Here is a 67,255-nt window from a genome sequence, read left to right as displayed (position 1 = left end):
TTCTTCTAGGGATCTAGGGTAATTCAAGCATTTGGGCTAATAGCCACTTATCAATGAGTGCATACCATGTATGTCTTTCTGTGATTGGGTTAGCTCACTCAGGATGATATTTTCCAGTTCCAACCATTTGCCTACGAATTTCATAAACTCGTTGTTTTTGATAGCTGAGTAATATTCCATTGTGTAGATGTACCACATTTTCTGTATCCATTCCTCTGTTGAAGGGCATCTGGGTTGTTTCCAGTTTCTGGCTATTGTAAATAAGGCTGCGATGAACATAGTGGAGCACGTGTCTCTTTTATATGTTGAGGCATCTTTTGGGTATATGCCCAAGAGAGGTATGGCTGGATCCTCAGGCAGTTCAATGTCCAATTTTCTGAGGAACCTCCAGACTGATTTCCAGAATGGTTTTACCAGTCTGCAATCCCACCAACAATGGAGGAGTGTTCCTCTTTCTCCACATCCTCGCCAGCATCTGCTGTCACCTGAGTTTTTGATCTTAGCCTTTCTCACTGGTGTGAGGTGAAATCTCAGGGTTGTTTTGATTTGCATTTCCCTTATGACTAAAGATGTTGAACATTTCTTTAGGTGTTTCTCAGCCATTCGGCATTCCTCAGCTGTGAATTCTTTGTTTAGCTCTGAACCCCATTTTTTAATAGGGTTATTTGTTTCCCTGCGGTCTAACTTCTTGAGTTCTTTGTATATTTTGGATATAAGGCCTCTATCTGTTATAGGATTGGTAAAGATCTTTTCCCAATCAGTTGGTTGCCGTTTTGTCCTAACCACAGTGTCCTTTGCCTTACAGAAGCTTTGCAGTTTTATGAGATCCCATTTGTCGATTCTTGATCTTAGAGCATAAGCCATTGGTGTTTTGTTCAGGAAATTTTTTCCAGTGCCCATGTGTTCCAGATGCTTCCCTAGTTTTTCTTCTATTAGTTTGAGTGTGTCTGGTTTGATGTGGAGGTCCTTGATCCACTTGGACTTAAGCTTTGTACAGGGTGATAAGCATGGATCGATCTGCATTCTTCTACATGTTGACCTCCAGTTGAACCAGCACCATTTGCTGAAAATGCTATCTTTTTTCCATTGGATGGTTTTGGCTCCTTTGTCAAAAATCAAGTGACCATAGGTGTGTGGGTTCATTTCTGGGTCTTCAATTCTATTCCATTGGTCTATCTGTCTGTCTCTGTACCAATACCATGCAGTTTTTATCACTATTGCTCTGTAATACTGCTTGAGTTCAGGGATAGTGATTCCCCCTGAAGTCCTTTTATTGTTGAGGATAGCTTTAGCTATCCTGGGTTTTTTGTTATTCCAGATGAATTTGCAAATTGTTCTGTCTAACTCTTTGAAGAATTGGATTGGTATTTTGATGGGGATTGCATTGAATCTGTAGATTGCTTTTGGTAAAATGGCCATTTTTACTATATTAATCCTGCCAATCCATGAGCATGGGAGATCTTTCCATCTTCTGAGGTCTTCTTCAATTTCTTTCCTCAGTGTCTTGAAGTTCTTATTGTACAGATCTTTTACTTGCTTGGTTAAAGTCACACCGAGGTGCTTTATATTATTTGGGTCTATTATGAAGGGTGTCGTTTCCCTAATTTCTTTCTCGGCTTGTTTCTCTTTTGTATAGAGGAAGGCAACTGATTTATTTGAGTTAATTTTATACCCAGCCACTTTGCTGAAGTTGTTTATCAGCTTTAGTAGTTCTCTGGTGGAACTTTTGGGATCACTTAAATATACTATCATGTCGTCTGCAAATAGTGATATTTTGACCTCTTCTTTTCCGATCTGTATCCCCTTGATCTCCTTTTGTTGTCTGATTGCTCTGGCTAGAACTTCAAGAACTATATTGAATAAGTAGGGAGAGAGTGGGCAGCCTTGTCTAGTCCCTGATTTTAGTGGGATTGCTTCAAGTTTCTCTCCATTTAGTTTAATGTTAGCAACTGGTTTGCTGTATATGGCTTTTACTATGTTTAGGTATGGGCCTTGAATACCTATTCTTTCCAGGACTTTTATCATGAAGGGGTTTTGAATTTTGTCAAATGCTTTCTCAGCATCTAATGAAATGATCATGTGGTTCTGTTCTTTCAGTTTGTTTATATGATGGATCACGTTGATGGTTTTCCTTATATTAAACCATCCCTGCATGCCTGGGATGAAGCCTACTTGATCATGGTGGATGATTGTTTTGATGTGCTCTTGAATTCGGTTTGCCAGAATTTTATTGAGTATTTTTGCGTCGATATTCATAAGGGAAATTGGTCTGAAGTTCTCTTTCTTTGTTGGGTCTTTGTGTGGTTTAGGTATAAGAGTAATTGTGGCTTCATAGAAGGAATTCGGTAGGGCTCCATCTGTTTCAATTTTGTGGAATAGTTTGGATAATATTGGTATAAGGTCTTCTATGAAGGTTTGATAGAATTCTGCACTAAACCCGTCTGGACCTGGGCTCTTTTTGGTTGGGAGACCTTTAATGACTGCTTCTATTTCCTTAGGAGTTATGGGGTTGTTTAACTGGTTTATCTGTTCCTGATTTAACTTCGATACCTGGTATCTGTCTAGGAAATTGTCCATTTCCTGAAGATTTTCAAGTTTTGTTGAATATAGGTTTTTATAGTAAGATCTGATGATTTTTTGAATTTCCTCTGAATCTGTAGTTATGTCTCCCTTTTCATTTCTGATTTTGTTAATTTGGACGCACTCTCTGTGTCCTCTCGTTAGTCTGGCTAAGGGTTTATCTATCTTGTTGATTTTCTCAAAGAACCAACTTTTGGTTCTGTTGATTCTTTCTATGGTCCTTTTTGTTTCTACTTGGTTGATTTCAGCTCTGAGTTTGATTATTTCCTGCCTTCTACTCCTCCTGGGTGTATTTGCTTCTTTTTGTTCTAGAGCTTTTAGGTGTGCTGTCAAGCTGCTGACATATGCTCTTTCCTGTTTCTTTCTGCAGGCACTCAGCGCTATGAGTTTTCCTCTTAGCACAGCTTTCATTGTGTCCCATAAGTTTGGGTATGTTGTACCTTCATTTTCATTAAATTCTAAAAAGTTTTTAATTTCTTTCTTTATTTCTTCCTTGACCAGGTTATCATTGAGTAGAGCATTGTTCAATTTCCACGTATATGTGGGCATTCTTCCCTTATTGTTATTGAAGACCAGTTTTAGGCCGTGGTGGTCCGATAGCACGCATGGGATTATTTCTATCTTTCTGTACCTGTTGAGGCCCGTTTTTTGACCAATTATATGGTCAATTTTGGAGAAAGTACCATGAGGAGCTGAGAAGAAGGTATATCCTTTTGCTTTAGGATAGAATGTTCTATAAATATCCGTTAAGTCCATTTGGCTCATGACTTCTCTTAGTCTGTCTACATCTCTGTTTAATTTCTGTTTCCATGATCTGTCCATTGATGAGAGTGGGGTGTTGAAATCTCCCACTATTATTGTGTGAGGTGCAATGTGTGTTTTGAGCTTTAGTAAGGTTTCTTTTACATATGTAGGTGCCCTTGTATTTGGGGCATAGATATTTAGGATTGAGAGTTCATCTTGGTGGATTTTTCCTTTGATGAATATGAAGTGTCCGTCCTTATCTTTTTTGATGACTTTTAGTTGAAAATTGATTTTATTTGATATTAGAATGGCTACTCCAGCTTGCTTCTTCTGACCATTTGCTTGGAAAATTGTTTTCCAGCCTTTCACTCTGAGGTAATGTCTGTCGTTGTCTCTGAGGTGTGTTTCCTGTAGGCAGCAGAATGCAGGGTCCTCGTTGCATATCCAGTTTGTTAATCTATGTCTTTTTATTGGGGAGTTGAGGCCATTGATATTGAGAGATATTAAGGAATAGTGATTATTGCTTCCTGTTATATTCATATTTGGAAGTGAGGTTATGATTGTGTGCTTTCATTCTCTTTGTTTTGTTGCCAAGATGATTAGTTTCTTGCTTCTAGGGTATAGCTTGCCTCCTTATGTTGGGCTTTACCCTTTATTATCCTTTGTAGTGCTGTATTTGTAGAAAGATATTGTGTAAATTTGGTTTTGTCATGGAATATCTTGGTTTCTCCATCTATGTTAATTGAGAGTTTTGCAGGATACAGTAACCTGGGCTGGCATTTGTGTTCTCTTAGGGTCTGTATGACATCTGTCCAGGATCTTCTGGTCTTTATAGTTTCTGGCGAAAAGTCTGGTGTGATTCTGATAGGTCTGCCTTTATATGTTACTTGACCTTTTTCCCTTACTGCTTTTAATATTCTTTCTTTATTTTGTGCGTTTGGTGTTTTGACAATTATGTGACGGGAGTTGTTTCTTTTCTGGTCCAATCTATTTGGAGTTCTGTAGGCTTCTTGTATGCCTATGGGTATCTCTTTTTTTAGGTTAGGGAAGTTTTCTTCTATGATTTTGTTGAAGATATTTACTGGTCCTTTGAGCTGGGAGTCTTCACTCTCTTCTATACCTATTATCCTTAGGTTTGATCTTCTCATTGAGTCCTGGATTTCCTGTATGTTTTTGACCAGTAGCTTTTTCCGCTTTACATTATCTTTGACAGTTGAGTCAATGATTTCTATGGAATCTTCTGCTCCCGAGATTCTCTCTTCCATCTCTTGAATTCTGTTGGTGAAGCTTGTATCTACAGCTCCTTGTCTTTTCTTTTGATTTTCTATGTCCAGGGTTGTTTCCATGTGTTCTTTCTTGATTGCTTCTATTTCCATTTTTAATTCCTTCAACTGTTTGATTGTGTTTTCCTGGAATTCTTTCAGGGATTTTTGCGATTCCTCTCTGTAGGCTTCTACTTGTTCTCTAAGGGAGTTCTTTATGTCTTTCTTGAAGTCCTCCAGCATCATGATCAAATATGATTTTGAAACTAGGTCTTGCTTTTCTGGTGTGTTTGGTTATTCCGTGTTTGCTTTGGTGGGAGAATTGGGCTCCGATGATGCCATGTAGTCTTGTTTTCTGTTGCTTGGGTTCCTGTGCTTGCCTCTCGCCATCAGATTATCTCTAGTGTTACTTTGTTCTGCTATTTCTGACAGTGGCTAGACTGTCCTATAACCTGTGTGTCAGGAGTGCTGTAGACCTGTTTTCCTGTTTTCTTTCAGCCAGTTATGGGGACAGAGTGTTCTGCTTTCGGGCGTGTAGTTTTTCCTCTCTACAGGTCTTCAGCTGTTCCTGTGGGCCTGTGTCTTGAGTTCACGAGGCAGGTTTCTTGCAGGGGAAAAATTGGTCCTACCTGTGGTTCCAAGGCTCAAGTTTGCTCGTGGGGTACTGCCTAAGTCCTCTCCGCTGTGGCAGTAACCGGGAAAATCTGTGCCGCTCCTTCCGGGAGCCTCCGTGCACCAGGGTTTCAGATGACGTTTGGTGTTTTCCTCTGGCGCCTGGATGTGCACAGAGTGCAGTCTCTTCTGGTTTCCCAGGCGTGTCCGCCTCTCTGAAGGTTCAGCTCTCCCTCCCACGGGATTTGGGTGCAGAGAACTGTTTATCCGGTCTGTTTCCTTCAGGTTCCGGCAGTGTCTCAGGCGCAGGGGTCCTGCCGCTCCCGGGCCCTCCCCTACGGGAACCCAGAGGCCTTATACAGTTGCCTCTTGGGCCAGGGATGTGGGCAGGGGTGGGCAGTGTTGGTGGTCTCCTCCGCTCTGCAGCCTCAGGAGTGCCCACCTGATCAGGCGGTGGGGTCTCTCTCCCACGGGGTTTGGGAGCAGAGAGCTGCTGCGGTCCGGGATCCGCAGGTGTGGGACTTCCGGTAAACACAGGAAGTGCCCGGCCTTAGAGGAATTTTGCCTCTGTGTGTCCTGAGTTCACCAGGCAGGTTTCTTGCAGGGGAAAAGTTGGTCCTACCTGCAGTTCCAAGGCTCAAGTTTGCTCGTGGGGTACTGCCTAAGTCCTCTCCGCTGTGGCAGCAACCGGGAAGATCTGCGCCGCTCTTTCCGGGAGCCTCCGTGCACCAGGGTTCCAGATGGCGTTTGGTGTTTTCCTCTGGCGTCTGGATGTGCACAGAGTGCAGTCTCTTCTGGTTTCCCAGGCGTGTCCGCCTCTCTGAAGGTTCAGCTCTCCCTCCCACGGGATTTGGGTGCAGAAAACTCCGTAAGTGCTTCTTAACATCAGCAATAATGTCTGGGTTTAGTGTCTGCAGGTAGGATGGATTCCTAGATGGAGTGTTCCTTTTTTTTTTTTTAATTGGATATATCTTCTTTACATTTCAAATGCAGTTGGAGCCATGGGTCTGTCCATGTGTACCCTTTGGATGGTAGTTTAGTCCCTGGAAATTCTCGTTGGTGTGGGGTTGCAAACCCCTTCAGCTCTTTCAATCCTTTCTCTAACTCCTCTATTGTGGACCCCGTTCTCAGTTAATGATTGGCTGCTAGCATCACACTCTGGCAGAGCCTCTCAGAAGACAGCTATATCAGGCTCCTGTCAGCATGCACTTCTTGGAATCAGCAATAGTGTCTTGGTTTGGTGGCTGTATGTATATGGGATTCCCAGATGGGGCAGTGTCTGGATGGGCTTTCCTTCAGTCTCTGCTCCAAACTTCACCTCCGTATTTTCTCCTACGAATATTTTTGTTCCCCCTTCTAAGAAGGACTGAAGCATCTGCACTTTGGTCGTCCTTCTTGAGCTTCATGTAGTCTGTGGATTGTATCTTGTGTAATCTGAGATTTTGGACTAATATCCACTTATCAGTGAGTGCATACCCTGTGTGGGTTTTTTTTTTTTTTTTTGTGATTGGGTTACCTCACTCAAGATGATATTTTCTAGTTCCATCCATTTGCCTATGAATTTCATGAAGGCATAATTTTTAATAGCTGAGCAGTAAGTACTCCATTGTGTAAATGTACTACATTTTCTGTATGCATGCCTGTGTTGAGGGAAAGCTGGGTTCTTTTCAGTTTCTGGTTATTATAAACAAGGCTTGTATGAACATAGTGAAGCATTTGTCCTTGTTATATGTTGGATCATCTTTTGGGTATATGCCCAAGAGGGGTATAGCTGGGTCCTCAGGTAGTGTAATGTCCAATTTTCTGAGGAACCTCCAGACTCATTTCCAGAGTGGTTGTACCAGCTTGTAATCCCACCAACAAGGGAGGAGTGTTCCTCTTTCTCCACATCCTCACCATCATCTGTTGTCACCTGAGGTTTTGATCTCAGCCTTTCTGACTGGTGTGAAGTAGAATTTCAGGGCTGTTTTGATTTGCATTTCCCTGATAACTAAGGATATTGAACATTTCTTTGGTCCTGCTTAGCCATTTGATATTCCTCAGTTGAGAATTTTTTGTTTATCTCTGTATCCCATTTTTTAATCAGGTTGTTTCATTCTCTGGTGTCTAACTTCCTGAGTTCTTTGTACATATTGGATATTAGCCCTCTATCAGATGTAGGATTGGTAAACATCTTTTCCCAATTTATTGGTTGCAGTTTTGTCCTAATGACAGTGTCTGTTGCCTTACAGAAGATTTGCAGTTTTATGAGATCCCATTTGTCGATTCTTGATCTTAGAGCATAAGCCATTGGTGTTTTGTTCAGGAAATTTTCCCTTCAGCCAATGTGTTCAAGGTTCTTTCTCACTTTCTTGTCTATAAGATTCAGCTTATCTGCTTCATGTGGAGGTCCTTGATCCACTCAGATTTGAACTTTGTACAAAGAGATAAGAATGGATCAATATCAGGGACACCATCCAAAGAGTATACATAGAGGGACCCATGGCTCCAGCAGCATATGTAGCAGGGAATGGCACTGTCTGGCATCAATAGGAGAAGAAGCTCTTGGGTCCTGTCAAGGCTCGATTCCCCAGCATAGGGGAATTGGGGGACATTGAGGTGGGAGTGGCTGTGTGGAATGGGGAGCACCTTCATAAAAGCAGGGGGAAGGAAGATGGGAGAGAAGGGAACTAAAAAAAGGATAACATTTGAACTGTAAACACATAAAATATCCGATAAAAAAAGGGAAAAAATAAAAAAAATAGAAAAAGTCTTGCCACTATTTTAATGGCCTATTAAAAAAATAAAAAGGTTGAAGTATGAGTGGTAAGTTATTAATATTGGAATCATAAATAGAATTGTCGTAAATATCAAAATATATATCATATTTTCATATATCAAATAAAACATTTACTTATTAAAAAAAGAGAATGGATCAATTTGCATTCTTCTACATACAAACTGGAACAACAACAACAACAACAACATTTATTGTTGGAAATGCTGTCTTATTTTCATTGGATGGTTCTTGCTTCTTTGTCAAAGATCAAGTGACAGTAGGTGTTTAAGATAATTTCTGGGTCTATAATTCTATTCCATTGATCTACCTTTCTGTCTCTGTACCAATACCATGCTGCTTTTTTTTTTTAATCACTATTACTCTGTAGTACAAATTGAGGTCAGGGCTGGTGATTCCTTCAGAGGTTCTTTTATTGTTGAGAATGGCTTTTGCTACCCTGGGATTTTTGTTAGTCCAGATAAATTTTGAGAATATCTCTTTCCAGCTCTGTGAAGAACTGAGTTGGAATTTTGATGGGGATTGCATTGAGTCTGTAGATTGCTTTTGGCAAGATGACTATTTTTACTAATACTAATCCTGCCAATCCATGAGCATGGGAGATATTTCCATCTTCTGAGGTCTTCACTTTATTTCTTCGGGGATTTGAAGTTCTCGTTATAGAGATCTTTCACTTGCTTGTTTAGAGTCACACCAAGATATTTTATATTCTTTGTGACTATTATGAAGGGTGTTGTTTCCCTAATTTGTTTCTTAACCTGGTATCTTTGAAGTAGAGGAAGGCTACTGATTCACTTGAGTTAATTTCAAATACCGTCACTTCGCCAGAGTTGCTTACCACCTGTAGGGGTTCTCTAGTGGATTTTTGGGTCACTTTATGTATACTATCATACTATCTGCAAATAGTGATATATATTCATTCTATTTTCTGATTTGTATCCCTTGGATCTTCTTTGGTTGCCTAATTGCTCTGGATATAATTTCAAGTACTATATTGAATAGATAGGGGGAGAGGGGACAGCCTTGTTTTCTCCCTGATTTTAGTGGGATTGCTTCAAGTTTCTTTCCATTTAGTTTGATGTTGGCTACTAGTTTGCTGTATATTGCTTTTACTATGTTTAGATATGGGCCTTGAATTCCTGATTTTTCCAAGACTTTAGCATGAAGGGGTGTTGAATTTTGTCAAATGTTTTCTCAGCATATAATGAGATGATGATGTGGGTTTTTTCTCTTTGAGTTTGCTCATATAGTAGATTATGTTGATGAATCTCTGTATATTGAACGATCTCTGCATCCCTGGGATGAAGCCTACTTGATCATGGTGAATGATTGTGTGGATATGTTCTTGCATTTGGTTTGCAAGAATTTTATTGAGTAATTTTGCATCGATATTTATGAGAGAAATTTGTCTGAAATTCTCTTTCTTTGTTGGGTCTTTATGTGGTATAGGTATCGACGTAACTATGACTTCATAGAGTGTATTGGGCAGTGTTCCTTCTGTTTCTATTTTATGGAATAGTTTGAAGAGTAATGTTATTAGGCCTTCTTTGAAGGTCTGGCAGAACTTTGCACTAAAATGATCTGGTCCTGGGCTATTTTTGGTCAGGAGACTTTTAATGACAGCTTCTATTTCCTTAGGTGTTTAGGGACTGTCTAGACAGTTTATCTGATCCTGATTTGACTTTAATACTTAGTATCTGGCTAGAAAATCATCCATTTCATGTAGATTTTCCGGTTTTGTTGAGTACAGACTTTTGTAGTAGGAGCTGTTAATTTTTTGAATTTCTTCAGTTTCTGTTGTTATCTCTCCCTTTTCATTTTTAATTTTGTTAATTCAAATACTGTCTCTCTACCATCTGGTTAGTCTGGCTAAGGGTTTATCTATCTTGTTGAATTTCTCAAAGACCAGCTTTTGGTTTTGTTGATTCTTTGTATAGTTCTTTATATGTCTACTTGGTTGATTTCAGTCCTGAGTTAGATTATTTCCTGCCATCTACTCCTCATGGGTGTATTTGCTTCTTTTTGTTCTAGAGCTTTTAGGTGTGCTGTCAAGGTGTTATTGTATGCTCTCTCCAGTTTCTTTTTAGAGGCACTCAGAGCTATGAATTTTCCTCTTAGCATTGCTTTCATTGTGTTCCAAAATTTGAATATGTTGTGCCTTCATTTTAATTAAATTCTAAAAAAATCTTTAATTTCTTTCTTTATTTCTTTCCTGTCCAAATTATCATTGAGAATTATTCAGCTTTCATGTGTATATGGGCTTTCTTTTGTTTTTGTTGTTGAAGACAAGCCTCAGTCTGTGGTGATCTGATAGGATGCATGGAATTATTTTAATCATCTTGTATTGGTTGAGACTTGTTTTGTATCCGGTTATATGGTCAATTTTGGAGAAGGTACCCTGAGGTGCTTACAAGGTATATTTTTTTGCTTTAGGGTGAAATGTTCTGTAAATATCTGTTAAGTCCATTCAGTTTGTAACTTCTGTTAGTTTTGCTGTGTCTCTATTTAGTTTCTGTTCCCATGATCTGTCCATTGATGATAGTATGATGTTAAAAATCTCCTACTATTATTGTGTGAGGTTCAATGTGTACTCTGAGCTTCAGCAATGTTTCTTTTACAAATGTGGGTGCTCTTGCGTTTGGGGCATAGATGTTCAGGTGGATTTTTCCTTTGATGAGTATGGAGTGTCCTTTCCCATCTTTTTTGATAACTTTTGGTTGAAAGTCTCTTTTATTGGCCACCAGAATTGCTACTTCAGCTTGTTTCTGTGGACCATAATTTTTCCAGGCTTTTACTTTGTGGCAGTGTCTGTCTTTGTCATTGAGGTGTGTTTCCTGTATGTAGGAAAGCGGTGGGTCCTGTTTACATATCCAGCCTGTTATTCTATGCATTTTTATTGGGGAATTGAGTCCATTGTTGTTCAGAGATATTATGGACCAATGATTATTGTTTCTTGTTATTTTTATTGTTAGAGGTGAATTTATGCTTGTGTGGTTCTCTTCTTTTGGGTTTGTTGGGAGAAGATTAGATTTTTTGCTTTTTCTAGGGTATAGTTTCCTTCCTTGTGTTGGACTTTTCCTTCTATTATCATGTATAGAGCTGGTTTGTCCTATTCCTTCACTTGTTTGATTGTGTTTTCCTGTATTTCTTTAAGAGATTTATTTGTTTCCTCTTTAAGGGCTTCCACTTGTTTACCTGTGTTTTCCTGTATTTCTTTAAGTGAGTTATTTATGTACTTTATCAATTCCTCTTTCATATTCATGAGATAGGATTTTAGATCTGAATCTTGCTTTTCAAGCTAGGGTATTTTAGGTTTGGTTTGTTGTGAGAACTGTGTTCTGATGTTGTCAAGTAGCATTTGTTTCTGTGGCTTATGTTCTTGTGCTTGCAGATGATAACCATCCTTCTCCTTCTCTGACTTGAGCCTATCCCTCCTGTGATCCTGATTATGTCAGAGCTCCTGGGAGTCAAGCTGCCTCTGGGTGTTGCAGGAGTGGGTGGGGAACCAGAGGCCTGTGTCTGCTCCAGGAACAGGTATAAGCCGGAAGGAATCCATGCCTCTGTCTGGGTGGGTGTTTGTGCTTCCTTGGTTCCTGTGAGGGTCTCAGTTAAGCCAGATGTTGGGGCAGGCATTGTGGCCTCAACTATGATCTTGGGTGTGTCAGAGCCCCAGTGATCCTGAGTGTGTCTGATCTCCTGGGAGTCAAGCTTCCACTGTGATCCTGGGTATGTCAGAGTACCTGGGAGTAGAGTTTCCTCTGGGTGTTGTAGGAGTGGGTGCAGAGCCACTGACCCAGGTCTGCTCCAGGCACAGATTCAAACCAGAAAGAACCAGTGCCTATGGCTGGGTGGGGATCCTATGTCCTTGGATCCCTGGAGTCCCAGTTACTCTGGGTGTTGGGGCAAATGTTGTGGCCTCTCCTGAAGACTTGCCTTTTTTTTTTATTAGAGCAATTTTGTTCTGACAGGAATTTAAAGTATTGTGTGGAATTCCGTATATGGCCAGATGTTTACAGCCTGCCATGACTGATGTCCTTCACAAGGGAAATGCACCTAGTTCACAAACCTGCATAGGCAGACAATACCCACTGTTTATAGTCTACTGTTGGACTTGCCCTAAGTGTTGTATGTTCTATGTGCATGTGTGCAATGGCACATACCCACCATTAAGTGTCATTTTTACTATCATCCAGTCATATCCCTCCTTATGTAACCCCGTGGTTTTGCTTTTTCTAAACTGCCACAGTAAAGAGTCATTCCTATAGTATGGAACCTTTTCACTCCAGATTGGTTTCTCTTACTTAGTAGCATGTGTTTAAGTTTTCATATTCTTTTCAAAGTTGATGCTATGTATCATTTTAGAACTCAAAATATTTCATTATCTAAATTTACTTATCCATTCACCTGGAAAAGATATCTCTGTTGCTTCAAAATTTTGTAATTGACAATTGTGAAGTATATATATTAGATATTATATACTATATATATATGTGTATATATATTATATATATTATATATATATGTACAGGTTTTTGTAGGAACATATTTCATCACCTTTGGGTATATACCAAGGAATGCAGTTGCTAGATTATATGGTAATAATAATCTCCAAGCAATTTAGGCATCATTAATGCCTATAATATGTGTTACAAAAAGTCTAGGAGAAAGAGATGAGCAATCACTCATATGAACTACACCATACTTCACAAGGTTATAACCATGCATGAGAAGTGGAAAACCTTAGTATACATCCATAGTGGTTCTTGTTTATGGAAACTAGGATGCTAGATGAGGCTATGAGATCTCTTCTATGAATACTTAAGGGAAGCAAGAAAAAGAGTTACCTCTTGAATTACTTTCATGTCAAAGTTTTGGGTCATCACTATTAGGTTGACTCCAAATGTCCTCCTCACCTGTTAAGTTTAGGTGATTCCATGCTTTTTTGTTTTGTTTTGTGCAAACAAGTATTGTGTGGGGACAAGTAAGTTCCATAGTAGCATGGAAACTTGGTACAGGGACTTCAAAAAGGAGGACAAAGTAGTTTCAAATAGAGTAAAAAGGAAGAATGGGGAACTCACTTTACGAGCCTTGAGATGGGAATTCATTTAGAAAAATCAAATAGGAATATGTTTATATTGACTGTTTCTGAGTGGTTTTTGTAGTATAATGATTGGTGAAAACAGAAAATAATTACAAATTGAGCTTTAGTATCTTGCCAAGATAGAAAAAGAATTCCAGTTATTTTTCTTTCTGATTTTGTTGAAAGGGAAGAACAGAGTCCCAGTCAAATTAATTCAAATTTTAGGAAAGCTCTGACTGTTTGGGCATAGTGTTCATATCAAAATGTCTTTGTGCTTTCATTGGAATACCAAGTAATAGTCCTTTGTAACTCAAATAAAATGGATAAGCTAGAAGCCACTGTATTTAAAAGACTGTTAACGGTTACACCTTTGGTTCTGTCTAGTAGGTGTTGTCTACTAATTTACATTTCTTCATCCTTCACCAGCATACTCTAGAGAATGCTGACTGGTCCCTCCAGTCATACTCAGTGCCTCTTGGTAGCATCATCGGATTTCCTATTACGACTTCCAGGGCTCTTCTACTTTAGATCATCCTGTGCCGAGCTCCGGAGAGGAACATTCCAACCATTTAGCAAATATAGTTTTCCCTCAGCGAACATAAACGCAAATGAAACCAGCCAGGGCAATAAAAGATACTTATAATTTCAGGTCATTAAACAGAAAAGTCTTTTCATGTTGCAGCTACCTGTTTGCTATAGAGCATCATTTTGTGCTCAGAATCCACCTTTTTCTAGAAATGAGAACCTGAACCTGAGAGGAGGAAGACAGAAATGTGACAGGGATAATCATTGAAATAGCATTTAAAACACCTTGTTTCTTCATAATGCCTTTTTATTGTTTTTCAGTGTATTTAATATCAAAACAACAAATATTTATGACTTTTCTATTTCCAAAGAAAGGAAAAAAGGGGGCACAGCTAATCAAAGGAATCAATTCAGCTTCTAAACAAATTTTGCAATAACCTATGAACTGCATTTCAGAAGCATGGGATCAGAATTTACAATATAGAAATGTTAGAGGGGAATAATGAAACCCTAGAAGAAACATTCTATACAATGCTGGTGACTAAACTTTGGCTTCTACTGGTCAATACAGTAAGAGAAGACATGGCTTCTGCCTCTATTGGAGACCAGCTATTACATAGCTGAAGACAGTGAACCTTAATTCAGAAGATAAAAAAACAGGGTAGATGTAGGTAATTCATGAGCCAAAAGACACAGGGGATGTATATTGAAGCAAAGACAATTCTGTCTCCCTTAAACTTTCAGATTGGAATTCTCTATTTTCAAAAATAAGCTTTAAAGAGTCTGGGAATAGGAGAGACATGTCATAGGTCAACAAGTTTAGGTTGAGAAGAATTAGGTACTTTTTTCTTTCTTTAGCTTACAGACTTTGTGAGAGTTTTCAACACACACAATTAGCTGTTTTATGTACTATTTACTGTTTCAGTGAGCAGATGAGCAACATTTATTTCTGTTCTAAAATTCCTACTCTGTACACCTCTCCCTTTATATTTCTGTGTCTATTGACTATATTTTGCTATTTTCAATTCTCATTATTTAATTTTGAGTTCTCAATATTCCTACAGTTATGCTTTTATAATAAAAGGCTACATATTATTCTATTTGTATGCTATAATTGATTAAAACTGCTATGTAATGTCAGACATTCAATTCTTTTTTTTCTTCTGTGGCAGAATGGTTAATCAGAATAGAACTAATTGTATAATATTTGATTTCTATGTAATCATTTCCTTTACGCTTATTCTACATTGTTTTTGAACTGAGGAGCCAGGGGTGGTTGGTTTGCCCCCATGTCCTATGTTTAACTGCTTCTGAAAGGGCAGTTGAAAACAACCTTTTGTTTCAGTTTGAACAAGAAAGCTCTCATTAGGCAACAACTAAACAAAGAAGGAGCTAAATTTGATCACTGGTGTGGTTTTCGTCTGGTTCTCTACCCCCTCAAACAAATCTCTATTTTTAACTAATATGAGGACTCTATTCTATTTCCTTCCTTTGGGAGTGTCTATTTTAAGTGTTGTGACAGCTTGTTTTGTATAAAAACATATTCAAAGTGATTAGGATCCTGATTTTTGAAATTGACATGGCCATAAATGGACTCTGACTAGTCTAGTGGGCTTCTTACTGCAAAGGAAAAAGGACTTATCAAGTCCCTGCCTCCCTCCACTCACACACAGACCTGCTTAGCAAAGGTAGTGTGGATAAAAAAGGAGAAGACGAGAATCCCTACTCTCAAGCTTTTCCTCTCATTCTTTTTCTTTTTCTTCTGGCTTCATGTTCAGCATCATGACATTCATTTGTTGAGACACAGTAGCCATGCTGATGGACGATGTCAGCCATCGTAATGGGACTTTTAAAATATCATTGATTCCTTTCAACATGCACTTCATGACTAAAAGGTAGGATTCTGTCTGAGCACACCGTTGGTCAAAGCAGTTTCTTCATACATGGATCCTCTAACTGCTTTGGAATCCTCTAATGCATCAGACAGCCCCTTATCCCATCATGATGGCATTCCTAGACCTGGGATCCTTCTATCAGAATGGACCTGCTTCTGGGAAGCTTGTGCTTTTATTATATAAGATCTATGAACATATTGCCAATTGGGTTCATTACCTTGAAGACACAGGAGAGTGGAGCCCAGTCACAGTACCCTAACTCCAAAGAATGAACTTAATGCCAAATACAAGAATTAGAATAATAACATATCCAGTTCATGCTGACTAACATGACAATATCTCTAGATCATAACAAATATTTGACATAAGCCAGTCACCAGGCTAAAGCACATTGCATAGATTTTTTTTTTAATTCTCACAATAAATTAGGGGGTTATTATTTTCATGTCGGTGTGACTCATGGGAAAAGTGAGCTAGAAGAAGTTATTAGTACTAGTCACATATTTGACAAAGGGTAGAGCTAGGATCCAGAACCATGCCCATACTTGTGACCATCAAGGCATGCATGTTTGTTCCCAATCTGGGGTGCAAAATATTATTAATAAATGAATGAATGAACAAATAACAAGTGAATCAAATATTTCCTGGGAGTCAAAAGGACGGCAGGCTGTGCATACGTTCAAATCAACTAGGTTATTTAGGGTTAACCTCCTGTGGAAACAAAGATACATGGTAAGAGCAATTTTTAGATTTGAATTGGGATCTTTAAAGACTGAAAAGTTATGAGAGGAGAGGACTCTGCATATAAAGAACAATATAAGAAATATACTGAAGGAAATGAAGAAATGGAAAGTCCTAAACACCTTTGAATAGAAAGTCCAGAGGTGGAATGAAAGGGTGCCTATTGTCTGGAGAGGTTATTTAAGTGTGGAGCAAAAAGCAGTCAGGAGTCATTTAGAGTTAGGGGACAGGGATAACATTTCTAACAATAATGCAAGGCTTGTTGGATTTTTTTATAGTAGTAGTAGTAATAATAATAATAATTATTATTATTATTATTATTATTATTATTATTATTATTATATAGCTATAGCTTTTTGCCCTGGTCAGGATGTAGGGGAGACCTGAAACAGGAAATAGGAACCAAGGAGGTTTTGTGACCCTCACAGTCTCGGGGAGGGATTGACCACAGCATAGCCATCAAGAGACCATTCTAGGAACAGAAAGCTGCTTCCCCACCAAAAGCCTCTAAGAAAATGAAAAGAACAGGAACATAATTAGCTTCTTATTCTGGCTTCTTCAGATTCTCTCCTTTCGATTTATTTCTCTTTTTTATTATTGGCCAGATTTAGATATTAATTCTTCTCAAATAAGTATGAGGCCAAAGACATTTTACATGTGAATATTGTGGAGTCTCAAATGTTCATGTGACCTAGGGAGTATTAGTGGAAACTCCAGCTTCGTGGTTTTAAAACCTTAGAATTTCACTTGGTAGTGTAAAGGAGTCAGTAATTCTGTTGTGCTAAGATTAGCAGTTTTCACATGCTCTGTTTTCACAGAGCTCAGAACAGGTGGCCAAGATAGACTGGGGAGTGATTTCGAAATACACTGCCTGTAGGGGAAACCAAAAGAGACTTTAAAAATGTTCCCTGAGCCCAATAACTGCATGCCTAGCAATGACACAAATGAGAAATAATTTGTAAAAATCAGAGTTTTGCCCTGAATTTTACTTTATGTTCAAACACCACTAGACATTTGGATTCCAGAAAATAAAGATATGCAAAACGACACAGATAAATATTACATTTAAAAATTATGAATAGTGAACTGTTTGATAGATAATCCATCCTTATATTTAGATGAGCTATGTGAGCCATGCACCTGGGAAATTGGTTTGAAACCATACGGTACTCTAAGACTTTTTGTTAGCAACTCAGATGTCTTTTACAACAAAGAAAAAATTAAATAGTAATTTTAAGTGGAAGAATGATATAATTATTCTTTAAGCAACACAGTTCTTATGTGGCTCTTTCTTAGCCAACAGTGGCCTCCTATTTCCTTTCCCCTTCACATGGTAAGAGCTCTGGAGTGCTCAGGGAGAAGGAGCAATAGAGGCTTGAGTGTAGTCACATAACACACAGCAAAACTTCATGAGAACTCTCTTCCTCTCTCTCCCCTCCCCCTCTCCCTCTCCATTCCCCTCTCCTTTCCCCTTCCCCTTTCCCCCCTCCTCCTCCCTCTCCCCTTCCCCCTTCTCTCTCTCTCTCTCTCTCTCTCTCTCTCTCTCTCTCTCTCTCTCTCTGATTCTACTCCTTTGGAATCTATCAAATAACTCTTCTCTTCCAGAAAAATCTTCCCAGCTGTGTGTTAATAAAATTCCTGCCCCTCTCTTCCATAACCCGCTATATAAAACTCCACATTTGTCTGCATTCCACAACTAGCCAGACAAAACCATTGCAAACCAGCACTGAGGCACATACACAGCCACGCACTGTTGCTGAACCCTGAGATCGCAGAGCTGCCTTTGCCACATATTAGAACATGTAAATACTGAGAAGACTGAATGGAAAATACTCTCCCCTCACCACCAGGCATACGGGAAAAGGCTAGGTACCCCTCTTCTTTGTTCTGGCCTGGTCCTGTGACCCCTATATTCCCTTTCTGGCCATGTTCAGTTCACTCTTAACGATTTGTCGTTCGAGACTGTGTCTAAGGTCACATACCAAGCTATTTGCAACATTGATTTATATGGAAGATATTAGCCTACAAGCTGACTGATTACCCAAGAAGCTAACAGGTGCTGGGGAAAATGAGACCTTAGAATAATAGGACATAGTTCCAAGAACAAGTTTAACGAGGGGGCAGCATGAGTTCAGGTTGGACTCTGTTACATCATCGACGTGTTTGTTCAGCTGGTGGTCAGGAGACACCAGCAGCAGCTATTAACAGCTGAGTGGACTGCTTTGGAAAGAGCTTTGGTATGTAGGATTTTGGAAATGAAAGAAAGAGAAGGAAGTTACTGATACACCAAATAATACTAAAATATTGTGGACAGGACAGGAGCCCAGGGCGGAGTGGTTGAAGGAGAGGAGTCTGCAGTTTAGGCTGCTCCCTCTGTACTGTCGCATCATAATGTTTTTATCTGTAGGTGACGAACATCAGAAATATATCAAAAATGACACGAAGTTGTGGGGAAACTCTGGTAATTAAGGTTGAAGTTCACCTTTGAAGGACCCTAGTTTTTTTTTTTTATTTTTCTTTAAATTTATTTAATACTTAATAATAATTCTTTGGTTTCCGGGCAAACATCCCCCTCCCCCTCCCCTTCCTTATGGGTGTTCCCCTCCCAACCCTCCCCCCATTGCCGCCCTCCCCCCACCAGTCTAGTTAACTGGGGGTTCAGTCTTAGCAGGGCTAAGGGCTTCCCCTTCCACTGGTGCTCTTATTAGGATATTCGTTGCTACCTATGAGGTCAGAGTCCAGGGTAAGTCCATGTATAGTCTTTAGGTAGTGGCTTAGTCCCTGGAAGCTCTGGTTGCTTGGCATTGTTGTACATATGGGGTCTCGAGCCCCTTCAAGCTCTTCCAGTCCTTTCTCTGATTCCTTCAACGGGGGTCCTATTCTCAGTTAAGTAGTTTTCTGCTGGCATTCGCCTCTGTATTAGCTGTATTCTGGCTGTGTCTCTCAGGAGAGATCTACATCCTGCTCCTGTCAGTCTGCACTTCTTTGCTTCATCCATCTTGTCTAATTGGGTGGCTGTATATGTATGGGCCACATGTGGGGCAGGTTCTGAATGGTAGTTCCTTCAGTCTCTGTTTTAATCTTTGCCTCTCTCTTCCCTGCCAAGGGTATTCTTGTTCCCCTTTTAGAGAAGGAGTGAAGCATTCACATTTTGATCATCCGTCTTAAGTTTCATTTGTTCTAGGCATCTAGGTTAATTCAAGTATTTGGGCTAATAGCCATTTATCAGTGAGTGCATACCATGTATGTCTTTCTGTGATTGGGTTAGCTCACTCAGGATGATATTTTCCAGTTCCAACCATTTGCCTACGAATTTCATAAAGCCGTTGTTTTTGATAGCTGAGTAATATTCCATTGTGTAGATGTACCACATTTTCTGTATCCATTCCTATGTTGAAGGGCATCTGGGTTCTTTCCAGCTTCTGGCTATTATAAATAAGGCTGCGATGAACATAGTGGAGCACGTGTCTCTTTTATATGTTGAGGCATCTTTTGGGTATATGCCCAAGAGAGGTATAGCTGGATCCTCAGGCAGTTCAATGTCCAATTTTCTGAGGAACCTCCAGACTGATTTCCAGAATGGTTGTACCAGTCTGCAATCCCACCAACAATGGAGGAGTGTTCCTCTTTCTCCGCATCCTCGCCAGCATCTGCTGTCACCTGAGTTTTTGATCTTAGCCTTTCTCACTGGTGTGAGGTGAAATCTCAGGGTTGTTTTGATTTGCATTTCCCTTATGACTAAAGATGTTGAACATTTCTTTACGTGTTTCTCAGCAATTCGGCATTCCTAAGCTGTGAATTGTTTGTTTAGCTCTGAACCCCATTTTTTAATAGGGTTATTTGTTTCCCCGCAGTCTAACTTCTTGAGTTCTTTGTATATTTTGGATATAAGGCCTCTATCTGTTGTAGGATTGGTAAAGATCTTTTCCCAATCTGTTGGTTGCCGATTTGTCCTAACCATAGTGTCCTTTGCCTTACAGAAGCTTTGCAGTTTTATGAGATCCCATTTGTCGATTCTTGATCTTAGAGCATAAGCCATTGGTGTTTTGTTCAGGAATTTTTTTCCAGTGCCCATGTGTTCGAGATGCTTCCCTAGTTTTTCTTCTATTAGTTTGAGTGTGTCTGGTTTGATGTGGAGGTCCTTGATCCACTTGGAATTAAGCTTTGTACAGGGTGATAAGCATGGATCGATCTGCATTCTTCTACATGTTGACCTCCAGTTGAACCAGCACCATTTGCTGAAAATGCTATCTTTTTTCCATTGGATGGTTTTGGCTCCTTTGTCAAAAATCAAGTGACCATAGGTGTGTGGGTTCATTTCTGGGTCTTCAATTCTGTTCCATTGGTCTATCTGTCTGTCTCTGTACCAATACCATGCAGTTTTTATCGCTATTGCTCTGTAATACTGCTTGAGTTCAGAGATAGTGATTCCCCCTGAAGTCCTTTTCTTGTTGAGGATAGTTTTAGCTATCCTGGGTTTTTTGTTACTCCAGATGAATTTGCAAATTGTTCTGTCTTACTCTTTGAAGAATTGGATTGGTATTTTGATGGGGATTGCATTGAATCTGTAGATCGCTTTTGGTAAAATGGCCATTTTTACTATATTAATCCTGCCAATCCATGAGCATGGGAGATCTTTCATCTTCGGGGGTCTTCCTCAATTTCTTTCTTCAGTGTCTTGAAGTTCTTATTGTACAGATCTTTTACTTGCTTGGTGAAAGTCACACCGAGGTACTTTATATTATTTGGGTCTATGATGAAGGGTGCCGTTTCCCTAATTTCTTTCTCGGCTTGTTTCTATTTTGTGTAGAGGAAGGCCACTGATTTATTTGAGTTAATTTTATACCCAGCCACTTTGCTGAAGTTGTTTATCAGCTTTAGTAGTTCTCTGGTGGAACTTTTGGGATCACTTAAATAAACTATCATATCATCTGCAAATAGTGATATTTTGACTTCTTCTTTTCCAATCTGTATCCCCTTGACCTCCTTTTGTTGTCTGATTGCTCTGGCTAGAACTTCAAGAACTATATTGAATAAGTAGGGAGAGAGTGGGCAGCCTTGTCTAGTCCCTGATTTTAGTGGGATTGCTTCAAGTTTCTCTCCATTTAGTTTAATGTTAACAACTGGTTTGCTGTATATGGCTTTTACTATGTTTAGGTATGGGCCTTGAATTCCTATTCTTTCCAGGACTTTTATCATGAAGGGGTGTTGAATTTTGTCAAATGCTTTCTCAGCATCTAATGAAATGATCATGTGGTTTTGTTCTTTCAGTTTGTTTATATAATGGATCATGTTGATGGTTTTCCGTATATTAAACCATCCCTGCATGCCTGGGATGAAGCCTACTTGATCATGGTGGATAATTGTTTTGATGTGCTCTTGGATTCGGTTTGCCAGAATTTTATTGAGTATTTTTGCGTCGATATTCATAAGGGAAATTGGTCTGAAGTTCTCTTTCTTTGTTGTGTCTTTGTGTGGTTTAGGTATAAGAGTAATTGTGGCTTCGTAGAAGGAATTCGGGAGTGATCCATCTGTTTCAATTTTGTGGAATAGTTTGGATAATATTGGTATGAGGTCTTCTATGAAGGTTTGATAGAATTCTGCACTAAACCCGTCTGGACGTGGGCTCTTTTTGGTTGGGAGACCTTTAATGACTGCTTCTATTTCGTTAGGAGTTATAGGGTTGTTTTTTTTTTTTGTTTGTTTTTGTTTGTTTTTTTTTATTAACTTGAGTATTTCTTATATGCATTTCGAGTGTTATTCCCTTTCCCAGTTTCCGGGCAAACATCCCCCTCCCCCCTCCCCTTCCTTATGGGTGTTCCCCTCCCAACCCTCCCCCCATTGCCGCCCTCCCCCCATAGACTAGTTCACTGGGGGTTCAGTCTTAGCAGGACCCAGGGCTTCCCCTTCCACTGGTGCTCTTACTAGGATATTCATTGCTACCTATGGGGTCAGAGTCCAGGGTCAGTCCATGTATAGTCTTTAGGTAGTGGCTTAGTCCCTGGAAGCTCTGGTTGCTTGGCATTGTTGTACTTTTGGGGTCTCGAGCCCCTTCAAGCTCTTCCAGTTCTTTCTCTGATTCCTTCAATAGGGGACCTATTCTCAGTTCAGTGGTTTGCTGCTGGCATTTGCCTCTGTATTTGCTGTATTCTGGCTGTGTCTCTCAGGAGCGATCTACATCCGGCTCCTGTCAGTCTGCACTTCTTTGCTTCATCCATCGTGTCTAATTGGGTGGCTGTATATGTATGGGCCACATGTGGGGCAGGCTCTGAATGGGTGTTCCTTAAGTCTCTGTTTTAATCTTTGCCTCTCCCTTCCCTGCCAAGGGTATTCTTTTTCCTCATTTAAAGAAGGAGTGAAGCATTCACATTTTGATCATCCGTCTTGAGTTTCGTTTGTTCTAGGGATCTAGGGTAATTCAAGCATTTGGGCTAATAGCCACTTATCAATGAGTGCATACCACGTATGTCTTTCTGTGATTGGGTTAGCTCACTCAGGATGATATTTTCCAGTTCCAACCATTTGCCTACGAATTTCATAAACTCGTTGTTTTTGATAGCTGAGTAATATTCCATTGTGTAGATGTACCACATTTTCTGTATCCATTCCTCTGTTGAAGGGCATCTGGGTTCTTTCCATTTTCTGGCTATTATAAATAAGGCTGCGATGAACATAGTGGAGCACGTGTCTCTTTTATATGTTGAGGCATCTTTTGGGTATATGCCCAAGAGAGGTATAGCTGGATCCTCAGGCAGTTCAATGTCCAATTTTCTGAGGAACCTCCAGACTGATTTCCAGAATGGTTGTACCAGTCTGCAATCCCACCAACAATGGAGGAGTGTTCCTCTTTCTCCACATCCTCGCCAGCATCTGCTGTCACCTGAGTTTTTGATCTTAGCCTTTCTCACTGGTGTGAGGTGAAATCTCAGGGTTGTTTTGATTTGCATTTCCCTTATGACTAAAGATGTTGAACATTTCTTTAGGTGTTTCTCAGCCATTCGGCATTCCTCAGCTGTGAATTCTTTGTTTAGCTCTGAACCCCATTTTTTAATAGGGTTATTTGTTTCCCTGCGGTCTAACTTCTTGAGTTCTTTGTATATTTTGGATATAAGGCCTCTGTTGTAGGATTGGTAAAGATCTTTTCCCAATCTGTTGGTTGCCATTTTGTCCTAACCACAGTGTCCTTTGCCTTACAGAAGCTTTGCAGTTTTTGAGATCCCATTTGTCGATTCTTGATCTTAGAACATAAGCCATTGGTGTTTTGTTCAGGAAATTTTTTCCAGTGCCCATGTGTTCCAGATGCTTCCCTAGTTTTTCTTCTATTAGTTTGAGTGTGTCTGGTTTGATGTGGAGGTCCTTGATCCACTTGGACTTAAGCTTTGTACAGGGTGATAAGCATGGATCGATCTGCATTCTTCTACATGTTGCCCTCCAGTTGAACCAGCACCATTTGCTGAAAATGCTATCTTTTTTCCATTGGATGGTTTTGGCTCCTTTGTCAAAAATCAAGTGACCATAGGTGTGTGGGTTCATTTCTGGGTCTTCAATTCTATTCCATTGGTCTATCTGTCTGTCTCTGTACCAATACCATGCAGTTTTTATCACTATTGCTCTGTAATACTGCTTGAGTTCAGGGATAGTGATTCCCCCTGAAGTCCTCTTATTGTTGAGGATAGCTTTAGCTATCCTGGGTTTTTTGTTATTCCAGATGAATTTGCAAATTGTTCTGTCTAACTCTTTGAAGAATTGGATTGGTATTTTGATGGGGATTGCATTGAATCTGTAGATTGCTTTTGGTAAAATGGCCATTTTTACTATATTAATCCTGCCAATCCATGAGCATGGGAGATCTTTCCATCTTCTGAGGTCTTCTTCAATTTCTTTCCTCAGTGTCTTGAAGTTCTTATTGTACAGATCTTTTACTTGCTTGGTTAAAGTCACACCGAGGTACTTTATATTATTTGGGTCTATTATGAAGGGTGTCGTTTCCCTAATTTCTTTCTCGGCTTGTTTCTCTTTTGTATAGAGGAAGGCAACTGATTTATTTGAGTTAATTTTATACCCAGCCACTTTGCTGAAGTTGTTTATCAGCTTTAGTAGTTCTCTGGTGGAACTTTTGGGATCACTTAAATATACTATCATGTCATCTGCAAATAGTGATATTTTGACCTCTTCTTTTCCGATCTGTATCCCTTTGATCTCCTTTTGTTGTCTGATTGCTCTGGCTAGAACTTCAAGAACTATATTGAATAAGTAGGGAGAGAGTGGGCAGCCTTGTCTAGTCCCTGATTTTAGTGGGATTGCTTCAAGTTTCTCTCCATTTAGTTTAATGTTAGCAACTGGTTTGCTGTATATGGCTTTTACTATGTTTAGGTATGGGCCTTGAATTCCTATTCTTTCCAGGACTTTTATCATGAAGGGGTGTTGAATTTTGTCAAATGCTTTCTCAGCATCTAATGAAATGATCATGTGGTTCTGTTCTTTCAGTTTGTTTATATAATGGATCACGTTGATGGTTTTCCGTATATTAAACCATCCCTGCATGCCTGGGATGAAGCCTACTTGATCATGGTGGATGATTGTTTTGATGTGCTCTTGGATTCGGTTTTCCAGAATTTTATTGAGTATTTTTGCGTCGATATTCATAAGGGAAATTGGTCTGAAGTTCTCTTTCTTTGTTGTGTCTTTGTGTGGTTTAGGTATAAGAGTAATTGTGGCTTCGTAGAAGGAATTCGGTAGGGCTCCATCTGTTTCAATTTTGTGGAATAGTTTGGATAATATTGGTATGAGGTCTTCTATGAAGGTTTGATAGAATTCTGCACTAAACCCGTCTGGACGTGGGCTCTTTTTGGTTGGGAGACCTTTAATGACTGCTTCTATTTCCTTAGGAGTTATGGGGTTGTTTAACTGGTTTATCTGTTCCTGATTTAACTTCGATACCTGGTATCTGTCTAGGAAATTGTCCATTTCCTGAAGATTTTCAAAATTTGTTGAATATAGGTTTTTATAGTAAGATCTGATGATTGTTTGAATTTCCTCTGAATCTGTAGTTATGTCTCCCTTTTCATTTCTGATTTTGTTAATTTGGACGCACTCTCATGTCCTCTCGTTAGTCTGGCTAAGGGTTTATCTATCTTGTTGATTTTCTCAAAGAACCAACTTTTGGTTCTGTTGATTCTTTCTATGGTCCTTTTTGTTTCTACTTGGTTGCTTTCAGCTCCAAGTTTGATTATTTCCTGCCTTCTACTCCTCCTGGGTGTATTTGCTTCTTTTTGTTCTAGAGCTTTTAGGTGTGCTGTCAAGCTGCTGACATATGCTCTTTCCTGTTTCTTTCTGCAGGCACTCAGAGCTATGAGTTTTCCTCTTAGCACAGCTTTCATTGTGTCCCATAAGTTTGAGTATGTTGTATCTTCATTTTCAGTAAATTCTAAAAAGTTTTTAATTTCTTTCTTTATTTCTTCCTTGACCAGATTATCATTGAGTAGAGCATTGTTCAATTTCCACGTATATGTGGGCATTCTTCCCTTATTGTTATTGAAGACCAGTTTTAGGCCATGGTGGTCCGATAGCACGCATGGGATTATTTCTATCTTTCTGTACCTGTTGAGGCCCGTTTTTTGACCAATTATATGGTCAATTTTGGAGAAAGTACCATGAGGAGCTGAGAAGAAGGTATATCCTTTTGCTTTAGGATAGAATGTTCTATAAATATCTGTTAAGTCCATTTGGCTCATGACTTCTCTTAGTCTGTCGACATCACTGTTTAATTTCTGTTTCCATGATCTGTACATTGATGAGTGGGGTGTTGAAATCTCCCACTATTATTGTGTGAGGTGCAATGTGTGTTTTGAGCTTTAGTAAGGTTTCTTTTACGTATGTAGGTGCCCTTGTATTTGGGGCATAGATATTTAGGATTGAGAGTTCATCTTGGTGGATTTTTCCTTTGATGAATATGAAGTGTCCTTCCTTATCTTTTTTGATGACTTTTAGTTGGAAATTGATTTTATTTGATATTAGAATGGCTACTCCAGCTTGCTTCTTCTGACCATTTGCTTGGAAAATTGTTTTCCAGCCTTTCACTCTGAGGTAGTGTCTGTCTTCGTCTCTGAGGTGTGTTTCCTGTAGGCAGGAGAATGCAGGGTCCTCGTTGCATATCCAGTTTGTTAATCTATGTCTTTTTATTGGGGAGTTGAGGCCATTGATATTGAGAGATATTAAGGAATAGTGATTATTGTTTCCCTTTATATTCATATTTGCATGTGAGGTTATGTTTGTGTGCTTTCATTCTCTTTGTTTTGTTGCCAAGACGATTAGTTTCTTGCTTCTTCTAGGGTATAGCTTGCCTCCTTATGTTGGGCTTTACCATTTATTATCCTTTGTATTGCTGGATTTGTAGAAAGATATTGTGTAAATTTGGTTTTGTCATGGAATATCTTGGTTTCTCCATCAATGTTAATTGAGAGTTTTGCTGGATACAGTAACCTGGGCTGGCATTTGTGTTCTCTTAGGGTCTGTATGATATCAGTCCAGGATCTTCTGGCCTTCATAGTTTCTGGCGAGAAGTCTGGTGTGATTCTGATAGGTCTCCCTTTATATGTTACTTGACCTTTTTCCCTTACTGCTTTTAAAATTCTTTCTTTATTTTGTGCGTTTGGTGTTTTGACAATTATGTGACGGGAGGTGTTTCTTTTCTGGTCCAATCTATTTGGAGTTCTGTAGGCTTCTTGTATGTCTATGGGTATCTCTTTTTTTAGGTTAGGGAAGTTTTCTTCTATGATTTTGTTGAAGATATTTACTGGTCCTTTGAGCTGGGAGTCTTCACTCTCTTCTATACCTATTATCCTTAGGTTTGATCTTCTCATTGAGTCCTGGACTTCCTGTATGTTTTTGACCAGTAGCTTTTTCCGCTTTACATTATCTTTGACAGTTGAGTCAATGATTTCTATGGAATCTTCTGCTCCTGAGATTCTCTCTTCCATCTCTTGTATTCTGTTGGTGAAGCTTGTATCTACAGCTCCTTGTCTCTTCTTTTGGTTTTCTATATCCAGGGTTGTTTCCATGTGTTCTTTCTTGATTGCTTCTATTTCCATTTTTAATTCCTTCAACTGTTTGATTGTGTTTTCCTGGAATTCTTTCAGGGATTTTTGCGATTCCTCTCTGTAGGCTTCTACTTGTTTATTAATGTTTTCCTGTGTTTCCCTAAGTGTGTTCATGTCTTTCTTGAAGTCCTCCAGCATCATGATCAAATATGATTTTGAAACTAGATCTTGCTTTTCTGGTGTGTTTGAATATTCCATGTTTGTTTTGGTGGGAGAATTGGGCTCCGATGATGGCATGTAGTCTTGGTTTCTGTTGCTTGGGTTCCTGCGCTTGCCTCTTGCCATCAGATTATCTCTAGTGTTACTTTGTTCTGCTATTTCTGACAGTAGCTAGACTGTCCTATAAGCCTGTGTGTCAGGAGTGCTGTAGACCTGTTTTCCTCTCTTTCAGTCAGTTATGGGGACAGAGTGTTCTGCTTTCGGGCGTGTAGTTTTTCCTCTCTACAGGTCTTCTGCTGTTCCTGTGGGCCTGTGTCTTGAGTTCACCAGGCTGCTTTCTTGCAGCAGAAAATTTGGTCTTACCTGTGGTCCCGAGGCTCAAGTTCGCTCGTGGGGTGCTGCCCAGGGGCTCTCTGCAGCGGCAGCAACCAGGAAGACCTGTGCCGCCCCTTCCGGGAGCTTCAGTGCACCAGGGTTCCAGATGGTCTTTGGCTTTTTCCTCTGGCGTCCGAGATGTGTGTGCAGGGAGCAGTCTCTTCTGGTTTCCCAGGCTTGTCTGCCTCTCTGAAGGTTTAGCTCTCCCTCCCACGGGATTTGGGTGCAGAGAACTGTTTATCCGGTCTGTTTCTTTCAGGTTCCGGCAGTGTCTCAGGCAGGTGTCCTGCCGCTCCTGGGCCCTCCCCCACGGGAGCCCAGAGGCCTTATACAGTTTCTTCTTGGGCCAGGGAAGTGGGCAGGGGTGAGCAGTGTTGGTGGTCTCTTCCGCTCTGCAGCCTCAGGAGTGTCCACCTGACCAGGCGGTTGGGTCTCTCTCTCACCGGGTCTGGGAGCAGAGAGCTGCTATAGGGTTGTTTAAATGGCTTATCTGTTCCTGATTTAACTTCGGTACCTGGTATCTGTCTAGGAAATTGTCCATTTCCTGTAGATTTTCAAGTTTTGTTGAATATAGGCTTTTATAGTAAGATCTGATGATTTTTTGAATTTCCTCTGAATCTGTAGTTACGTCTCCCTTTTCATTTCTGATTTTGTTAATTTGGACACACTCTCTGGGTCCTCTCGTTAGTCTGGCTAAGGGTTTATCTATCTTGTTGATTTTCTCAAAGAACCAACTTTTGGTTCTGTTGATTCTTTCTATGGTCCTTTTTGTTTCCACTTGGTTGATTTCAGCTCTGAGTTTGATTATTTCCTGCCTTCTACTCCTCCTGGGTGTATTTGCTTTTTTCTCTAGACCTTTTAGGTGTTGTCAAGCTGCTGACATATGCTCTTTCCTGTTTCTTTCTGCAGGCACACAGCACTATGAGTTGTCCTCTCAGCACAGCTTTCATTGTGTCCCATAAGTTTGGGTATGTTGTACCTTCATTTTCATTAAATTCTAAGAAGTCTTTAATTTCTTTCTTTATTTCTTCCTTCACTAGGTTATCATTGAGTAGAGCATTGTTCAATTTCCACGTATATGTGGGCATTCTTCCCTTATTGTTATTGAAGACCAGTTTTAGGCCGTGGTGGTCTGATAGCATGCATGGGATTATTTCTATCTTTCTGTACCTGTTGAGTCCCGTTTTTTGACCAACTATATGGTCAATTTTGGAGAAAGTACCATGAGGAGCTGAGAAGAAGGTATATCCTTTTGCTTTAGGATAGAATGTTCTATAAATATCTGTTAAGTCCATTTGGCTCATGACTTCTCTTAGTCTGTCTACGTGTCTGTTTAATTTCTGTTTCCATGATCTGTACATTGATGAGAGTGGGGTGTTGAAATCTCCCACTATTATTGTGTGAGGTGCAATGTGTGTTTTGAGCTTTAGTAAGGTTTCTTTTACGTATGTAGGTGCCCTTGTATTTGGGGCATAGATATTTAGGATTGAGAGTTCATCTTGGTGGACTTTTCCTTTGATGAATATGAAGTGTCCTTCCTTATCTTTTTTGATGACTTTTAATTGAAAATTGATTTTATTTGATATTAGAATGGCTACTCCAGCTTGCTTCTTCTGACCATTTGCTTGGAAAGTTGTTTTCCAGCCTTTCACTCTGAGGTAGTGTCTGTCTTTGTCTCTGAGGTGTGTTTCCTGTAGGTAGCAGAATGCAGGGTCCTCATTGCGTATCCAGTTTGTTAATCTATGTCTTTTTATTGGGGAGTTGATGCCACTGATGTTGAGAGATATTAAGGAATAGTGATTATTGTTTCCCTTTATATTCATATTTGGATGTGAGGTTATGTTTGTGTGCTTTTCTTCTCTTTGTTTTGTTGCCAAGACGATTAGTTTCTTGCTTCTTCTAGGGTATAGCTTGCCTCCTTATGTTGGGCTTTACCCTTTATTATCCTTTGTAGTGCTGGATTTGTAGAAAGATATTGTGTAAATTTGGTTTTGTCATGGAATATCTTGGTTTCTCCATCAATGTTAATTGAGAGTTTTACTGGATACAGTAACCTGGGCTGGCATTTGTGTTCTCTTAGGGTCTGTATGACATCTGTCCAGGATCTTCTGGCCTTCATAGTTTCTGGCGAGAAGTCTGGTGTGATTCTGATAGGTCTGCCTTTATATGTTACTTGACCTTTTTCCCTTACTGCTTTTAATATTCTTTCTTTATTTTGTGCGTTTGGTGTTTTGACTATTATGTGACAGGAGGTGTTTCTTTTCTGGTCCAATCTATTTGGAGTTCTGTAGGCTTCCTGTATGTCTATGGGTATCTCTTTTTTTAGGTTAGGGAAGTTTTCTTCTATGATTTTGTTGAAGATATTTACTGGTCCTTTGAGCTGGGAGTCTTCACTCTCTTCTATACCTATTATCCTTAGGTTTGGTCTTCTCATTGAGTCCTGGATTTCCTGTATGTTTTGGACCAGTATCTTTTTCTGTTTTACATTATCTTTGACAGTTGAGTCAATGATTTCTATGGAATCTTCTGCTCTCAAGATTCTCTCTTCCATCTCTTGTATTCTGTTGGCGGAGCTTGTATCTACAGCTCCTTGTCTTTTTTTTGATTTTCTATGTCCAGGGTTGTTTCCATGTGTTCTTTCTTGATTGCTTCTATTTCCATTTTTAATTCCTTCAACTGTTTGATTGTGTTTTCCTGGAATTCTTTCAGGGATTTTGGTGTGTCCTCTCTATGGGTTTCTACTTGTTTATTTATGTTTTCCTGGAATTCTTTCAGGCATTTTTGCGATTCCTCTCTGTAGGCTTCTACTTGTTCTCTAAGGGAGTCCTCCACGTCTTTCTTGAAGTCCTCCAGCATCATGATCAAATATGATTTTGAAACTAGATCTTGCTTTTCTGGTGTGTTTGGGTATTCCATGTTTATTTTGGTGGGAGAATTGGGCTCCGATGATGCCATGTAGTCTTTGTTTCTGTTGCTTGGGTTCCTTCGCTTGCCTCTCGCCATCAGATTATCTCAGGACCCTAGTTCTTACTGAAGCATAAGAGCTATTAGGAGGCTTGGCCTATAGGTAGGTTATGAGGACCCTAAGGGTTTTTGCCAGCTTTACACCCACCACCTCAGGTCAAGATTAGGCCAAGTACCAGCTTCCCGCCTTGGGTCCAAGGCTAGGCCAAGTTCTATTCTCCACCCACAGGAGCAGGGACATTCTTGAAAATCCATATAATGTACTGACTGATAGTCACCTGACCCTCTGGTCCCAGATAGAGCTCAAAGGTACATCATATAAGTTTAAACTGTAACCTTGCTGATGTAACCTGTACCCCTAAAAAGTATAAAAACTGCTTGTTATAGCCATTCAGGGTTGCCTTCCAGTCACTCTCCACAAGGGGCTGATTGAAGGTCGACCCTGACATGCTGGAAAATAAACCTCTTGTGTTTGCATCGAACTCCGTTCTCATGTCTCATTTGGGGGGTCTCCCAGTAGTTAAGATGCACTTCAAGCCTTACACCTTGACCCGATAGCCTCTGGGCTCAGTCCACTATGGGCGACTCCTTTCATTAGCAGGGCTTCTCCTTCTTCAAACTTGTCCAGTGAATTCTAAACCCCCACATAGGCCTCTACCTGGAGAATGTCACATAGCCTCAATTAGTACAGGAACAATATCTTTTCTCCTGATAAAACCTCTTCAGCCAGCACCCGAGATTCCCAAAATGCTTCGCCATGCTAATGAAGCATTGGAGGTACTCTAAGCCCTCAGCCAAAGAGGACAAGGAAAAGTCTGGAAACTGGTCTGCAGTCTATGTTTCCTTTTCTGTCCTCAGAGTGCTGCTTTACACCAGACTGGAAGGAGACAAGTGCTGGAGTTTCAGGTCTCTTCTCGGGGCCCCTGGGTACTGCAGGTATACTGTTTGTAGAGTAGGTCAGGTACAGGGGTGGGAGGGTGAGGTGGGGGCGTGGTCCACATTTCCCTTGGGGCACCAGGGCTTGTACCCCAGGCCAGAGGGAAAGAGTGGGGCCCAAGACAAGGAGTATCCATTGGGAGGATGTGTGAGGTGCCGGAGGGGTGAGAGAATAGAGAGAGGCCTTCTTTGGGAGTCTTAGTGTCAGGATTCATTTAGGTGAGGCCTTCCCAGTGGTGATCTTTGATGAAGCAGCTCTTTGAAATGACATTAGCTTGTTCATTTTTATTTACAGGGGGTGACTGCGATGCATATGCTTTATTCAGGGAGAATCATGAATTATTTAATTTTGCCAAAGGGTGTGAGAATATCTGGGAAAGGAGGGTCATTGGCTGAAGGCTAAGGCTATTGAGATGTCTCATTAGCATGAAGAGGCATTGCAAGAACTGTTATGTGACAGTCGGCCTGTTGTCACCTTAGCCGAGTGTCATGGTTACATGCACCAGAGCAGGCACAGAGGCAGGGAGAGAGTATTTCCAACCCCACCGTCTCAGATCTCAGCGATTTCCAGAGTGTAAGCAGGTTCCACGGCTCAGGTCTCTCAGATTTCCCAGGTTTAAGCTGGTTCCACCTCACCAGTTCTTATGCCCATACGTGGCATGGTCCATTTACCCTACATTCATGAATTTCACATTTCACTTCTTAGAGAATGCACTCACTAAAGCTTGTTACAGAGGAAAATGGAGTTAATGCATTAAAACTAAACTCCATACTGAGTGATCTGACTCCAAGCTCTGGTCGTTCTCATGACAAAAAGCACATTGTATCTAAACATTAGGAACACACAACAAAGTTGAGAACAGGGGTTTGGGTCGAGAGGAATGTGTAATTTTTTACTATTGCAGACACAGCTAAAGATAATAAACAAACAAGCTAGAGATAATTATAGAACAGTTTGACAGTTAACTTCCCTAGCAAACCAATGCTACATATTCTGGAGGGGGAAGAAAGACCTTTCCTAAACAGTTTAGAAAATGCTTCTGAGAATAAGGAAAACGAAGATTGGACAATGAACACGAACGGGATATGAAGATAGTTGTGAGCCAAGCTATTCAGCAGGGATATGTAGCATACTGTGGCTGCTCTTCCAGGGGACTGTGCTCATCTAGGAAGATGTTTGTATACATTGTTCCTTAAATGATAAAATGCTGAACTGAGAAATTTGAAATTACCCTGTGACAATCACAAATTTTTAAAATACCGTTTAACTGAAAATGACTCTTTTGTGTCCTGTCTTAAAATCTCTTCTTCCTGTGAACATTTTGGTCCTCTTCTTGCTACTCCTATTTCTGTGGATAAATAGAATAATTTGGGTTTATTTCTCTGTATAATTTGGTATGGCACAAAACAATGTTAAAATCGAGTCCATATCTCAGTGGCAGAAAGGACCTACTTTTGACTCTGGTTCAGGGTCTACAGAGTTGTATCAGAATTCATAGGTTCATAGCTATCTGTGGTTTTCACTGTGTTTTTATGAAGACCCATTATGTGGGATCCCATAAGTGAATTCTTGGATGTGAGTTTACCAATTTTATTTGTTTCAATTTCAAGTTTACCAATTTTATTTGTTAAATAATTTGATGCCTTTTGTATAATTTATTTATAGAGAGTTTTAAGAAATAGAATCAGCTGTGTTTTACTGATCTCTTTCACATTATTTTGTTCATGGGACTACTAGAACCCATGCCTGTTTTGTACAAAATAGCAAGATGGTCCAATTTGACTTGTAGTGTTTTGATAGGTATAGCCCCCATAGACTCATGTGCCTGAAGGGTTGACCCATAGGGATTGGCACTATTAGAGGTGTGACCTTGTTGGAGGAAATGTGTCACTGTGTGGTCAGGGTTTGAGGTCTCTTGTGCTCAAGATCTGCCCAGTGTGTAGCACAGTCTCCTTCTGCTACCTCTGGATCAGGATGGAGAACTCTCAGTTCTACATGAAGTTCTAGAAGTCTCCATGCCGTCATGCTTATTACCATGCTGATAATGGACTATACATCTAAAACCGTAGGCCAGCCCCATTGAATTTTTTTTTTATAAAAGTTGTCTCCCAGGTTGGGGATTTAGCTCAGTGGTAGAGCGCTTGCCTAGCAAACACAAGGCCCTGGGTTCGGTCCCCAGCTCCGAAAAAAAAGAAAAAAGAAAAAAAAAGTTGTCTCCTCATCAGTCAGGAAATGAGTTTTTACTAGTGTAGTATTGTCTTTAATATAATGGCCCTTGGTGAATATTCATGAAGTTAAAGGTATTTTTTTATTCCACACATTAGACAGCTGACAGTAAAGTTCCTGGAAAGCAATACTCAGAGAACAGGAAAACTGAAAGACATCGGTTTTTAATGGCATATTATAATTTTTCTTTTACCTAGTACCTTAAAAAAAATCAATTCAAAATTTGTCTCCTATGTATGTTAGCGATCTGCCAGTGGGAGTCTATGTCCTTTTTGAACGTTAACCTTGATTGTTGCTTTGACTCTTCCAATTCTACTTCATAAACACATTTTTCTCTGCTAGAAAAGATAACAATTCAACTAATTAATTTGCCTTCTAAGATCGATTCTGGCTTTTATAGCTTGGTCTCTGCAGAACTGAAATTAGGCTGCTAATCACTTTTATGAAGGGCATACAATTCTGCTAGGTGGTAGCAGCCGTTTTGAGGTTTAGGTATCATTGCAGAACTGGTAGAGAAGTTCAAAGCTTTTCCTAGAAAAGCAAATCCATTTATAAATTGTAACTCTTGAGGAATAATTTGCCTAAATGTGCCTGGATGTACTTCTCAAACATGTGTGCGATAGGAACCACTCAGTCTGTGAATTAAAACAAATTCCCAGGGTCCACCCTTCAGTATTTTTCTTTTAGAGATATGGGTTAGGGGCCACAGTTTTCCATAAACGTTCTACCTTGGATAACACTGGTGCAGGTTAGCCTTAGGTGACACTTGAAGAAATGCTGCAGTCAAGGGCAGACATAGGTCTTGGCAGTCTTTTGAGGAAAGCATTCAGTAGGTTTCACTGCAGTGGATGAATCATGGGAAGTTTCCAATTCTCCCAGCACCCACATGTTTACACAGATGTAGAGATTAACAATGACAGATACTTGGTGTTCACATTCAGGTGTAGACAAACCTCAGCTGTATCTGGGAATAAGGAAGTGAGGAATCAGCAATGAAAAGCCCCGTGCACTTCTCCAGCTGTGCTGTCCTGTATGTCTTTATTACCCTGCCATTTTCCCCTGAGGATGATATCTTGTTTGCTTTCAGAAGATTGTTTACTCTGCTTTGAGCACCAAAATATCTTAGTTTATGACAAATAATCAACTCTGACCTCCACCTGAATGTGTGTTATCTCATCGCTGAAAATCTGCCTGTTCACATAATACATACCATATACTCTGTTTACCAAACACCATACCAACTAACGAAACTCCCTAATTTAATCATAGAAAATTCCTTTTATTACATGATCTTCTCTCAATATATCATATTAGAAATGCCCTTTCTAAAGACACTGAAGAAAACAGTCATTTGGACTGTTTCCTGTAATTTCTAAATTACAGGAGTCGTCTTGTAATACTCAAATAGAGACTTATTCAAGGAATTGTTAATTTTGCATAGAATTATAGTAACTAGGAATTGGAGAAGGTTCACCACTTTCCTGGGACCTTTACCTTATGAGGAGTTCTGATCATTGCTTGTGATTAGTGAGGTGTTGCTGGAACCAGATGCTAACAAAAACCTTAGATGTGAGGCCTGGAGTTAGCACTTCCCAACTGAGAGGCCTGAGTAGCTAGTATATACCATCTTCAGTTTCTGCTATTCTATCTTTTTTTCAGTCATTTCAATGTTTTGTTTCAGGTACTATATACCACATTCGATACATCGTGTTTCATAGTTAGTTTTGTCATTGTGAAGAGATAATAAGATATGGTGTCTCTTATAGTGGAAAACATTGACTTGGGGCTGGCTTACAGTTTCAGAGGTTTAGTCCATTATCATCATGATGAGAAACACGGCAGCAGCCAAATAGACACGGTGCTGAAGAACGACCTCAGAGTTCTGCCTCTTGATCTGATGGAAGCCAGGGGGGAGACTGTGTGCACACTGAGCATAGCCTGAGCACATGAGACCTCAAAGCCTGCCCCACAGTGTCACAGTTTCTCCAACAAGAAGAACACACCTCCTAATACTGCCACTCAGTATTGGCCAAGCATTCAAACACGAGTCTATGAGGCCATTCCTTCCAAACCACTGTAATACCTATTATTCTAGCAATTTGTGTGGGTGGGGAGAAGACTGTAGAATGGCAGTATACTTCTAGGATTTACATGCAACTACTGAATTTAGGTTAAGATACAATTCTATCCAAATTTTGAACAAAAGGTTATACGGTTATTTTTCATGAGTATCAAAAAAATGTTTATACATCCTTTCTGAGACAAGTTCCCAGGGTGGATTAAAAAAAAAAACCACTTGCTTAAAAGTCATTAATAATAAAAGTGTCATGGGGTGCATGTGGATATGAAAACAGCATTTTCAATTTTTTTTCATCAGAACTTGGAACAATTATCCACTTTATAAAAAGAAATCTTTGAAAATGATTAAAGGCAAAGCCCACGGTGTTCTATTTGGGGTAATGATTCTGATCAGGGACTTGTGCTACCTGGCCTTGGAACAGTAACTTCTGCAAATGTGTGTGGCTTCAGAGTTCATTTGCTTCCAACTGGTCAGAGAGAAATAGATACAGCGTGGAAAACCCTTCTAATGTGGGAAAGGCCCCAGGCCACATCTATCATCACAGACTATGTCCAAATTGGATCTATGGATTGAAGGGTTTCAGAGGCCAGAAGAAGCTCCTGGTCCCAACAAGAAGACAGATGAAGGAATGGAAAAGACAAACAAGTTAATGTAATAAAATCGTGCTATCGTTCCAAAAGCTTTACAATGCTCCCTGTAAAAATATAATCCTGTTATCGCAAGGGACTTTCACAGATGTTTTCTCTAAGGGAGGTTACACATCCCCATTCCGGTTTTATCAGGGCAAGTCCAGTGACATGTTTTGCTTATTTGAATATGACTGAGACGTACTTGACATACCTGAGTAGAGATGTAAGAGCTACTGTCTAGTTTTGGCTTGCTTATAGAGTGACATCTATCAAAGAGAAACTGTGCTCAGCCTTGATTCTGGAAGCAGATCTTCACCTTTTTCCATAGCTTATTTGGAACATAAATTTGAGGTAAGTCTTTTTTGTTGTTGTTGTTACAGCACTCTTGTTTGGGAGATCTTTGCTACTTGGGAGCAACCCAAATCTGATCGAAACAAAGTGGTTAGTTGGATGGCTAGGCTTGCTGTGAGAAAATTAAGACAGAGAAAACAGGTAGCAAAGCGAGTAAGTTACTGATTGGTGGTTGGCTACTCTGAGCTGCTCCCCTCCAGACGGCTTGATGTGTCTTTAGCCTCTGAGCTCTCACAGGTGAACACCTGCAGCTTAGAGCATGTTTCGCCCTCTGGGTGAAAGCTGCCAAAGTTGGTATGAGCCTGCCCTCGAGTTTCACAAGCCCTTGTATAAAAGTAGATATACAAAGATGAACGTGAATGGCTTTTGCAGGCTTGAAGGCATCAACACCTTAGTGACAGTACCGTCTCTTGTAAAAGGCACCATGAGGTCTCCAGGTTTAGAAACAAGTGGGGCTTTGATGTACACCAAACAACTGTAAAGGGTCACATAGAAATAGTTGGGGCTGTGTATACCAGTCCATGGCTTTCATAATTCTTCAACTACCTCATTGTCCTACTAGCAACAGTCCTAAACAACATGAAATCTTTAATAGAGGCTCTGTTCTAAGGAAAGTTTACAAACTGAAGGTGACCAGATAGATTAAACCAGTGGATTGTATTTTGATAACTCGCAATTTAGTAGAAAAGAAAATTGAGCTATGTCCACCTACTCTATATTTAGAAATGTGGTATCATTAAAGAGAAGGGATGCCTACACACCCCATTTAGAGGACTTTTAAATAAGGAGGCTAACTTAAGCAACAACCTTACCAATTGGAGAATTACCCTGAGGAGTCATTTAGAAAGTTTAATGGCAAATGCTATATCATCAAACCCATTTCCCATCAACCATCTCGGTTTGAGGGATTCTGCACACTAATGCAGTTTGAGGATTTTAGGAACTCTAAGGGTTCAGAGGCTGAGACATACAGTGGAAGTCATGAATGCAGTTTTTGAGAGAAGAGAAATGCATAGAAAAGGAGTCAATGTCTACAGGCAGCCATCACTCCTTTCTACTTCAGTGTTGAACAGGGACACCCATTGTACATCAGATTCAGGGAGAATGTTAGGTCTGAGCAAGTCAGGATGGTGAACATTAGTCAATCCTGGAAAGAAACAGCGGAGCAAGGAACAATTCAGTGTGTTTTGATTATTTTTTTCTTTTGAGAGAAAAATACTTTTGATATTCTTAGAATATATATTTTTCTCTTTTTTGAAAAGACAGGATTTCACCAGGTATCTCAGGCTGGCCATGGTCTTGGTCCTCCTGCTTCTGATTTCTTTCTTTTTCTTTTTTTCTTTTTCATCTTTATTAACTTGGGTATTTCTTATTTACATTTCGATTGTTATTCCCTTTCCCGGTTTCCGGGCAAACATCCCCCTCCCCCCTCCCCTTCCTTATGGGTGTTCCCCTCCCAACCCTCCCCCCATTGCCGCCCTCCCCCCATAGTCTAGTTCACTGGGGGTTCAGTCTTAGCAGGACCCAGGGCTTCCCCTTCCACTGGTGCTCTTACTAGGATATTCATTGCTACCTATGGGGTCAGAGTCCAGGGTCAGTCCATGTATAGTCTTTAGGTAGTGGCTTAGTCCCTGGAAGCTATAGTTGGTTGGCATTGTTGTTCACATGGAGTCTCGAGCCCCTTTAAGCTCTTCCAGTCCTTTCTCTGATTCCTTCAATGGGGGTCCCGTTCTCAGTTCAGTGGTTTGCTTCTGATATTCGTCAATGTATTTGCTGTATTCTGGCTGTGTCTCTCAGGAGAGATCTACATCCGGTTCCTGTCAGCCTGAACTTCTTTGCTTCATCCATCTTGTCTAATTGGGTGGCTGTATATGTATGGGCCACATGTGGGGCAGGCTCTGAATGGGTGTTCCTTCTGCCTCTGTTTTAATCTTTGCCTCTCTCTTCCCTGCCAAGGGTATTCTTCTTCCCCTTTTAAAGAAGGAGTGAAGCATTCGCATTCTGGTCATCCCTCTTGAGTTTCATGTGTTCTGTACATCTAGGGTAATTCAAGCATTTGGGCTAATAGCCACTTACCAATGAGTGCATACCATGTGTGTTTTTCTGTGATTGTGTTACCTCACACAGGATGATATTTTCCAGTTCCAACCATTTGCCTATGAATTTCACAAAGTCATTGTTTTTGATAGCTGAGTAATATTCCATTGTGTAGATGTACCACATTTTCTGTATCCATTCCTCCGTTGAAGGGCATCTGAGTTCTTTCCAGCTTCTGGCTATTATAAATAAGGCTGCTATGAACATAGTGGAGCACGTGTCTTTTTTATATGTTGGGGCATATTTTGGGTATATGCCCAAGAGAGGTATAGCTGGGTCCTCAGGCAGTTCAATGTCCAATTTTCTGAGGAACCTCCAGACTGATTTCCAGAATGGTTTTACCAGTCTGCAATCCCACCAACAATGGAGGAGTGTTCCTCTTTCTCCACATCCTCTCCAGCATTTGCTGTCAACTGAGTTTTTGATCTTAGCCATTCTCACTGGTGTGAGGTGAAATCTCAGGGTTGTTTTGATTTGCATTTCCCTTATGACTAAAGATGTTGAACATTTCTTTAGGTGTTTCTCAGCCTTTCGGCATTCCTTAGCTGTGAATTCCTTGTTTAGCTCTGAACCCCATTTTTTAATAGGGTTATTTGTCTCTCTGCGGTCAAATTTCTTGAGTTCTCTGTATATTTTGGATAAAAGCCCTCTATCTGTTTTAGGATTGGTAAAGATCTTTTCCCAATCTGTTGGTTGCCGATTTGTCCTAACCACAGTGTCCTTTGCCTTACAGAAGCTTTGCAGTTTTATGAGATCCCATTTGTCAATTTTTGATCTTAGAGCATAAGCCATTTGTGTTTTGTTCAGGAAATTTTCTCCAGTGCCCATGTGTTCGAGATGCTTCCCCACTTTTTCTTCTATTAGTTTGTATCTTGTTTGATGTGGAGGTCCTTGATCCACTTGGACTTAAGCTTTGTACAGGGTGATAAGCATGGATCAATCTGCACTCTTCTACATGTTGACCTCCAGTTGAACCAGCACCATTTGCTGAAAATGCTATCTTTTTTCCATTGGATGGTTTTGGCTCCTTTGTCAAAAATCAAGTGACCATAGGTGTGTGGGTTCATTTCTGGGTCTTCAATTCTATTCCACTGGTCTATCTGTCTGTCTCTGTACCAAAACCATGCAGTTTTTATCACTATTGCTCTGTAATACTGCTGGAGTTCAGGGATAGTGATTCCCCCTGAAATCCTTTTATTGTTGAGGATAGTTTTAGCTATCCTGGGTTTTTTGTTATTCCAGATGAATTTGCAAATAATTCTGTCAAATTCTTTGAAGAATTGGATTGGTATTTTGATGGGGATTGCATTGAATCTGTAGATCACCTTTGGTAAAATGGCCATTTTTACTATATTAATCCTGCCAATCCATGAGCATGGGAGATCTTTCATCTTCTGAGGTCTTCCTCAATTTCTTTCTTCAGAGGCTTGAACTTCTTATTGTAGAGATCTTTTACTTGCTTGGTTAAAGTCACACTGAGGTACTTTATATTATTTGGGTCTATTATGAAGGGTGTCGTTTCCCTAATTTCTTTCTCGGCTTGTTTCTCTTTTGTGTAGAGGAAGGCTACTGATTTATTTGAGTTAATTTTATACCTAGCCACTTTGCTGAAGTTGTTTATCAGCTTTAGTAGTTCTCTGGTGGAACTTTTAGGATCACTTAAATATACTATCATATCATCTGCAAATAGTGATATTTTGACTTCTTCTGTTCCAATCTGTATCAACTTGATCTCCTTTTGTTGTCTGATTGCTCTGGCTAGAACTTCAAGAACTATATTGAATAAGTAGGGAGAGAGTGGGCAGCCTTGTCTAGTCCCTGATTTTAGTGGGATTGCTTCAAGTTTCTCTCCATTTAGTTTAATGTTAGCAACTGGTTTGCTGTATATGGCTTTTACTATGTTTAGGTATGGGCCTTGAATTCCTATTCTTTCCAGGACTTTTATCATGAAGGGGTGTTGAATTTTGTCAAATGCTTTCTCAGCATCTAATGAAATGATCATGTGGTTTTGTTCTTTCAGTTTGTTTATATAATGGATCATGTTGATGGTTTTCCGTATATTAAACCATCCCTGCATGCCTAGGATGAAGCCTACTTGATCATGGTGGATGATTGTTTTGATGTGCTCTTGGATTTGGTTTGCCAGAATTTTATTGAGTATTTTTGCGTCGATTTCATAAGGGAAATTGGTCTGAAGTTCTCTTTCTTTGTTGGGTTTTTGTGTGGTTTAGGTACAAGAGTATTTCTGGCTTCATAGAAGGAATTCAGTAGTGCTCCATCTGTTTCAATTTTGTGGAATAGTTTGGATAGTATTGGTATGAGGTCTTCTATGAAGGTCTGATAGATCTCTGCACTAAACCCGTCTGGACCTGGGCTCTTTTTGGTTAGGAGACCTTTAATGACTGCTTCTATTTCCTTAGGAGTTATGGGGTTGTTTAAATGGTTTATCTGTTCCTGATTTAACTTCAGTACCTGGTATCTGTCTAGGAAATTGTCCATTTCCTGCAGATTTTTAGTTTTTGTGAATATAGGCTTCTGTAGTAGGTTCTGATGATTTTTTGCATTTCCTCTCATTCTGTAGTTATGTCTCCCTTTTCATTTCTGATTTTGTTAATTTGGACATACTCTCTGTGTCCTCTCGTTAGTCTGGCTAAGGGTTTATCTATCTTGTTGATTTTCTCAAAGAACCAACTTTTGGTTCTGTTGATTCTTTCTATGGTCCTTTTTGTTTCTACTTGGTTGATTTCAGCCCTGAGTTTGATTATTTCCTGCCTTCTACTCCTCCTGGATGTATTTGCTTCTTTTTGTTCTAGAGCTTTTAAGTGTGCTGTCAAGCTGCTGACAATGCTCTTTGCTGTTTCTTTCTGCAGGCACTCAGAGCTATGAATTTTCCTCTTAGCACAGCTTTCATTGTGTCCCATAAGTTTGGGTATGTTTACCTTCATTTTCATTAAATTCTAAAAAGTCTTTAATTTCTTTCTTTATTTCTTCCTTGACCAGGTTATCATTGAGTAGAGCATTGTTCAACTTCCATATATATGTGGGCATTCTTCCCTTATTGTTATTGAAGACCAGCTTTAGGCCGTGGTGGTCTGATAAGACTCATGGAATTATTTCTATCTTTCTGAACCTGTTGAGACCTGTTTTTTGGCCAATTATATGGTCAATTTTGGAGAAAGTACCATGAGGTGCTGAGAAGAGTGTATATCCTTTTGCTTTAGGATAGAATGTTCTATAAATATCTGTTAAGTCCATTTGGCTCATGACTTCTCTTGGTCTGTCTACGTCTCTGTTTAATTTCTGTTTCCATGATCTGTCCATTGATGAGAGTGGGGTGTTGAAATCTCCTATTATTATTGTGTGAGGTGGAATGTATGTTTTGAGCTTTAGTAAGGTTTCTTTTACGTATGTAGGTGCCCTTGTATTTGGAGCATAGATATTTAGGATTGAGAGTTCATCTTGGTGGATTTTTCCTTTGATGAATATGAAGTGTCCTTCCTTATCTTTTTTGATGACTTTTAGTTGAAAATTGATTTTATTCGATATTAGAATGGCTACTCCAGCTTTCTTCTTCTGACCATTTGCTTGGAAAGTTGGTTTCCACCCTTTCACTCTGAGGTAGTGTCTGTCTTCGTCTTTGAGGTGTGTTTCCTGTAGGCAGCAGAATGCAGGGTCCTCATTGCATATCCATTTTGTTAATCTATGTCTTTTTATTGGGGAGTTGAGACCATTGATGTTGAGAGATATTAAGGAATAGTGATTATTGCTTCCTGTTATATTCATATTTGGATGTGAGGTTATGTTTGTGTGCTTTTCTTCTCTTTGTTTTGTTGCCAAGACGATTAGTTTCTTGCTTTTTCTAGGGTGTAGCTTGCCTCCTTATGTTCGGCTTTACCATTTATTATCCTTTGTAGTGCTGGATTTGTAGAAAGATATTGTTTAAATTTGCTTTTGTCATGGAATATCTTGGTTTCTCCATCTATGTTAATTGAGAATTTTGCAGGATACAGTAACCTGGGTAGGCATTTGTGTTCTCTTAGGGTCTGTATGACATCTGTCCAGGATCTTCTGGCTTTCATAGTCTCTGGCGCAAAGTCTGGTGTGATTCTGATAGGTCTGCCTTCATATGTTACTTGACCTTTTTCCCTTACTGCTTTTAATATTCTTTCTTTATTTTGTGCATTTGGTGTTTTGACTATTATGTGACAGGAGGAGTTCTTTTCTGGTCCAATCTATTTGGAGTTCTGTAGGCTTCTTGTATGTCTATGAGTATCTCTTTTTTTAGGTTAGGGAAGTTTTCTTCTATGATTTTGTTGAAGATATTTACTGGTCCTTTGAGCTGGGAGTCTTCACTCTCTTCTATATTTATTATCCTTAGGTTTGATCTTCTCATTGAATCCTGGATTTCCTGTATGTTTTGGACCAGTATCTTTTTCTGTTTTACATTATTTTTGACAGTTGTGTCGATGATTTCTATGGAATCTTCTGCTCCTGAGATTCTCTCTTCTATCTCTTGTATTATGTTGGTGATGCTTGTTTCTACGGCTCCTTGTTTCTTCCTTTGGTTTTCTATATCTATGGTTGTTTCCCTGTGTTCTTTCTTCATTGCTTCTATTTCCATTTTTAATTCCTTCAACTGTTTGATTTTATTTTCCTGGAATTCTTTCAGGCATTTTTGTGATTCCTCCCTATAGGCTTCTACTTGTTTATTTATGTTTTCCTGCATTTGTCTAAGGGAGTTCTTCATGTCTTTCTTGAAGTCCTCCATCATCATGATCAAATATGATTTTAAATATAGATCTTGCTTCTCTGGTGTGTTTGGATATTCAGTGTTTGCTTTGGTGGGAGAATTGGGCTCCGATGATGCCATGTAGTCTTGGTTTCTGTTGCTTGGGTTCCTGCGCTTGCCTCTCGCCATCAGATTATCTCTGGTGTTACTTTGTTCTGCTATTTCTGACAGTGGCTAGACTGTCCTATAGGCCTGTTTGCCAGGATTGCTGTAGACCTGTTTTCCTCTTTTCTTTCAGCCAGTTATGGGAACAGAGTGTTCTGTTTTTGGCATGTAGTTTTTCCTGTCTACTGGTCTTCAGCTGTTCCTGTGGGCCTGTGTCCTGAGTTTACCAGGCAGGTCACTTGGAGCAGAAAAGCTCGTCTTGGCCCTGGGTTCAGTCCCCAGCTCCGAAAAAAAGAACCAAAAAAAAAAAAAAAAGCTCGTCTTGCCTGTGGTCCTGAGGCTCAAGTTTGCTTGTGGAGTGTTTCTTATGAGCTCTCCATGAGGGCAGCAACCAGGAGGACCTGCGCCGGCTTTTCCGGGAGCCCCCGTGGACCAGGGTCCCAAATGGCATTTGCTCTTTTCCTCTGGAGTCAGAAATGTGGGCAGAGTGTAGTCTCTTCTGGCTTCCCAGGCATTTCTGCCACTTTGAAGGTTTAGCTCTCCCTCACATGGGATTTGGGTGCAGAGAACTGTTGATCCTGTCCCTTCAGGTCCTGGCGGTGTCTGGGGCGCAGGGGACCTGCAGCTCCAAGTGCCCCTATCTTCCGGTTCCCAGAGGCCGTATATAGTTTCCTCTTGGGCCAGGGATATGGGCAGGGGTGGGCAGTATTGGTGGTCTCTTCTGCACTGCAGTCTCAGGTGGGCCTACCTGTCCAGGCGGTGAGCTCTCTCTCCCACGGGGTTTGGGAGCAGTGAGCTGCGGGCCGGGATCAGCGAGGTTGGGAATCCAGCTAAAAACCGGAAGTGTCCGGTCCCAGATTAATTTTGCGGCTGTGTGTCCTGAGACCACCAGTCAGGTTGCTTGGAACAGAAAAGTTGTTCTTACCTGCGGTCCCACGGCTCAAATTTGCTCGTGGGTTTTGCTTTTGAGCTCTCCTCGAGGGCAGCAACCAGGAGGACCTGTGCCACCTTTTCCAGGATCCCCCATGCACCAGGGTTCCAGATGGCGTTTTGTGTTTTCCTCTGGAGTAAAAAATGTGGGCAGAGTGTAGTCTCTTCTGGCTTCCCAGGCATGTCTGCCTCTCTGAAGGTTTAGCTCTGGGTTCAGAGAACTGTTGATCTGGTCCCTTCAGATTCCGGTGGTGTCTCGGGCACAGAAGACCTGCAGCTCCAGTGCCCCTATCTCATGAGTTGTGATTTTAAATTGGCATCTTTCTTTTCCAATTGTCTGGTACCCCGGACTTGCTGTGGTGGGAGAACTGGTTTCTGATGATGCCAAGTGTCCTTGGTTTCTGTTGCTTAACTTCTTGTACTTGCCTCATGCCATCTGGTTATCTCTGGTGTTAGCTGGTCTTGCTGTGGCTTGACCTTCCTGTAAGCCTGTGTGTCAGCCATTTTGGGAGACTAGCTTTGTTCTGACCAGATGTGGGTACAGAGAGCTGTGGCATAAGGTCAGCTCAGGGCCCAGTCAGAAACTGTGAGGATCCTTTCCCAGAGTGCTCCTGGTTCCTGTGTCCTGAGTGCTCCAGCTGGGTCCCTCTGAGCAGAAGTGGTGGTCTTCCCTGTGTTCTCATGTGTGTCAGCACTCCTGGGAGGCCAGCTCTCTCTCGTTGGGTTCTGCGTACCTATGCTTTATTTCTTGTTTAGGAAGGGAAAATTCCTTTTTCTTCTTCATTGAGTCTATGAGAAAATAAGGAATATGAGGAGGCAGAGCAAACACTGCAGTGGGGTAAGCCAGGTCTGTGGGCTGGTTTTGCTGTTCACTTCTCTATGAGCTTTGTCCAGCCAATCAGCATCTCTGTCTTTCATTCTTCTTCATAACATATCAAAAGTAAACCCACCATGCTAACAATCAGTCATAAAATTCAACGAGGAAGTATTTGAAAATACTAAGCTTACAATATTAAGACTGAAAATATTCATTCTAGTCCCTTGACACAATTTGACTCATAGCATTCCTAAAACTATGAAGCTTTACCCCATTCCTATGAGACTTTAATCATTTTATATAGCGTTTACATCTCTCCCAACCATATACTTGTCACTAATATATTCCCATTATAGTACCATGAACTTTAGGAATACAGAAAAGTCATATTCATTAAACAAAATTCCATTACTAACTCAGGTCCTATCATTAAAATGCAAATTAGCTTTGCATTATACCAAACACTTAAAGCAGTTTTTATTTTCACATTAACTAAAGATCACTCTTTATTGTTGTCTTGCCTTCATAAATCTGAGAACAAAAACCAAATGTCTTCCTGGTGGCACAGAGTATGGACTGGGACAGCCTGAGAAGGAGGAGAAGGAGGAGGAGGAGGAGGAGGAGGAGGAGGAGGAGGAGGAGGAGGAGGAGGAGGAGGAGGAGGATGAGGAGGATGAGGAGGACGAGGAGGACGAGGAGGACGAGGAGGGGGAGGAGGAGGAGAGAGCAGGTCTAAAGAGCCAAACTTCCTGTGCACCTTGGTGATGAGCATTGGTTCGAGGAGAAGGCCAGGATAGGCCCAGGAGTAAACGGCATCCAATAAGCAAGTTAGATCTCGCTGTGGAGAATGGCAAAAAAGAAAACAAACGAGGGAAGGCTTTCAAAGTAAAGAAGAATCTTACCATCTGGAGGAAGTTGAAAACAAGAAGCCTGGGGAAAATGTCAGGAGGGGACAAGTCAGGTGACTTTGCCTAATTATTGATGGACCATACCTAATAGACATGTTCATCGCAATGAAAGGGGAGAGGATGCTTTGAGATTTGTAGCACAGGCAGTGGAAATCAGAAGACTGACTAAGGAACAATATATGAAGCCTTACATATGTTTCCAAACACCGGACCTGACAATCATTATGACTTTTGCCTCAAACCTTGAAATCTACGATTTTCTCTGAGCTCATAAAATGACTGCTATTTTACTAACTTGTATTTAGTAAGATATCTTTTCTGTAAACTTTTGGTTTCCATGTAAATATTATTTAATTGTTGCATTTAATTCTTAACATTCCTGTCCGAATGGCAACATAACACATTTTAGAAAAAAAAATCTTTTTCATAATTTGAAAGAAACAAAGTAATTTAAAGAGCAAGAAAAAAAGTTGAAAAATATAGGCTAAATAAAAGGAAAGAAAGGCTATCCATGATTCTATAAACTGCATTTGCATTTAGGTATAGGTTTGTTGAGACATTTAATAATATAACTTTGTTAATCGTAAAATAAATTATGTCTATCTCTCTGTGGTCCTGTGAAAGCCAGTGTAGGGAAATTTCAGGTTCTTGACGTGGGAGTGCATGGTGTACCCTCATAGAAGCAGGGGGAGAGAGGATAGGGTAGGGGTTTCTGGAGGGGAAACTGGGAAAGGGAATATTTGAAATGTAAATACATAAAATATCCAATAACAAAAAAGAGGTAGGATAGCTCACAATGTGGTAAACGCTATAATTGTGTGAATGAGACATGCCCATCTCAGACTTCCCAGTGGATGATGCAAAGCAATGGAGAGGTTTAGGGGTCCAGTTTTGCTAGAGGAAATGCATCACTTGGAGCAGGCTTTGAGATCAAATAGCCTCAGCCCACTTCCTGTTTTCTCTCCCACTTCACGTTTTCATTTAAAGATGAACTCTTAACTTTGTGGGCTTGCCACCATACCTGTTCCCTGTTGATATTCCTCTCTGACACAACAGACTCTATCCTTTTGGAATTGAAAGCCTACGTAAACTCTTCCTTCTGGAAGCTGCTTAGTCCTGGTGCTTAGTCACACCAACAGAAAAGTAACTCATGCTGATGTTGGCACTAGAAAGTAGGTTGCTGCTGTAAATAACTCGGCCCTGTTGGGCTTTTGGAGGAATATAGAAGACTGGACGCTTGGACTAGAAACTCGGTGGTTAAGTGTTGCGTGTAGGGCTTGAGTCCACTGACTCTTTAACAATGTGGATTGCAGTACAGGCTACAAACAATGGTAAAGCTAACATATCTAAAACTTGCCTCTTCTTGTAAACTTAAAATATTCCTCGTAAGCTTCAGGAAACCAACTTGAATCTACCTCTCACGTGTCAAATGGACTCCACATAAGTACTGTCAACCAATAGTCTGTTTCTCCACTTGCCTATTCCACTTATTCCCGAGGGTGGGATTCCCCTTCGCCATGTATTGTGAATCCCCTCCCTCAGTCATCACAACTGTGAGCCTAAAAGTTTCAAATGTACACCTAAGGAAAAAGAAATTCCCCTAAACTCCTAACTTTATCTTTGTTAATATATAAGTGTTTCATCACCCAGTCAGGTTCCAGTGTTTCCTCAAAATCTGCATCCTGGAAAGCTTCAAAGTGGCTGGTCTCTGGTGGTCCAGCCTCACAGTCTGCTCCGACTGCTGCCTCCATGTCCTTAGATGGTCCTGCAGAGTCTGGACTGTGGGTAAAACAGCCAACTCTTCCAGGATGTGGCCAACATCCCAAGCTCTCTTAGATCTCTAAAGATATTAATGCACCCAGACAGCAGGACGAAGTCTAAAGAATATGGTGCCCCCATCCCTGACTCACTAATCATTCTTTCCTAAAAGAGAAGAGTGGTAGCCCCATCCTGCCTTCATCAACCTTGAACCAGCAGCTAAGTCGTCACCAGCCACCAGATGGAACACTCACATCCTTTAAAAGGGCTCTGTTATCAGAGCCAGCTCTCTGTCTTCAGGTCTCCCTGTCTGTCTCTGTCCCTCTGGTTCCACTTTGAGGTGGCCTTGCATGGTGTGATTTTTGCAGCATATCTTGGCTCCAACCCTCCAAGGTACTCCTACCACAAAGCCTAACAATTGTTGCATTTTTAACTTTATATGTGATGAGATTGTATATGGCATTGTTATCCTTTATGCTTTAAGTAGCTTATGTATAAAATATCACTGGCTGCATGTTATGAATGTTTGTTAAATTGTCTGTTGTTTCATTACTGGTTTTCATAACATTTTTTCTTTTTTTTTTTTTTTTTGGGTCTCTCTGTGTACCTAATCTTTTAAATTCAGTGCCAGTCGCTGCATTTGAAAAATTACCGAGGCAATTTAAGGTCTAAAATAAAATTATCTTTTTCCAAAATAAAATTTACATTTGTGTCTGGCAGATAGCTGAGACGAAAGCTAACCTTAATCCAATTAAGGTGCTGAGGTGATTTAAGAAGAAGCCTTAGTCCAGATAAGGCCTGGGCTTTTTCTATTCATCCTAACTCTCCAACAATGGGAGCTTCAATATAAAACTTAGGGAGTTCCAGGCCTTAGATGACTCTGTGGCCCCGTAACCCAGTGTTTAAATATATGTGAATTGCTGCCGAGAGCTCAGTTTACCTCCTCAGCCTCTGAACCTTTGCTCAAATAACCTAATTGACAAAGCAAAATGCATGTTCTCTCTCTCTCTCTCTCTCTCTCTCTCTCTCTCTCTCTCTCTCTCTCTCTCTCTCCCCCTCCCTTCCTTCCTTCCTTTTTGCCTGTCTGTCTTTTGTTTTTTCCTTTCGTTCTTTTTTATTTTTTTTGATTTGTTTTTTGAGACAGAGTCTCTCTAAACTGTAGCCTTGGGCATCCAAGAACTTACCTCAAAACAGGCTGACCTTAAACTCACAGAGATCTTCCTACCTCTGCCTCCCAAGTGCTAGGATTAAAGGCTTCTGCCACCATCGCCTAGCTCAAAACACATCTTTTCAGCATTTAAAACTGGATTATGGGGGGCTGGGGATTTAGCTCAGTGGTAGAGCGCTTACCTAGGAAGCGCAAGGTCCTGGGTTTGGTCCCCAGCTCCGAAAAAAAAAAAAAACTGGATTATGTGTCTTCTTAGGTTAAATTTAAAATCAATTTTATATCTGCTCAGACTTATAGAACTATCAGTTTAATTTGTGTTCTAGTTTTCAAATATATAAACACCATGCATAGATAATGTCCTGATTAGTTTTTTGGGTTTTGTTTGTTTGTTTTTATCAATTTGACACAGCTGGAGTTATCTGGGGAGAAGAAGCTGAACTAAGAAAATGCCACCATTAGGCTGGCTTGTAGTCAAGGCAGCAGGGGTAGTTTCTTGATGAGTGATTGATGTGGGAAAGTCTGGCCACTGTGGGTGCTGCCATCCCTGGGTTCTGGGATGCATAACCAAGGTAGCTGAATGTGGGCAGACCTGCATCAAAGCATTTCCCAGGTCCCTGCCTCAGTTTCTGCCTCCATGTTTCTGTTTTGAGTTACCTCAGTGATAAACTATTTTGTGGAAAATATGATGAAATAAACCTTTACCTTTCAATCTAATTTTGATCACCGTGTTTTGTCACAATAATGGAAAGCAAACTAAGACATAGGGTCAACAAATTATTATACATTGACCGTTCATGACAATGATCAATAAGATAAATAATTCAAAGAAAAATATTCAGAGATTTTATCAATATTCTCAAAAATGATTTTTTTTACTCAGTGGAATACAGAACTCTTGATTTCTATGGTAGACAAGCATAAATTGAAGGCTATTAGTATTACATACAAACATCTCAAGACATTTATTTATTAACTCCAAGTATAATATAATATAAATCTTTTAAAGGGGGAGAAAAATATGAATGTTCAGAAATTAATTAACTGTTCAAGGCTTAAAGTAAGCACACATTATGAATAATTCAAAGAAATGAAAAACATTATTGTATTACTCACAACATTTTCCCACAAGTATTAAGATAAGACGGTTTGCATATTAAACATGAACCATTTTGAGGTATTTGAGAAGTAAATATCACTCATTAAACTTATATATTTAATATATACTTTAAATAAGCACCATCTGGAAAAGATAAATTGATTAGAATATTGTTGGGAGTGATGCCCTTGAAGCCCTCCATTGTTGATGTTAAAATTAAGTATGACTGGGTTCATGGAAAATCCCCAACCAGCTGCAGAAGACTAATAAAAATCTAGTGGTCAAGAAAAATAATAATATGATAAAGACATCCTGATGACTAATAGATATGACAAACCCGTGACCTTTCTGACAACCTGTCAACATCAGCCTACTCCCTGACCACACGAATACTGTGTCCTTGGCCTGCGTAAATGTTTCTTACTTCCCCCCTCCCTCTGTTACCCATGTTATGATATAAATTCAGCCTTGGGGAAAAATAAAAAGGTGGCTGGAGAGACAGCTGTGGGTGCTGGGAACCGAACTCTTATATTTTTGGTTGTGAGCCTAGCCTTTAACGGCTGAGCCATCTCTCTAGCCCCTTGGGGAAAAATAAAATTGTCGCCTTGATCAGACTCTTGTCTTGGCATCCTTCTTCGCATCCCTTGTCCCCCATTCTCTTCCAGGTACCTTTAGACCCTTCGCTTACAGAATATCTCTGATAAAAGGCAAAGGCAAAAATGAAATAAAATTTAAAGATTCACATACAAAATCCTTGATGCCGACTCTGAGAACTATTTAGAGGCATTCATGTACTAGACACAATTTTCTTAGTGTCAAAGCAAAGAGGGAAGTCACATCGATTTCAAAGTTCACAGTATCACAGTCATGTTTAATTCACCAAGAAAACCAACATTTTAGGAGATGAACAAATCAGAAAAAATATCTACTATTTGTCCTCATTCAGACATGAATGTTTATATAAAAATAACACTGATTTATTCTGGAGGAAGAGCAACCAGACACCTGTGGTACAGAAAGTAAGTGCCAAAATGGACCTGAGACAGTCATATGTCTAATTTTTAGATTTTTATTGAGCAGATGCTCTAAGCCAGGAAGCAAGTGAAGCTAAATGTTACTGATCTGGTGAGAAATACACAAGTAATCTTCCAGTAGTGTGAAATCATAACAGAATTACACAGATGGATTCATGTGAGAGGAAGTGACCCAGCTTTTTTCCAAGGAATGTGAGAATTAAGCAGTCTTAGCGCATAAATAAAGTTCTCCAGGGCTCCACGAGGACTGAGCACAGAAGGAAGGAGGCCCAGAAATAACCAGATGAGGACGTGCAGAGTGGAAAGGAATGGTAGACAAGACTATAACAACCACAACCAAATGATGTTCCACTTAGATGGCACCATATAGCTAGTGGGAGCTCTGCCATGACTGACATGGCGATAAAATTGGTGTGTTTTAGAAAGATCATTTTAGGACATTGAATTATAAAGTGTTTGTTGTGTTTTATAAAATTAAAGGGTAGAGAAGAAATATGTTCGGTGGTGGTGTAGTCAGGTGTGGGGAAAGGGAACGCCAGGAGCATCAGTCAGGAGGCAAAGAGACCAAAAAGAACTAGCATAGCCAAAATGGCTGGGTTACATAGGGAAGAGCAGCTGGGGGAAAGGCAGCCCAGCACAGTCTCTGGGCTAGAGAATAGGTAGTGTAGAGGATGGGTACCCCAGACAGGATGACTAACAAGTAGGGAAAGATGTTGGAAGAACTTGGTGCTCAGGGTCCGCTTTGATATGTTAATAGGCACCCCAGTTAGCCACTTGTCTTGGGTTTCAGACCTAACAATCTGGATCAGAGAAATAGGAACTATCACCATGGTGTTTCACTAATGACCAGATGAACTTGGACTGGGAGAGACAGCAAAAGCCTAAACATAAATTTCAGTGGTCAATATAAACCAGTCAGTGATAGAAGAGACCTTAAAGAGAAAGGCTAGGGGATGTGTGGCCAGAGGAAAATATATTTCTATTTTTTTATTCGCTAGAATTTGTTGAAAAATATTTTACAAAGTTAAAATATTTTCTTGTACTTTTTGACTATTTGCTAAAGGTTCCAAAAAATAAAACCGACAGATAGTCGAGATAAGAGTAGCATATATGACTTGTTTTGTTTCTTGAAAAAAGCTATCTAGTGACCCCCTACAATTCTGAACTAAATGCAAAATAATTGCAGCCCTTTTTGTAGCATGGGATAATATGTCATATTATGCAGCGTTTGTGAAGGAATGTATAATTAGCAGACCATTTCAACATAGAATGCTAAGTGGAGGGCACAGAATAAAGGACAGTGTGCTGTGTGAATGCCAATGTAATATGGTTCCACTCCCTGCCAATGGTCAGATGTTACCCTATGTGAGTAGACTCATCATGAGTGTGCGGAGCTAAAGAAACGTCCAATCAATAGAGTTGAACCAAGGAGAAGTGGCAGCTTCATGAGACCCAGGAAGCACACACAGTACTGAGTATGTGAAAGCTGATATAAGTTTCCAAGCACCCTCCCCAGGGTAACAGAAGCAGCAATTAAGTGTAAGGAAGTTTTTCTTTTCTTTTTTTTTTTTTTTTTGCAATCAGCAAGAGGGTTTATTGGAAAACACAGGTACCTGCGGGCACACAGTCTCTTCGGAGGACTTGCGCGCCCAGCAGCTCCAGCATGGGGCTTTTATAGGGATTGGGGAAGCAGAAGCGGGCGTACAGAAGCAGATGCATAGTTACGGGGATTGGTGGATTCAAACGAGGCACATAGACATGTTCACATATGATTGGCTATTTCACATGATGAGGTAATAAGGTATAGCTACACACATTGGCAGGTTTGGGGCATCCTGGATGTCGGGGGCTGGGGGCTTATCTCTTCCTGCCAGGTGGCCTGTGAGTCAGGTCCGGTACTCCTGGTCTGTTCTGCATTCCTTTCCTTTTATGGTCTGTTAGTTCTAGCGGCAGGACTGGGGGGCCTGGACTTGCTTTTCACAGTGTTTAGTCCTGAGTCTGTGAACCCTGAAACATACTCTTCCAACTCCATATTTTTAAACCCCAAATCTGTATAATTTTCCCTTCATTCCCCTCTTCTTCTATTAAGTAATTCTTTTTTTTAACTGTTACAATCTCTATTTATTATACTAGTCTCCATCTTAAGAAAATCCTAAGTGAGTAAAATATCAGTGTTTTCCTTTACAGACCTCTAACCTTTAGCCACATGTCTGTGATTCCAGCACTCGGGAGGCTAAGGCAAGGAAAATCATGTGTTTGAGACCAGCCTGGGCTACATAGTGAGTCCAAGTTCTGCCTTGGCTACATATAGCACCAAAAAATTCTAAATTTTTACAAGACTCTGTTTCTTCTTTGTTGATCCTAAGTCCACCAGCACACATCCTCCACCAGCGTTTATTTCCAAGCAGTCCTAAGAATACAACCAGGTTCAGTGAGTGAACCGCCTAGAGGAGTTACAAGACTTAGTGTCATCACATTCACAGCTGTGACTTAGTACAACTCAACTGCTACACTTAAATGCTCTCTATCACCAAAACGGTTAGGGATGAGGTGCTCTGCAATTCTGCCAGGGACCAGAAGCAAAGGTACTTTCTACTCAGTGTGTACCAACATCCTAGACTCTCAGAAGAAAAGAAAGCATCCCCCACAAACTACACTGTACAGCCTGATCACACTGAGCCCTGCTCCTCCTCCTATTACCTATGGTTCTAGGTGGGCCAGCCAAGGAACCACTACGTCATGAAGTCTTCAAAGGGAACAGGCCTGGTGAGTAGCTATTCAGTTACAGATTCTGGAATATTCCAATCCAGAAATGTTTTTTTTTTTTTTTGGTTCTTTTTTTCGGAGCTGGGGACCGAACCCAGGGCCTTGCGCTTCCTAGGTAAGCGCTCTACCACTGAGCTAAATCCCCAGCCCCCAGAAATGTTTTTAAAAGATCCAATGCAGAATCATAATACAAAACCTTCTGCCTGAAGAATGTTCAATTCACTTATAATCATATGTATAGTTGATCACTTTTAAGCTTCACTGAAGAGAGTGAAAACATAGATAAAGGTCAGTTTGATCCTAGTGAACCTAAAATTCTGGTGCTCCAATGTGCTCACTCGCTCTCTATTACTTTCATTTGTCTATTTTTGTGTGTATAGCACATACATAGGATGACACATGTGTGGACATCATAGGCTTGAGAATCTGTGGGAATCAGTGATCCCCTTCTGATATGTGGATCCCAGGGATTGAATCAGGCTGTGAGGCTTGAAGCAGGAGCTTTTCCCCACTGAGATATCTTTCTGGCTCTGCTATTCCAATACTAAGAAGGCTTCAGTGCTGCTAGCAACAAAGCCTATCAATATGCCTGTCATAACAATCTAGACAGGGACTTCTGATTACATGTAATTGACTGAACGTAAAGATGGCATCACTTGGCATCAGAGGTCTCAGTGTGAGCCTTAGAAAGAAAAGGTAAAGGAGGCACTATGTCAAGTTCATGAAGATGATTTTCTTCAGTCAGCATTCTGGGGATGTACAAGGAAATTTCCTTTTGTAGATCTCGCCACTTGAGTATATTCTCTGCCAGTTCTTCTGTCTTGTTCAAGTTTTTCTAATCAGCCCAGATGCCCGGAAGAGATTCTCCATCATGCTGACCTGCCTGGAAGTTCTCCATAAATTCCAGGATTGAAAATTCATACTTCACAAGTTGGGATCCATGCTGGGGTGGTGTTTTAATTATTCACCTGCATTTGAGTCAGTCGTGCCCTTGGAAGTAACCTTACTGCTGTAAGTAGCCCCATTACGTCATTGGGTCTTCAGGTTGTACCAATCTGTCCTTGGTTATATATCTGGGCAAACAAACATTTGTTCACATTTCCCTAGGAAACGTCTCACACATTCTTGCAGTTGAATTTGTACACAGACAGGCACGTGCGCGCGCGCGCGCGCGCGCGCGCACACACACACACACACACACACACACACACACACACACACAGCTCTTATATTTTGATTAGTGAAGAACAGCATTAAAATCTCGGTCCAATTAGCTCATTTACTTCCCTGTTTAGCAAATATTGAGTACCTATACTTCACCTAAAATACAGATTTTAAGGTAAGTGTAGTTTTTAGTTTAGGAAATAACATATAACTGAAAAATTATATTTTATAATAAAAATTATAAATGTTAGGAAAGCAAATGTATAACATGTGTTCATACAGTTTTCTACAGATAGAGCTCTCTGAAGTACAATGTAACTACTTTTACAGATTTATATTACTGGATTATTTATCAGTGAGTATCATTTTCTCTGGAATGCCAGGGGGGCAACTGCTGTCTTGTGAATCTTATGAGCTTTTTCAGTGCTGGTAGGGCTCATATTTGGAGCAATCCACCTAAAAGTGTGCAAACTGTTAATAAGGTAATGAGTAGATTGGAGTGGATCGATGGATGTGGTACCCTGAGGAATGGTCGCTACAGAAACTGACACCTACCAAGGGTCTGCCAGACAGATTTAACAGGAGAAAACAACAAATAAATTTAGGAACAAAGCAAAATATATGAGAAAGAAAACATCTAGCAGAAGTCAAGGGAGTAAAATAGGCCACAGTGAGTGATTCCATTATGTAAATAAGAGTGGGGTAAATAGTACATTTTTAAATTTTTGTTGATAGGACATCTCACAGCTGGAGACGCCTACGTCCCAAAAGTCCTGAATTAGAAGTTCATGACTAGAGTGTCATAAAAGTTAAAGAACAATTGCATTCATCAGTAAAAAGAATAAGGATCAAATTTATTATTTATCAAATAATTCCAACATGGCTGTAATTATTTTCAATGTAACGACTCAGTTTTACTTCACAAATAGAGAGAATGAGGACCTAAGAAGACAGGTAAGAATCTTACAGGAGGTGAATGGAGGGCTGGAGCGTGAGCCGTCTTTCTTCTCAACCCAGGTGATCCATGCACGGGGCTTCATGCGCTTCTATCTGTTACAGTTGAGAATCTCTCCCAGACAGCCTTTAGGTAAAATGAAGGCTTCGTTTGAACATCCCCACACACTATCCTACAAATGCTCTTTACACAGTTCTTTTTTCCCCTTAGGAGGCGTTATATAGGTCCCAGTCTTTCCTGACTATTGGGTGCTGTCAGCATGATGTCAGCAAGTCCTTTGTGATTTTAACCCACCAGAGCAGAAGCATGAGTCATCAACGGACATCATAGATCTAAAGTAGATTTTCTTAGGTTTAGTTAATAATAATAATAATTATTATTTTATAATTAAGTATTTCTGAGATATTTGAGAAAGAAAGAGAATGCTCCATTTATACACTGCTGATTTCTGAAGAGCACGTGCACGGAACATGGTGGAAATATGGAAATATTTCGGAACATAATTCTTCAGGGTGATACTGTTGCATTTTTAAAAATAATGATTTATTTTAATCCTCCCCAAGGAAGTTTTTTGCTTTTTTGGGTTTTTTTAATCTTTTTTAAAAATTTATTTATTATATATGAGTACACTGTAGCTGTTTTCAGACACACCAGAAGAGGGCATCAGATCTCATTATAGATGGTTATGAGTCACCATGTGGTTGCTGGGATTTGAACTCAGGACCTCTGGAAGAGCAGTCAGTGCTCTAACCACTGAGCCATCTCTCCAGCCCCTTAAATCATTTTTTTAACAAAAGAAGAGTGCAAGACATTTATAGTATCGGGACTCCCAGAAAGACAAGAGTGTATCCTCCAAGTGCTCATGCGTGGGGAGCTCAGCTAACCTCTCCCAGACTTCCCAGTAGAGAAAAGCAAGAGGGTTCTCTCTCTCTTTCTCTCTTTCTCTCTTTCTCCTTCTCTCCTCTTCTCTTCTCTTCTCTTCTCTTCTCCTCTCTCTCTCTCTTTCTCTCTCTCTCCCCCCTCCCCCGTCTCTCCTTCTTTGTTTCTCTGTGTGTGTCCCTCTCTGTCTCCGTCTCTGTTTCTCTGTCTTTCCCTCTTTGTCTCTCTCTGTCTCTGTCTCTCTCTGTGTCTCTCTGTCTCTCTTCTTCTCTCCCCCCTCCCTCCTTTCATCCTGGTTTCCTTTCTCCCATGTCATCTTTTCATCACATCCCAAGATGCTTTCCACCAAGAAGTAATGCAACCCAAGGGCTCTTTCTAGAGACATCTGCTGTTTGGTACTTCAGGCCTCCCAAATGATGAGCTCTTTAAATCCCTTGTGTATAAGTACTCAGTTTAAGGTGTTCATTGTAATAATTAAAATGGATTTAGATACCTGTTTTACTTAAACTTACTAAACCTCTGATTAACTTTATTCTTTATATTCATTAAGTCATTGATTATAAAGTATTGGCTGAACACATACTATGTTAGGAACATTGTGGTAGCTTCTGGGTACCAGTCAATAATCGATATCTGTTCTGATAATAAGAAGAGCTAATAGGGTATGGGGAGATGACTCAGAGGTTTAAAACACTGGCTGCTTTTCTAGAGGTCCTGGGTTCAATTCCCAGCATCCACATGGTGGCTCACACACATCTATAAAATGGCTCTGATGCCCTTTTTTGCCATGCAGGTGTACATGCAGGCAGAATACTCCTACATTTTAAAAAAATACATAAATCAATAAAATTTAAGAAGAGACAAATAAAATAATGGAAAAGAAAAGCTGGTGGTGTTTAAGCTGGTGAGAAGATATTAACGAATTCAAAAATACATTCCAAAATTAACATAGAACCACAAGAATTCCATCAGTACTCCGCTGTTGCTGGCAGGAGGGAACGCTAGCAACAGGCATAAATTCCTTCAGCATTTTGGGGGAATCAGAATGTAGGTGCAGAGAGAGATGAATCACTGAGCAAGTATCTAGGTTTTGTTTGAGCAGCAGAGATGAAATGATGAGATGATAGCTTTTGTGTGCATAAGCTTTGATTTTGAAAACTATCAGCAGGAAATAAGAGTGATCCATTGTTTTGATTAGAGAAACCAACGTTCAATATTTTATCATCTTAAACTCCCACAATATCTCTCACGCAATCTTGCCACATTCAAAGCACTGTGTGTCATGGATCTACAATGCCTTTACATGCATGCCAGATAAGACAACGTCGCCATTCGAACTCTCATCTTGCACGTTAGAGTATATGCACAAGAATAATGTATTTTTGTTTGAAAATATTGCAGAATATGGATTATAACTTATCAAATGGTTAAACAATTATATTATATTCTTTCTTAGAAGGAACATCAACTCATCTTCCACTAAACTATGTCCCCATACTCTTAGTGCACAGCCAATGATGTATACCAATTTTTATAGAGCTTTTAACATTCAAAAGCAAGGAGAAGAGAAGGCTTGGGGTAGCTGGTACAGCAGAAGTCAGAGTTTTCATTGAGTAGTGATAATAAGAGGTGAATGACAAGATAAACTGGCTAAGGAAGAACAAGAGTAAATTAGTCACTCACTAGTCTAGCATCCCAGTCTAGGCTGATTCTAAGTCCTTTGCCTATCTATAATGTATTTAAGTCAGTTTAGAACCGCATTAAAATTGTCTGGTAGACGTATGGGTTTACTCATTAAAGGATACTCTCCATTATGGTGCGTTTGGCGAGATTTGCCAATGCTCTATTCTGCTAAGCTATAATTGCTTTTACATGATCATGAAGTGTACGTTTACAGTTTAAGTTTTATGCTGCATTTGAAATGCAAAGAAGTACTTGGCTCATAAAGAGAAAAGCAAGCCTGCTGGAAATAGCACTGAAGCACAGTCAGGCAATGCTAGACAGTTTCAGTTAGGTGAATTATATTTAGACCAGAAGGTGGCATAAGAGTTTTAGCAATGGGAAATTATTCTCAATGACTGTGAGCTTTCTTGAAGCATTGTATTGTAAACCTGGATTGACATTATGCAATTTTCTTTTAGTCTAGGAAAATAAACATATATTTAAATATGTAAGTAAGAATCTCTTCTTCATTTAAAGCAACACAATAATTTTTTAAAAAGTAACAACCATGTGCAAAACAAAATGTAAAACTATTCAAATCTTATAGTTCATGGAAAATGGAGCAAATATAATGGTGCTTATATCTCCATACTTTATCTAGTAATATCAACTATAAACTTCTATACCAAGTACTATTCTCATTTAGGAACATGTAGTGGACATTTCAGTTAAAATGATTTCATATACCCATAGAGTGGCAGAGAAGTGCTCCATTGTACTATGTATACATAATTAACTTCATTACTCCCTTATTTAAATAAACTCTGTACATTGTTTTACTGATGTACAAAGTTCCTAAGAAACGTGTGTGTGTGTGTGTGTGTGTGTGTGTGTGTGTGTGTGTGTGTGTGTAGAGAGAGAGAGAGTGTGTGTGTGTGGATGGATGGATAGACAGATAGATAGATAGGCAGACAGACAGACAGATAATCTCCTGCTTACCTGCATTTGTTCATCTTCCTCATCTAAATTTTCTAGAACTTATTCTAGAAACAAATGGGTTTAAAAGTCAAAGTTTTGAAGTCTTCTTCAAGTATTATTAAATATCCCTCTATGAAACTCTCGTTTAGTTTCTTTCATTAATATGCGAAGGCCAAGCTTGCTCATCCTCTGCATCAGTCCTGCACCGTACCCTGTACCCTGGATATTAGTCCACTTAATAAATTAACCTAACAAACCACCCACACAGATTAACCTTCTAAGTAAAAGCGGACTCACTAGCTCCTAATTCTGGAGATTCAAATTCAATGGCCCAGCGTCATCTTGACACTGACGAGGGCCTCTTACAGGATGGCAGAGGAACAGATGAGAGATGGCTCATCACCAGACAGGAAGCACGAAGGATTTGGGAGTTGACTTACGCTCCTAACAGCTTGCCCTTGACTATGTTAACAGCTGCTCTGAGTCGTGGAGGCAGCGCTAACAGTGAGCTGAGCATCATCTGGTAGGCAGCATCCCTTAAAGAGCCACACCACCTAGTGTGTGGGCACATGCAGGATCAGGTGTTCACCATGAGTCTTCACTGGTTACACTACCAAATCCTGTCTAAAACATCGTGCCCTGATAAACTATATCTATAAAATATAATCTGCTAAGAATTTTTCATACATGATTCTCATCTTTATGGGTTGACACAAAATTTGAAAAACATATTCTTATTAAAAGTCATTAGAAACTTTGTTTATATTAGTTGATGAGGATTTTTGTTTAATGAAATAACAAATGTATGCTGGATTCCTCACCATGTGTGCTAAACGCATCAGTAATAAGAATGCCATTGACTAGTACTTTTTAAGTGCTTATCCTAAAATAGACTTGCTCCAAAGGCATTATAAAGATTATCTTAGTTAATCTGTTTAAAATTTTTTATTTTATTTTTCAGCTATCATGCAAGGTGATGGGCTTCGTTATTACATTTTCATGCATGTAAAATTTCATACATTTTTCATACATTGTAGTCACAACTTCTCTAAAAATACTTGCATACTTTTTCTCACTTATGCTTATTAATTCAATGATCTCAAGTATATACTGCTATAGAAAGAAAATTTCCATGTATTTACAGTTTGGATGTAAACTGTCTTCCCACAAGTCCAAGTGTTTCAACATCTGCTCCCGACCCTGTAGTACTCTTGGGAAGTCTTCAGGATGTATTGCCTACCTCAAGGAAATGGCTCACTAGAAGGTGGTTCTTATGGACTATAGCTCAGCTCCTGTACCAGAGGAATTGCTCTCCTTCCTTTCCACTGAGATGTGAGCAAGCCTTAGTGTGTTCATGTCACTATGAAGACCCTGGCTACCCTGCCTTCCTGCCATAATGGACTGATGTCTTCGAATTGTAAGCCCAAATAAATATCCCTGCATTACATTGCATATTATTTGGCATTTTGTTGTAATAGTGAGAGCTGAAATTAATACATTATCTAGTTAGGTTTGTTTTCATGCCATCAAGGTAGGACACTTTTAAGACCATATTCATACTTGGTTTAGTAGCCAAGGCTGTGAGAATATTTTCATGATTAAAGGGATAGATTTCATACATGGAAACCAGTTTGATCAGGTTTCATGTCTGGGAAAGACAGCTTCTATGACTTAAATGAATGCTTGGATATTTAATTTCTTATGTACCATAGTAGTCTTTAAGGGATGACATATAATATCTCAGCCAAGAGAAATTAATTTTGTCATAGTTTCAGGTTACAATTCAAGATCAAGGTACTAGCAAATTCAGGGTCTGAGATGGTTTCTCCCCATCACATAGAAGTGGGAATAGAACCTAGTATCATATAATTTTTCTTCCACTAAAATACATTTTCAGAGCTTCTTCCTTTGAGACAAGTCTTGAACTTGTGTTATTCCTGCATGTGACTAGAGTGCTGAGATTACTAATGCCACGCTCACCTAACCTAGTTTTCAGAAAACCCTTTTCTTGCTGTTCCCTACTAACACTCTTTCTCTATGTAAACTAGAGAAAAGCAGTTGGTATCTCTGTTTCTTCTAATGTGGATCCTGACCTAGAACAGATTAGGGCCCCACCTTCATAACATCCTTTAAGGATATCCTTAAAGCCATTGTGTTCAAATTTAGTCAAACTGGGATTGGGTCTTCCATAAATGAATTTAAAGAGGTCACAGTTTAGTCCCAGCATTTGGTATGTGGGTAACGTTGTTTAATAGTTCACATGCTGCAGAAAACAGATACCTGTGACTAATAAGCCAGTTGTGTGTCTGAAATCTCTAGTTTCAGACATGACTGACCATGTTTAATGTTTGTTACTCACACTTGAAGCAACCAATTTTCTACTTTATAAACCTAAGCTACATGTTTGGAAATTGGAATTTCAGTCACGAAATGCTATCTTCACAGCCCTATATTTATAGGACAATATTTTGCTCCTTGATAGTGGTTTTTCATGTATGGAGTTTTAAGTTCCTGGCCAGAAGGACCACATTCCTATATGAAAACAAATATTTATGAGAGAAATCAAGCTTTGTAGATAGTTATTGTCAAGATCCATTCTATGAGTTTTATGTTTGGAGACTGAAAATCTGCTCTTGGTACCAATTTCTATGTATGGAATGTAGGCACTCAGCATTCACATGGAGATCTAGTATTTATAATTACTAGACCAATTATCATATTTTAGAGGGTTTGTGAACATGACTGATTTATAGTCACATGGCTTTCTCATACTTGAGGAGTTAAGTTTCATGATTTAATTGACATTCCATAAAAGAAGTGCTTCTAGAAGGGTGATACCTTATACCTGAATGACAGAATTTCATAATAAAAGGTCTAGTTGGTTCTGATAGAGGTCCAAGTCTATGTTCCTAAGGATGGGTCTTGTGGGAAAGACAGAATTCAAACATGAAAGACATAAATCTATGCTTGAAAAAATCAGATTTCAGATTTCGTATGTGGTGGGTCAAGTTCTTTTTCTCTAGAGTAGTATTCCATATGGGCAGTTGAAATTCCTTATTCATACAATCAAAGTCTGTGGTCATGGTCAGCTTCTATGCATGATGGTAACGTTTCATATTTGTATAACCATCCTTCATGACATGAAAGCCTGACCAATACAGCAGGCTGTATTTTAAAATTACTATAATGAAATTCGTATGGATTAGATATTTATAAATTGGTTTAGTTAGTTTATTATCTTGGCAATTAGAAATTTAAACAGCATAATCTAGACTATGGAGAAGATCCCTTTGGATGTATCATATTATAGTAGAAGGCAACACACAATGGCAGGTATGTGTGTGTGTGGGGGGGGGAGGGGAAAGGGAGGGAAACAGAGACACAGAGACATTGAAAGAAATAAAGATAGATAGATAGATAGATAGATAGATAGATAGATAGATAGATTGATCGATTGATCACTTGGGCAGAAAGTGACAGGGATAATTTTTTTAATAAGAATCTTGAATTTCATAATGTACTATCAATTTTCTATTGCAGTAATAAAACACCATGACCAAAGGCAACTTAAGGAAGAGACAGTTTGTTTTGCCTTAAGGTTCCAGAGGGATAAGAGACTCTCACCATGGCTCAGAAATATGTCAGGCATAGCCATAGGAGAATGAAGTTGGGAGATCATATTTTTTTAGAAACAAGAGTGAATCAAAGTTCTACAAGTACAGGGCTTTTCTATTCCCACCCTTGCTCTGAAATAATGACATGGAGACTTGTTATATTTATTAATGAGCTTCTTGCATTACCACTGGGAAGATACTGAGTTATTCTAACCTATGTTCCTACTTCCCAGCCACTTCCCAGCCATGTGACATGACCTGCCATCTTGATCTTGCACTGGCTGCTCCTGTTCCAACTGTCCTCTCCTGGCAACAATTCCTGGTGACCTTGTAATGAATTTTCTTCCTTTTTCCACCTGGGATCCCCTTAATGGCATCAGACATCCCACCTCCTCCTCTCCTGCCCAGCTATTGGCTAATCAGATATTTATTAACCAATCAAAGGTGATGGAAAGCAATTTTTACATAACATTGGGACAGGAGATGCTGGACAATGCCAAGATCTTGACTGCAATCAGATCTCTGGATACAGTAATCAGTATCTGAATACACAGTGCACAAAACCATTCCCCAACATAGAGAAAGAAAAAACTGAAGTGGCAGGAGGTTGTAAACTCTCCAAGCCACTGCCAGTGACCTTGCAGCAAGGGCTTCTAGCCTCTCCAATCTGATACTAAAATACCTGAGCCTGTGCAGGACATTTACCACTGAAACTACTTCACGTGAGAACTAGTTTAATCTGCTCAGAAGGTGGCACCTCCAGTGGCCTCCTATTAAGCTCCACATCTAAAAAATCACCACATTGAGGATTAGGTTTTCAATATGGCCACATCCAAGCCATTGCTCTCTGTTGTATCTCTGGAAGACTAGGCTTTATGTCTGACATTTCTCATTGCATTCATGTCCCACAGTTGCACAATGCAAAACCTGTTATATAGCTTTGAAAATTTAAGAGCCCCTTTCCATACCGGGAAGACCATTCTCATACTTAAAGGAAGAGCATACATTTCCGTAGGGCTGAAAGGTATGGTTCATTAATGTGAGCTCCAATTCCAACCTGAATGCCCATATTCACTGGTTGTGGCCAGATTTCATATGTGAGGGAGGGTTCATTTCTTGCCCATGAGATCAGAGTCCATGCCTCACATACCATTTTCCTGTGAATGGAGACACTTTTCTAAACCTGAAGGTAGCAGAAGGCTACATTGTCTTGTTCCGTGCTGTGAAGCCCAAGTCTATTCTCCAAAAGCAAGCATTGCAGCTATACTTGTGCTCTAGGTATGGCACATGACATCTCCACTCATCGTCACTGCTGTGGAAGCGGTCGTTGCCTTTGACATATTGAGACAACATTGTGACGTAGGTGACTCAAGAACCAGCTGAAAAGATCAGAGGCCTGTTAGGCAGTTTATGCAGTAGAACAGTAAAACACATCTTCAATGAATGAAGAAACATTTGAAGAGTGGGAGACAAACATAAAGTATTTTCGATTCACATTTCCGATCAATCTCGTGCAACACAGGTTTGTTCATGAGAACTGAGTGCGAAGAAGAAGGCAGGTACTTTGCCAAACCTACATGTGCATTATGTGATTTAGATTCACAGACTGGGCCCTGTTATTTGGTAAATGAGATTTTTGTAAAGACTTCTAGCTGGTACGTGTGTAAGGATATTAACTTCTCTACTCAATATGTTTGAAATGACAATAGACAATGTCTGCATCGTTGAATGGGCCCCAAATGAGAACTTGTGCAAATTGCCTGATTATATAACCAGATTTGAGTTGCCTCAGTGATCTAACATTATTCTTAAACCTACACTTTGAACTGCAAAGTAATCATGGTGGCATAATAAAGTAATGGCATATCTGAGTATTCCTTATGTCAATAAAAAATACAGTTCTGTGCAGTGCCAGAGGTTTGAGTTTACAGCATGGACACATTGTGATACTCATAATTAGTTTGAGCAAAGAAACCTTCATCCCTGAAGCACTTTAAGAAATTAACTAATTAATCTTCACTGTTTCCTTTAGAGAGAGATAACTGTTTCCTTTCTGCAGAGATCCTCTGTCAAGGGATTGAAAATGCTTTATGAATATTATATATGGTGATAAGCAGGCTCCAGGCATTTCAGATACACACAGCTGACATTGAGGATATTAGAACTCATTCATGCATTGTGCAAATGTTTATTTCATGTCATTACTGGAAATCTATAATCATAGAACTGATGTCTGGGGAGAAGAGGCTGCCTCTGCCTGCCTGAATGCAGTGGAGTGTATGTGGGATGTCCTTAGAAGAGATCACTAATCTTTCTTGACATCGTTTACCCAAATACACAATTTATCTTATTAAGGGCTGTTCCTCCACATACAAGGAGACACTTGGTTGCCTTGAAATTGCTATGTAGCCCCCAGTGTTTGCAGTCCTCTATTGCTCAAGGTAGGAACACTTCCCACTGCAACTGCCCCCCATTCATCTTTAAGCTTGCTCCAGTTTCAGCAAGCTAAAAAGAATGAAGCATCTCATCCAGACTCGCAGAGATTTTCTGCTGCTAATGTTCTGATTTTCAAGCCTTGTTGAAAACCAGACTTGTGCCTTGTCTTTGTTGGCATTTCCTAGGCACGGGGTCTTCAAGGGGACATTTGTGCAAATGATTAATAAAGAGAATGCTCTCGTCATTTTAACCTATGGTCATCTGGTTCTGGTACCAGGGAGAACAGCAATGCAGAAAGGTATGGCAGAACAGAGTGACTTGCTTCATGCTAAACACAAAGCAAAACCACCCAAGGAAGGGTCTGCTAAGAAGATACATACCCCATGGGCATGCATCAGTGATAAAGTTCTTCCAAATAAGCCATACCTTCCATTACCCATCCCCTCACAATAATTCCACCAAATAATGAGTCCATTGTTGGATTATCCATTGGTAATGTTAGAGTCCTCGTGATCCAGTCACAACTCAGTGACCAAATCGACCAGTCAGGAGTCAAAACTGCAACATATGAGCTTTTATGGGAGAGCTTTATAAATGTTGCCTATTATATGTCTGCATCAGTGCGTTATTGGGCCTGAGTTACTTCCAATGAGAGACCATGTCTACAGCAAGGCATGGCCTGAGACTTGGCTTTCTTTCCTTAGCAGAGCTTAGCAGTCATCGAAGGTTACAGCAGCTGGAACAAGTTACTTTGGAATGACAAAAGACATCTAAGTACAGAGACTTCTGCATCTCACCTGTACCAATCACATGCACCTGCTTCTTAGTGTTTCCAAGACCTGCACATAACTTCTTCTGGACCAGATTTATTCATAATTTGTGAGTAAACTTGCAGTGAGAGGATTAGTGAGACAAATTACAACCGTGCTATTGCTGATGATCCAAAAAAAAGCATCTGAAACACACTCTTGCTCTCTCCTGCACTATATTACCTTCCGTTGTGACATTTCTAGTTGGCTCACCTGAGGTTACACTTAGACCCTCATCCTTGAAGCGTCAGACCC

The 67,255-nt window shown here is 40.0% G+C and overlaps 1 pseudogene; it reads left to right on the top strand.

Moving 5' to 3' along the window:
* The first annotated feature begins 37,384 nt into the window (after positions 1–37,384).
* On the top strand, positions 37,385–46,928 carry Bex4-ps2 (brain expressed X-linked 4, pseudogene 2; annotated as a pseudogene).
* The last annotated feature ends 20,327 nt before the right edge of the window (positions 46,929–67,255 follow it).

The sequence above is a fragment of the Rattus norvegicus genome, chromosome 5 (genome assembly GCF_021556685.1).
Source record: "Rattus norvegicus strain SHRSP/BbbUtx chromosome 5, alternate assembly SHRSP_T2T, whole genome shotgun sequence".
In the NCBI taxonomy this organism is placed as follows: domain Eukaryota; kingdom Metazoa; phylum Chordata; class Mammalia; order Rodentia; family Muridae; genus Rattus; species Rattus norvegicus.
The sequence above is the reverse complement of the archived record's forward strand: the minus strand, read 5'-3'. Positions and strand labels throughout refer to the sequence as shown.